This window comes from Zingiber officinale, chromosome 2B, assembly GCF_018446385.1.
Source record: "Zingiber officinale cultivar Zhangliang chromosome 2B, Zo_v1.1, whole genome shotgun sequence".
Classification (NCBI taxonomy): Eukaryota; Viridiplantae; Streptophyta; class Magnoliopsida; order Zingiberales; family Zingiberaceae; genus Zingiber; species Zingiber officinale.
This window is the reverse complement of record NC_055989.1, coordinates 106,489,417-106,561,505: the sequence shown is the minus strand read 5'-3', so window position 1 is coordinate 106,561,505 and position 72,089 is coordinate 106,489,417. Positions and strand designations below refer to the sequence as shown.

Sequence of the window (72,089 nt, the reverse complement as noted above, 5' to 3'; positions counted from 1 at the left end):
GGTTGAATCTAGAAGAGGAAGAACAAGAACATTCTCTTCAGGTGTCAATATATAGCAAAAAGGTTCTCAAAAGAATATAAAAGGAGGCACATTTAGAACACAATTGAGATTCTTCTTTTGGTTACATAAGGCAAATATTGCACATGAGAAATGGGATATGAGATTAGAATAAAGGATCAAGTGAAACACAAGCATGCATTAGGTTACACTCTCGGTTGGCATGTGAAGGCAACTCCGTATTTGAAACAATAACAAAGGTGCTCATGCACCACTCCTTCACAAAAGAGCAAATGTTCTGTTTTATGAACATATATAGAAGACAAATGTCACTAGAAGGCAGCTGATATATTTATATTGGCTGAAACAAAGATGAGTTTCTTTCCATCGATGAGTGCATAATATAGTTCAAGATTTCTACCGAGAAACAATCAAATATAAAGGGCGTGAAATAAGAATAATGAGGACAAATAAAAGAAACCATCCTACAAATCATAGATGCGAAGAGTATATAATTGCTTGTTTCCTACCATGAATGGCTTATCATTGACAGACTGACTTGAGCGCCGACATACCTTTCTAGCTTTTACAGCTTTTTTCTCAAGTTCAGCCTTTGCACGAGTCTGTCTTCGCCTGAGAATTCCGTGATACTGTTTGGCATTGACATAAATTGGTTCCTCTGCCATTTCTAGCGGTAAAGGCATGCGAGAGTGAGACATGCCGGCGATCTGAGGATGAATCTGTAGAAAGAAAATACCCTCAGGCGATTAAATTTGAGCTATATATGTCCCTTGGAGCAGTGCTATAACTACCGAAAACAAAAATATTGAGTGTTAAAACTACCAAAAACAAAAATTGTTCCCATTCAATAGTTGGCCAATGTTGTCTGAATCCTTGGTGAATTTTCAAACTGTAAAGCATAAGGTCTAGATACAAAATTATAAGTATGTTTTTTTTTTTTTTTTACTTCCTTCAAAATAATTTTGAAATGTTAAATCTATATAGCATTATATTTAATAACATACTGTTATAGATGGAGCAAATTGATGTCGACTCATTGAAACAAGATTCATGTTTCTAAATTACCAAAATCATCATATTTACATTCAGATTCATTTTGCTTGCAATGGGATCTGAAAGAATTTTTACTGCGTGTGCATTTTCTATGGAATTCCTCAACCCAATATCCATTTTATACGCAATCAATCAGAAAGGCTTTGCATTTTATACAACTAATCAACTATGATTCAACTAAATCCAAAAACTACTAATACAAAAAAGAATTAAGTGTAAATGAGCATCCTCCAATTGCAAAGGTACATACCATTGTTTGAGTTCCATAAGGAACAACTAGGCCAGCGAAATAAGGATCCGTAAATGGGTACATAGCATAGGCCTGTTTTATGAGTACATTAAGTGACAAAAAATGTTAGCATTCAAGGATTCAACAGAGAATTAAAATTAAGCCAAGGAACAGTTAGAACGTTATAAGGAACCCACAGTTGAATGACCAAATTCGAGTTGTGTCTGTGGTGCAAGATACTCGCCCGCCATTGATGGAGCACCCTGAAGATTCTGGTTTCCCCCTCCTAAGTTCTCATCTGGTGATTAAGCGAGAAATTGAATATTACTATCAAGACACCTTGGGTTATTCAGTTAGTATTTTCAGACACTGTATCATACAAGAATATAAGCTATGGTATAATTTAAACATGATGCAGATGAAGACACATTAAGATTGTCAAGTTTTGAAATATTGGACTCAAACTCAAGCACAATGACGACAGAAGTATAAAATCCAACATGTTATACAATTCAAATATATGATTGCTCGAATAGGAATAAAAAAATCAAATGGAATTATGAACTTAATTTCATAATCTTACCACCTGATGTGGTCATACTACTTCTCTCAGCCACCTTCCCAAATTCTATAAGGAAATCACAGCCGTATCTACCCAAGTATTTTTTTTTTGGGCAAATTCATCCAAGCATTAATTTGTTAAATTCTACAAGAAAACGTACTGAAACGGTATTCAGATCCCTGTATTGTTTTCTTCAAGCAAGGAATTGGCAAAATGGCAAAGCAACAATGAGTGAGCTTGAGAAAATTACCTGGTCGAAGACTAACGGCAGCCAACAGATCCTGTTCCATGCTCGAACCTACTGTACTTGGAACACCAGGATGCGATTCCATTATCCGTCTGAACCTTCAAAGAAACTATTCTTACAAATAAAGCCATTTTTTAATCTAATATAAGCATTATGACCACACGAAAGAAAGGAACAAGTAACAAAACTCAAGATGTTCAAACTAGAACGAAACGCTACCAACAGGTGACGTATGAGCACAGTAAAAGGTGAAGACTAGAAACCAAGGTGTAGCAGACTACGAATTTGTTTCCAGCAACAGGAAACCAGAAATCTCGGTGGAGCCTATTGCGATAATTAAGGACATGTCCGTGCATCCTACACAAAATTCCATAAAAAAGCGGCAACACATCTTTTGACAGTGAGCAACTGCAAGATTCTCAGAAGTGAACAAGAGAATTAAGCCAAGAACAAGAGAACTACGAGACATATTCCCCAAAAAACTCATCCCAAATTCGCAATGAACAGCATAAGTCTCCGGCATCGATAAAAAACTTCACAAATCCATCTTACAGTAAAAAAAACAAAAACAAAACAAAAAAATAAAAAACCACGGCTCAACTAGCAAACACCACGATCCACTTCAAAGTCAAAGCAAAACCACAAAGAAATCGATCATGCATATATCAAGAGTGCTCACCTTAACTGCCGAAATCGGGTTTCTCTGTCCACTCCAATCGAATTGCGCCGATTCCTTGGAGTCGTCGAACGGACCAATCAGGCAGAAGAAGACCCCAAATCCGCCACTTGTTTTGCCTACTTCCAATAAGAGCAGAAAAAAACCCTAATCTCCTGATAACGCAACTCCTGCAACCGATTGCTATCGCGCGAAACGATCGAAAGCAACGGCGAGAAAACAGAAGCAAGAATACGGAGAAAAAGATGATTTTTATCCTTTTTTTTTTATATCTCTCCGTATTATTCCAGAAATATCCAAATCCACGATGCAAGGACCGATCGTGCGTTTTATCGTCGAAGCTTATCCAGGGACGCGTGGGCTATTTTGGATCGTCCGATTCCGATTTTGGATGATAGGGATATGAGGATAAGGATAAATTTGTCATTACACGACGACTTTGGAATAAAAAGGATAAAATAATATTGAAATATTGAAGAGACGACGGCGTCAAAGGGTGTTTTGGTAATTTAGGAACAACGAAGTGTGAGTTAAGTTAACCGAGGGACAGTTACGGTCCAACCACTCCCGTAGACTTACGGCACGTGTCGGGAGCGGCGTCGCCGTCGGGGTCCCGACCGATGCGTGGCGGGGACAACGACAAGAGAGTTGCGGCTGTCGGTCCACGTGACGCCTCCTCAACCGTCAGGAGCTTTAGGTTCCTGTCGCGGGTCGCGGTGGCAGCCCGTCGAAGGGGAGCACAACGAAAAGGACCCCGGCGCCATGGGCACGTGTCGCGTCTAAGACGGCGGGGACTGTCAAAGTCAACGAAGGGAGGCGCGCGATAATGTCGACTGTGGGACCAACGGATCCTATTTTTAGAGATCAAGTTGGGCCTAATCTCCCTTATAAAATCGACGATGTTCCTGATCAAAACTAATATTTATTTTTCTCTGCTCAAGTCTGCCGTATCGGATGGGTAGGAGGGTCGAATATATCGAATAGTTTCAGATCGGAATGAAGTAAGGATTTTATAAAATAAATCAATTAGAATATTCGAATATGAACCCAATCTCAAAACTCAATTCAATTCGAACTCAGATAATTTAACTAATTCGATTTAAAATATTTTTTTATTATCTTTTATAATTTTTTTTATTTTTTTATCATTTCATCATCATCATATTAACCTTGATATTAATATACATAAAACTATTTTAATTTTAAAAATAAAATTCAATTTAATCTTAAAAAAACTCACAAAATCCTAAATTCAAGTCAATTTAGAGTAATCTGAACCCTACCTAATCTTAACATAACCAGTGAAAACTCTTAACCCGAATTTGATATTTTTCAGATCGACTTAGATCGAGTTGGCAAGTGTGGTCAATTTTTGACACCCCCTACGAATGAGTGCAAGCTTGTAAAAATTCAAATAGCCTAGGTTAATTATTAGATTTTGATCAAAGCCCATTAACCGACCCAGAGAATTTTGATTGCACTCATTTTTAGATCCTGTGGATTTGAGGTCATGAGGAATCTAAATGTGTCTTCCATTACTTATTTCAAGTTTCTTGGAGATGTTATAGTATTATGCTAACTTTCAACTAATATATTTGAGTCTGGTCTCTCGAAAACCGGTACCATGTTAGGCTTGATCTAAGAACAGACTAGAACCAAGTTAGACCCTACACTAGTCCTAACTTGGTTCTAAGCCCAAGTGTTCTTAGCCAAATTATGAATAGAAAAAATTGAAAATAATAAAGGAGTTCAGAAGGAGGGCACATTTGGATTCTTTAATATTTTAAAAATTAGATTTTGATTGAAATTTATTGATCAACGTATATTATTTAATTTTTTCTAAATTTGCAATCACATGCAAAAATAGAATTTAAAATTATAGATTTAATGTTAAATCTTTTAATAGTTAAATTTTAAAAAATAAATTTAAATGGTATAAATTGACATATAAAAAGAAAAGGAGGAGAGAGATTTACTTTCATAAGTAGAGAGATGTTGAAGTTACATTAGTTTAATTCCTAAACTATAGAAATAATTTTTATATTTTATTTTTAAATATAATTCGGATGCCATGAAAAATAGGAATTGAAACATAATAGAGCGGAAGGCCGACCAAATCAGTAAGTCTTTTAATTATGATGATTAATTTGAAAATTTTCCAGCTTGCGCCCCGCCCTGGGTAAATTTCCAATAATGGTCGTCTGTTGGGGACCACTGCTAACGTGTCCATTTGTGAGTGAGTTGCTTGGTTTTGTTGCGCTTGATTTTGTCGCGTAGTGGAAAATTGACTAGGATATTCGCAACCTGACCGTGAGCCGTGACCCGGTCCGTGCTTGGCTCGGCCCAGTTAAGCTCAGCCTGGATGGTTGCCTCTATTTTGTTTTCCAAAAAATTCTTCGAAAAATTTAAAATTTATATCAAAAGAATCATGACAAACTAGATTTTCTTTATGCATTATTTAATTCGCTAACGAACTCTTACGCATTAGATTTAATTAATTATAAGAATTATTATCCGTACTAATTATGATATTTTATTATATATAGATATCTTATAATTAAGGTCAACTCGAGGTCAAATCATTCAACGAACTGTGTCAACTGTAGAATACGTGGCAGCATTCCGCCAGCTTCGTCAAAGGTTCCAAATGGAGATGGGCAATCCCAAGTCGTCGTGGCCGTACTCATCCAGCTGCTGCGGCCCGCCGTCCTCCGCCTCGTCCACCGAGTGGCCCTCCAAAGCCCGCATCTCCATCAGCGTGTCCCAGTTGAAGTCGCCGCTCTCCGTTGATATTGTTCCAGCACTGCTAGTACCCTTCTCCGGCGGCACCCCGATCCGCTGCAGGAACTCCTTCAGATCAATCTGCGGTTTCTCCAGTACTCTCGCCGGCGCTGAATCCGACGAATTCTCAAGTGGAAACACTCGATCGATGTCTCCGTGACGTCCCCCCAGCAATCTCTCCAGCTGTGTCTCTATCGGCATCAACGGCGGCCGGGAAACGGAGGAAGAGGGAGGTGCCTTCGTTTTGTTTTTGGAATGATTCTTGAGCTCTTGGAGGCGCTGGTGAATGACGTGGACGTTGTGCTGGGCATTGAGGTTGAGGACGGCGGCGCCGGTGGAGGAGCTCACGGCGCCCTTCGAGGTGGGCAGCCACTTAAATGGCGACAGGCCGTGAAAAAGCGACGACGACGAGGCACCTGCGGGCTTGAGTAGGTGGGAGGAAGCAGAAGCGGCTCGGAGATGCGGTAGGTTGGCGTAAGCGTTGGGACCGTAAAGCCGGCGGGCGGCCTCGTCGTAGGCCAGCGCGGCCTCTTCGGCGGTGGCGAAAGACCCGAGCCAGAGGCGAGTGCGCTTCTTGGGCTCGCGTATCTCCGCCACCCACTTGCCCCACGTCCGCTGCCGGACGCCACGGTAGTCGCAGGAGGCGTTCTGAGGGCCGCCCTTCCCCCGCGCCGGTCCCTTCTTCCACGGCCGCAGCGGCGGCGCCTTCCGGCCGAGGTTCTCCATCAATCGAACCCAACGCAAATCTCCTAAACTTCCTTCCTTCCTTTAGAGGGCGCGTGAGACAGGCGCGGGACACGAATCACAGTGAGCAGCGTCGAATATCATGCAGTTCGTGCATGGCTTAAATAAATGCCGTCACGGTTGAAGACGCAGATTTCTGAAAACCGTTATAGCACTTTCAAGTTCTAGATTTGAAAAATATAAATAGATAAATTTCTTTGGATTTTTTTTGGGTATTTTTCCAATGAGCTGCCCTTGAATTTTGAAAATTTTCAAAAGACTCATTTTAGTTTCATATTTATCAAAAGTACACTTCTGTTTTTAAAATATTCTCTTTTTTTATTATTTTTTTTAAAATAAAATTTCATGTAATTAGTCGCGGGCGTGGGAACAGTCCACAAAGCAACCACATCTGCACAACCAGGCGGTCAGATAACGACGGTCACAATACCAAGCCGCAAGGCAACTGCTCTGTAGCCGGGCGACCAGGGCGCAAGGCAACCATGGTCGTACGGCCAGGCGATTTACTTGAAGCCGTCACCCCACGATTAGGCAGCTGTGATAGCACGACCAAGAATTTTTGCAAGCATTGCATAGTTTTTTACCGAAATGAATGACAATCTAATTTTTGTTTCAATGGGAAAAAATACTAGAAAGAAAAGTCAACAATGCTCAAATAAATTAACACAATCATTCACCATGATACTTATAATCTATTAACAGTCCATCCATATTAATTGTGTCGAAAAGTAAGAGAGATGATATGCTATACAAGTAACTGTATTATTATTAATTGAGAGAAGATCTCGAACTCAAGAAAAAGAATTTATTTTTCTCTACACATCAAAGAGAAGGGTTCTCAGTGCAGATTCTCTGACGCTCAAGTCAATACAATGACCGAGAAAAAAGTGGAGAAGATAATGAACAAAAGAAGCATGTGTGTGCAATGTAAAGCGTGAGGATGTTTTTTGCGTATTTGGCCAATGGAGAAAATCTCTTTTAATGCTGTCTCTCATAACCTCCACAATAATGAAACGACGGAAAATATTTGATGTCAGAATATGTCTGATGATGGAAGATGCACAGCTTGAAAGATGTGCAGTCATCCTTCAAGAAATCTTCTGTTACCGGTATATGAATTACTTCTTATAACCTTTGCCATCAATGAGGCAGTTATGAAAATATGTCGTCTGAAGGTTAGCTAATGGAAGATGTATAGTCACCCTTCGAGGAAGGTTCTAGCATGTATGCAGAATATTTTCTGATAAGTAATTGTTATTCTTTGACAAGTTATTGCGATTCTTTGACAATGATGTCCCTTGGAGGTAGTCCAACCGATCTAAGAGCCGATCGATTGTATGATGGAGGATTGACAATAGAAATGAGGAACTAAATCTCTTAAGTACAACCGACTCTTTAGACCGATCAAGTTTGTACTGAGAATTACCCTATACATTTGTCTTATATATGTGGGGATGCTAAGCCTTGTAAACCCGACCTGCGTTGTGATTGACTGGTCTTATGATAAGAGATAGAGAGCTATGCCTTGTAAAGCCGACCACCCCTTGGGTTGCTCGGGCATATGTTGAGAGGTAGGGAACTATGTCTTATAAACCCGACCAGCGCTTGGGTCGACCGACAATATGCTGAGAGTTGCCTTAGTGCTGCAAGATAGAGAACTATCTATCTTGTAAACTTGACCAACTCTTGGGTCATCCCGACATATGCTAAGAGGTAGGGAATTATCTTATAAATTTGATTGATCATTTGGGTCGACCGAATTTATTCTGTGTATCTTAACACTGAGGTGTCACTACAACAAGTATGACTCTCCGCAATGTGCAAATATGTTATCTGTAGCTCACATTACATGCTGCACAACTGCAAGTTGTTGAAAGTCATAAGACGTGCGCTGCGGTTAAGAGGACTCGCATCGCACGCCATGCATTTTGGTTAAGAGCATTCACAGCGCGCACCACGCGCTGCGGTTAAGAGCATTTACAGCGTATAGTGCGTACTGTAGTTAACCACCTACAATTATGTCAATATTTATTTAAAATATATAATTCAAATTTAAAATTTAGACATCATCCCAATTCATTCATCACTTAAAATAGATATAAAATTTTTTAAATCCAATCAAAATGTGAATACATAATTTTTATTCATTTAATAAATATTTGTATCAATTTACATATGAAACTAATACAACATTAGAAATTTGATCCATTAAAAATTTGAACATTTCCTAATGCAAATTAAGCCTTCACCAAATAGCTAATATCATTCATGGTTTCATCGAAAGCCAAGGATATCCAATTCTTTCCAAGCATCTGTTATCGTAAACAACTAAATCAATCCATCTAGTAACACTGCCTTCATTAACCGTTGCAAGGATCTCTATGTTTACTTCGAGGACAACCTATACATGATGAAACAAACAAAATATCATCAAAATCGTGTTGTAGGAAACATAATTTATACTAGTGGGTTACAAATTGAAGATGATCATAGAGAAAGCACAAATCAAGAATTATGATTATATAAAGCATCAAGATTTTGTAGAAAAGTAATATTTAATTAACAACATTTTGAACGGGTTGTTATGAGTTCCACGAATTAGTTTGTGGTTTGTAATGCCAACAAGAGTAGACACTCAATATAAAAACTTATCATAAAATGGGTGAATAAATTCAAGCTTTATGCCATATATTGAGTATCAAATAGATGAAGTCAATAGGTTGCCCCCTATCCTTGTACAAATAATGCGAATAGGTGCATACCGATAATTTTTTACAATCGACTAGTTTACATTGTTCCAAGATAGAACCACATAGAGTCCAAGCATCCCACACATCAAAATTATGGTAATTAAATGCAATTTCTAACTTATAAGAGTTTTCCATTGGAAGATAAAGACCGCAATCTGATTATGCCCTGGTAATTGCTAATAAGAGAGATGATGTAGCATTTAAATCAACACCACTAAAAACTATTTTGTATATAAGTCACTTCCATCACATTACATTTTACCACGCAATATATTTATGCATGCATACAAAAAATCCAATATAAATATACCGTTTAGGAAGATCAAATAAAACATCATATTAATTATGTTTTTTCAGGCCAATAAGTATCTGATTACATTGATATATATATAGCATTGGTTTTTGCTATACTGATTTAAATTGCTACAAGTTTTCAGAGTTGTAAAAGTTTGTATTCCAGTATTACTGCTAATTGATATAGAATATCCTAGTTATTTACCATTGAGCCCTCATAAACTATATACAGCTGATATTAAAACCTAACTTGAATGTGCAATATATCTACATGTAAATGATCGATAAACGATTGTACCTCCAGCTATATATTTAGTATGCATCAGAGTTTAGATTCTCTGTTAAGAACTTAACTGACAACTGTAACTTCAGCACTTGTTTGTATGAATACTTTCTCTTGCTCGTTTATTTTGCACTCAAAAAAGTGGACAAGACATTAAGACAAGTTTAATTCCTCTGTGTAATGTGAAAGAGAAGAAAAAATTCCTACAAAAAGTGCAAAAACAATCCAAGACTAATTGCTAAGGGTTAGTGCAATGGTAACAATCATGTTGTGTTTGCAGGCATGAAGAAAAATGCATGCTGATTATGGCTAAGCAGTATTACTCTCTGTAAGAAAAAAAAGACTATTAGCTCTATGTAAATGTTCATTTAAAGCAAGTTTTATGGCTTTAGAAGAGAGCCAGACAACATTAATTTCGATTGTTGTAGTCATGCGGGCATGCTTCTAAGCAAAGCAACTTTTCTTAAATGGTTCTATTAAAGCTTCATTTAGAGCAACTTGTTAGAAATAAGTAACCTATTCTTTGTTAGTCATCAGATCAGAAATTTTGGCACAACTTATGGCAACATTCTAACAATTAATGAACAAATTGTAGAAAACATACAACAAAATTCTCTAGCTTCAGTAGGAACAAGTATCATAATATAATACTAAGAAGATAATTAAGACTCTCTAGCTAGCTTCAGAGAAGAATGAGTACAGAGTTACAAATTAAATCAAAATTTCAAGTTTTGATAAGATCAAGAATCATCAAATTTTCTGATAAAATGGATTCTAATAAAATGTTACATAGCCGAAAAAAAACAAGGAATTATTAGAAGAAAATTATTCTATACAAATAATAAAACAGTGAGGAAGTAACAATGACATAGATGGAACAATTATGTCAAGAAGAAAAAAAAATAAGTCTAGTCCATACACTAGAATTAGAACTTAGGCACTTTACAATGCATTTTGCTCCATCAAAAAAGAAAAGTGCTACTAATATGGTGAAAGTTTCTTCAGAAGAGTATACCACAGACCATTCCTTATCTATTTCGTAGACACCACTATTTAACAGATTATTCGCTAGCAATTTTTCTGGTTCTAGCAAAGTTAAAACAAGGAATGACAAAATTTCACAGGACGACATTGTTGGTTTTCTCAAGCACACAGAAAAAAACCTAAACAAATTCCCAAAGCAAGAGCCTTTACCTACAAAGAGAGGTTGAAGGATTAAACTGAGATGAATCCAAAAATAAAAAAATGACGGTGAATATTAAAGACCTGAATAGTAGATTGCTTCCCTGCCTTCCTCTATCCTCCTTTGTAGGAGATTCCCAAAATCAATAAGCAATAGAAAAAAAAATAGAAATAGATCAATATTAGACATGGTGGCCCCAAAAAAAAACACATCTTTGTAATACAACTCAATCGGAAACAATGCGACAATCGCTGACTAAGGAAAAGCTGGTATCTTCATGGACTCAGGGGGAGAAAGTAGTTCCTGGAAGGAATCGACAATGATAGATTGAATAGTGGCAGATGAGCTCGAATTTGATAGATGAAGGTTTTGTAGGTTGTGTACCTAGAAGGAAGCGGAGGCTTGTTAGTGACTGGGAGGAAGTAGGTGTTCTTCAATTAAGTGGAGGGCTTCAGCAGATAGGGATTCAGCGGAGAGGGCTTCGCCAAAGAGGGCTTCGACTGAGAGAGGATGGGCGGAGATGCTCGGCGGAGAAGTTTGTTGGTGCAATCATGCCCTGGAAGTTTCAATGTGTTGACAATTGTTTAAGTTTAGGTTAATACGGTGAATCTAACATGCATTGTGAGTTTGCAGGAGAAGTTTCTTGTAGGTCGGAAGACCGGATGCAAGAGAAGTCCAAGAAGGTCGAGGACCGGATTCTTGGCAAAGGAGCCCTTGCAGGTCAGAAAATCGGATGCAAGGCAAGAGAAGTCCAAGAAGGTTGAGGACCGGATTATTGGCGAGAGAAGTTCTTGCAAGTCAGAAGGTTGGATGCGTGTTAAGCTCACTTAGCAAAAATCGATTGGTAAATCGATTTAGATATGGTCGTGAGGCAGAATGCCTTTGAATCGATCAGTCGATTGATTGGAAGGAAGCCAATCGATCGGCCGATCAATCGGGAAGTTTCTACGCGAAGCATAGAGTGCTTCTGGATCGATCAACCGATCGATTGAAGTTACTCAATCGATCGACCGATCGATTCACAGAGGCACTGTGATTTTGGATTTCACGAGCGTGTGTCTGAATTGATTCAAGCACTACACCAATCGATTCAAGTTCAAGTGAAGTAATCTACGTCGTTGATCTTGACGCGATGACTTCCAACGGATACTTGTGAATCGATTCAGATATAATCCTAATCGATTCACGGCGACGGTTATGTGAGAAACGACTAGTTTTCACGTCATTTAAAAGAGCTAGAAGAAAAAGAAACGGATCATCCTTGAGAAAACTACTATTCTATTGCTCTAGTGTGATCAATCTTTGAAGTGCTCAAGATCTCTTCAGGAATTGAAGATCAAGCTTTTCATCTCCGCACGTTTTCAAGATTCACGTCACAAGGAAGAAGCATTTCAAGTTTGTAATCTTTCTTTTCTTCCTCATTGTTGTGAGTGTGATCTTTTCTCTTGGAGAGGGAGGCTTGTAAGTCTTGTAAGGTTTCTCCACCTTCGGTGTTAGTCCGAGAAGGAGAAGTTTGATAGTGGAAAGGGTGACGGTGGTGTGGATCCTTGGACTAGTCACCTCCTTGAGGAGGTGGATACCAAGTAAATACAAGAGTTAACATTGCCTTCAAGTGTCCGCTGCGAAAGATCAATTTTGTCAAGAAAACGAAGTGAGTCATTCACCCCCCCTCTAGCTCAACCGATCCTAACAAAGTTTAGGGTTGGCGGCAAAGAAGCTTCTATTGGTGCAATATCCCTAGGTCAAGGTTGACCTGGTTGACTCAAGCTTGAGTCTTAATGTTTGAGTTTCGATATTTGACAATACATGGAGATTACAGAGGCAATCGTTCGATTGAGAAGATTATTGATACAATTCCCCTCTGGTCAAGCACTGATCAGTTAGATATGAAGAAGAGTCAAGTAGGTCAAGGTTGACTGGATACTTGACTGGGAAAGTCCTAATTGGAGGTTAGGCAAAGGAAAATCCTGATAAGTGAAGTTAGATGAAAGACCTTGTGAGTGAAGCTAGGTAGGTGAAAGTCCTGGTGAGTGAAGCTGTGCAGTGGAAAAATCCTGGTGAGTGAAGCCAAGTGAAAACCCTAGTGAGTGAAGTTAGGTGAAAGTCCTGGTGAGTGAAGCCAGATAGATAGAAAGTCCTAGTGAGTGAAGCTAGGCAGATGGAAAGACCTGGTGAGTGAAGCCATGCACGTGGAGATCCAGGTGGGTCAAGATTGACCGGACATCTGGTATTGGGAAGTCCAAGTAAGTCAAAAGATTGACCGGATACTTGGCACGAGAAAATCCAGATGGGTTAAGGGTGACCGGACACTTGGCGCGAGCCAATAAGTCCAAGTGGGTCAAGGTTGACCGAACACTTGGCATGAGGAAAAAAGTCCAAGTGGGTCAAAGGGTTGACCGAACACTTGGTGAAGAAGTCCCAACAGGTAAAGGTTGACCGAATACTAGGCACGAGGAGTCCCAATAGATCACGGTTGACCGGAAGTTGGGTTTCGGGACCTTGGACTTGAGTCAGGTAAGTCAAGGGGATATCAATCAATCAGTTGATCGATTGAACCGAAGCCCAATCAATTAGCCAATCGATTGGGAGAGTGATGTGATAAACAACAACCCAATCGATCGGCCGATCGATTGGGATATTATATCTCACACATAGAAGTATTCCCAATCGATCATCCGATCGATTGGACACCGCCAATCAATCGATCAATCGATTGGTAACTGGTTTTCTCATGCGATCGCGAGGAAGCTTGAATCGATCGGTCGATCGATTCAAGCCTTCATCCAGAGAGCACAGAGGCGATCTGAATCGATCGACCTATTGATTCAAGCCTTCCCAATCGATCAGTCGATTGATTGGGATACGACCGTTGTGCAGGATGCATATTTTGGACGACCAAGATTGCTGAGATTTGACGTGGAAATCGTTTGGGAGGAACCCCAATCGATTGGAAGCTTTAGAAGCACAGATATAAAGGCGAGGAAGCGTTCAAACACTGCAACCTTTCTTCCCGATCTTCATGTGCTCTTCCACAACATTCACCACTAGTTCTTTGAGGCTCTTGGAGACAAGTGTAGGTGTACTTCCAAGATTCAAGAGGCATCAACAAGCAACAAGTGAGCAAGAGTAAGGTTTTTCTTTGTATTCTTGTATTTTTCTTCTTGCGTGTGTTGTATTTAGTGTGTGAGTGTTGTACGAGGTTTCTCCACCTCCAGTAGTTACTGAGAAAGAGTGTTTTTATTAGTGGAGTGAGTGTCATGTGTGAATCCTTGGATTAGTCACCTCTTCTTGAGGTGGATACCAAGTAAATCCCTTGTGTTAGCGTTGTGAGTGTTTGCTTCAAGTTCTTTTCTGCTGCACATCATCACGAAGCAAGCAACGACGAGCACGCGACGAGCTATTCACCCCCCACTACCACAAATCGACCTTAATAAGTGGTATCAGAGCAAAGTCGCTCTTCATCGGAATCATCGCTGGGGGCAAGAAGCTAGAGGGTGAAGAAGTTGAAGCAATTTCATCAAGTCAAAGACTTCATCAAAAGCTCAACTTCAAGATAGAATTTCGAGATGGACTCGGATTCGACACAAGGGTGCCTCCACCATTCACAATGACGAGCTTCGATTTTTGGAAATCAAGAATCGAAAATTTTTTGATGATGGAGATAGAGCAATGGTTTGCTCTCATGAAAGACTTTGAAGCTCTAAAAGATTAAAAAGGTAAAATTCTCAAGAAAAGAAAATGGAGCAAGGAGCAAATTCAAAGGAGCAAGGCAAATGATAAAGTGACCAAGCTATTGGTTAATTTATTGCCTAGCAATATTTTTTTGACTCAAATTAGAGAATACAAGGATGCAAATGAACTTTGGAGCAAATTGGCCAAGCTTCATGAAGAACCCTCTACTGTACCAACTCAAGAGAAATCAAAAGAGGGCAACTCATTGGAGCAAGACCAAGAGAAGGAGGACTCCCAGGTTGAGAGATGCTCAACATCGGAAGAAGAAGTCCAAGAAGCTTCATCCTCAATGGAGTACAACAAAAAGGGCAAAGAGGGAGCATACTCTTTGTTCAATGGGCAAGAGGATGAAGATGAAGAAGCCTCCACCTCTAGGATTGAGGGGGAGCGACATTCATTGACACCCGACCAAGAAGAAGGAGAGGCTTCTACTTCTGGGTCAAGTGAAAAAGAAGAAGATGGTACCACCTCCACAAATCAAGAAAAATCAAATGGAGGATTAAGTACCATCCCTACATGTGAAGGTATAACAAGTTCAATTAAAAATAAAAATCATATTATATGTTTTGAGTGTAGGGAAAAAGGGTACTATAAGAGCAAATGCCCAAAGTTTACCAAGAAAAAGAGTCAATCGACACTAAAGGGCAAGGAGAAGCCCAAGGACACTGCCCCCAAAATAAAGAAGAGCAAGGAACATATTGTGTGTTTTTTTGCAAGCAAAATGGATATTATCGAAGTCAATGTCCAAAGGGAAAGAAGTCGGTCAAGCCCAAAAGAGGAAGCACAAGTCAAGGAGGAGCTCTTAAGAGCAAACCCAAGGTAAAATTTATTGATACAATTTCTCTTAGAAATGGTAAAGAGCATGCTAATTCTAGTTTATATCATTTTAATGCTATTTACCATAAAAATAGGAAGCATGATAATATTAAGGAAAAACATGTAGCTCTTCATGCCAAAACCACTCAACCTAAGGCTAAAAAGATAGATAACAAATTAGACAATAACTCTAAGGATTTTAGATATATGCCTAAGAAAAGGAAAAATCAAGGCTTTAGTGAAAAATCTAAGATTGAGAAATTATGGAAAGAAAATCAAGTCTTGAGATCAAGACTTGATAAAATAGAGAGGACCCTTAGAAAAATAATGAATGAAAAATAAGGGTCCAAGAACAAAAATCTAGACATAGGAAACTAAAAGTCATCCAATGACCATAAAGGTTTGGGATACAAACCTAAGACTAAGAAGGATGTTCCTTCATACCATAGGATTCCATATAACTATGGAACCAAACCTAGGTTTAGGAGTCAAATCAAAGATGTTGGAGTGTATACTGAAAGTCTAAGCTTTGTAAACATTCATTATGAATAAAGAATCACATTTGGTCAAATTGTCTACATTTGTTTGTAGTTGTTCATATAATTTATATTGTAGATAACATAGTATGTGGTGTCACATGCAGAAGATGATGTTATCAATACCTTATAAATTATAAACAGTAGCTCACGACTAAAATGGAAAGGAACAAACCATTAGAAGGTCGTAGTGTAATTAGGTATTAGTTTATCTTGACTATATAATTACACTAGTACACTCAGAGTGTATTGAGTAGGACCATTAGAGGTCGTTTCTTTTATACTGACTTTATAAAGGAACAAAGACCTCAGTTATTATGGAAGTGTGTGCTCTTAATCCTAATATAATAACAAGCACATATGTTTGATATTTATTTCTTTAATTTATCAATAGGTGAGATTTAGTTCGATGAATCAATAAACCCGATAAGTTGGGAAATGGTATCACTTATAGTGTGTGTTGTTGATTATAGAAGGAAACTGTGTCCTAGAGATACTAGGTTGATAATGTCCTCAAGAGGAGCTCATAAAGATTGTCATGTTAAACCCTGCAGGTGGACTTAGTCCGACATGATAATAAGGTTGAGTGGTACTACTCTTGGACTTAGATATTAATTAAATGAGTTGTTAGTAACTCACTTAATTAGTGGACATTCGATATCTTAAACACAGGGAGACTAACACACTCATAATAAGAAGGAGCCCAAAAATGTAATTTGGGATTGGTGCGGTAGTTCAATGATAGTTCTCTAGTGGAATGAATTATCATTGATAAAATTAAGTTGTGTGTTCGGGGCGAACACGGGATGCTTAATTTTATCGGGAGACCAAAACCAATTCCTCCTCTCGGTCCCTATCGTAGCCTCTTATTTGTAGAGTTCTATACCCACCTATACCCACCTTCTATACCCACTCAATAGGGGTCGGCCAAGCTAGCTTGGGAAACAAGCTAGGGCCGGCCTAGGTATGAATTTGGGTGGCCGGCCCTAGCTTGAACCCAAGCTAGTGGGGGCCGGCCAAATTAAATTAAAAAGGAATTTTAATTTTAATTTTTATTATGTGTAAGAAATAATTTATTAAAGAGAATTAAAATTAAAATATCTCTCTTATAAAAGATCTACAAAAGATTAAAGAAAGATATTAAATCTCTTTCCTTATTTGTAGATTGGTGAGATATTTTATTTTTCTCTTTAAAAATTATTCACATGTTATAAAATTAAAATTATAGAAATTTCCTTTTATCAACCATGAAGAGATTTTTAAAGAGAAATTTTATTTTAAAATTTCCGGAAACAAATTAGGAAGTTTTAATTTGTTGATTGAAACTCTCCTAAATTGCTCTTTTGATTGTGGCCGGCCATCACAAGGTTGATTGGGAAATTTTATTTTATTTTTCTCAATTAATTCATGTCAAGGAAAATTGAGGAAATTTTATTGTAATTAAATTTCCTAATTTGCCTAGGCCAAGGAATATAAAAGAAGGGGTGAGGGTGCCTTCATGAGACACAACCTCTATTATTTTCTCTCCCTCTTTTCCTTGGTGTTGTGGCCGGCCATCATCTCTTCTCTTCTTCCTCTTTGTGGTGGCCGAAACTCTCTATTGCTTGGAGCTCTTGTGGAGGCCGGATACTACTTGGAGAAGAAGAAGAAGAAGGAGAGGAAGCTTGCATCTCTTAGAGCTTGGTTGGTGTTTTTCTTCTTCCTTGGTGAAGCTTTCTTGTTTTGGCCAAACCTAGCTAGGAGGAGAAGAAGGTGCTTGGTGGTTTCTCATCTCGGAAGATCGTTGCCCACACAATGTCCGAGGTTAGAAGAGGAATACGGTAGAAGATCAAGAGGTTTTTCTACAAGGTATAACTAGTAATTTTTCTTTCCGCATCATGCTAGTTATTTATGGAAATAATACCAAATACAAGAGGCTTACGTTCTAGAATTTTGAATATGTTTTTCGATGTTGTGTTCTTTTATTTTTTCTTTTCCTTGTGATTTGATTGTTCTCTTTGGTTAACCTAAAGTTATTTTAGGAAATTAAATATTAGCTTTCTATAAAAGGTTTTGTCTAGTCGGTGGTGGTTGCTCCCATATCCAAGAAGGCCATGTGTCTCGCCACGTCAGTACTGGGAACCAATTATGGAAATTAATATTTAATGGAATTAATAACTTAAGGAGACTTGGGTCGAACGTGTTAAGTTCCGCAGGAGATCCAAGTTAAAACCTAAAAGAACAAATAGATTAAGTTTTGGATCAAACGTGTTAAGTTCGGCAGGCGATCCAAAATTTAATTTAAAAGAACACATGGTAGCTAGGAAAAGGTTCAGACCTTTGTACAAAATTTTTATACAGTGGAACCTATAGGTTTTCCGAGTAGCAACCAACAAAAGATACAAGGGAAGTTATCCTAGGAGTATTTTTGCAATGACAAATGTGACTAAAACTTCTAAGAAGTCTAAGAAAGTCACAAAGAAGATTACAAGGGAAGCTATCCCTAGAGAAAATGACCAAGGCTTCTAAGAAGCCTAATAAAGTCATTAGAAAGGTATCAAGGGAGGTTATCCCTAGTGAATATCTTGAATATCCAAGGAGCACCAATAGGTTTTGGGTTTCTAGGAGTATATTCTCTACACCCTAGATGGGTGATGTGCGTAAATATTATGATAGTTTATGCATATTTTTACACATATTCACTTGCTTTATACGTGCATATTCTTTGTATGATCGTCTCTTTTATCATGTACTCATCATATATACTCTTTTGTATGGATATCTGCTCTTTGTTTGGTTTTGTGTTGACAGGGACAACTTTCAGAGCGAAAACAACGTTTGTCGACGTACCGGAGTGAGCCAGAGAACACGGCCGTGCAAACCTTGCATGGCCGTGTGGCCAAACAGAAGAGGAGAAGTGCACGGCTGTGCAACCCTTGCACGACCGTGCGACCAACCCAGAGGTAGAGCTGAGTATGGCCGTGCATACTTGCACGACCGTGCCCCCCATGACCGAGACCAAGCATCACACGACCGTGCAACCCTGCACGGTCGTGTCCCCAGAGCTGAGTCCCAACATCACATGGTCGTGTCAATTGGTACGGCCGTGCAACACACCCAGAGCCAAGAAAGGACACGACCGTGCCATCCTTGCACGGTTGTGCCGCTGCGCCGCGCCCTAGCCTATAAAAGGGGTTTTAACCCTTTTTTCGAGGGAGGAGAGCCAGGAGGCGAGACGTCAAGAGGAAAATCACTCTGATGCCATTCTACGCCGTCCAGGACATTGATCCAGCGATCTTTTATCACCACATCAACTTCAGAAGCAAAGGATTAGATCCGAAGATCACTCGTCGTCATTGGATAAGCATACTTCTTCTTTCTCTCTTCGTGTTGAGAATTTGTATGTTTATATATATCATGTCTTCAGATTTTTCTCCGACGTCTATGGAATAGAGTCCTTGTTCTAGGATGAGGGAGTAATGTTGGTGCAGCGGAGGCCGACAAGAGGGGAGTGAATTGTCTGCACAAATTAAAACTACCCTCATCGGATTTTTCAACTCGAAAGTACAAGCAATAGCAATAATAATAAAAGAATTAAAATAATAAAGAAAAACAGAAAGATAGAGAAAACCGGGAGTTAACTTGGTTTCAACCAAGAAGGTTGTTAATCCAGGGCGATGAAAAGTGTGCACTAGAAAAATCTTCTTCTCTGAATGCGGAGAAGCCTTTTACACTCTAACAGCTCAGAACTATTGCTAGGAATTGATTACAGAGTTGATGGAACAATTGATATCTAATTCCTAGTTCCAGAGGCCTTTATATAGCCTCTGGAAATCCTATCTCGAATGTCCGAGGCGCCTCCAATAGGGGTCCAAGGTGCCTCCATCGAGAGAGTGGATAAAACTTTATCCAAAAGCCCAACGTTCACTTCTGCCAGGTCCGAGGCGCCTCCAACAAGCATTGAAGGCGCCTTCAAGCTGGAGGCGCCTCCAAGCTGGCTGGCAGCTTTCTCCAACTTGCTTGCTTCTTTGCTTCGTCTTCCGAAGTCCCGTACTTTTGGGTGATTCCGGCCAACCGAAATAGGGCTCACCCGAACCCAATTCTCGGCCTTCTCCTCGAGCAGTCTTCCTCCCGGCTTAACGTCCCTCGAACGCCGCACACGTTCTTCTCGGCCACCGGTGTACTCTTCCGCAGCTCTCTCGTCCTTCGGACGCACCGAACCCATCGGCTCCCTTTCCGTGCCGTCCTTCTCGCTAGCTGCATCTTCTGCTCGACTTCCTGCGCTCCTAAGCTCCTGCACACTCAGACACAGGGGTCAAACATAAAGCAGGACCTAACCAACTTGGTTGATCACATCAAAACACCCGTAGGGTCCAACAATCTCTCCCTTTTTGATGTGCATCAACCCAAGTTCAAGTTAGGGTAAAAAAATAGACAAATAGTAATTTTAAAGAGAATTACTAAACTAATATTTTAAGCATAAATTTGCAATAAGTAAAATTGCAACTAAATAAAAGTTTAAAAAAAATTATCTCTCCCTAAACTTGTACTAATCTCTCCCCCTTTGATCACAGCAAAACGGGGTAAGAGTTTGATATTTAAAAATATTTAGCAGATTTTTAAGTTAGAAGAATTTTGAGTAAGATGAATTTTCCAAAATTTTCTAAACAGAATGAAAATTTTCAAAATAATTTCTAAGTTAAAATTAATTTTTAGAAAAAAATTTCTATGTAAACTGAATTTTTTAGAATTTTTCAAAAATGTTAAAAAAAAACTTTCAAAGCATTATTTAATTCTAGTTTAATACTTTTTCAAAAAGTTAATTAAACATTTTATTTCAATATTTCAGCTTCCAGGTCGTGGCGAGACACTAGCCCTTCTTGGTTATTGGAGCAACAACCACTTCCTTAGACAAAGCTTCATAAAGAAATTCTTTATTTAATTTTCTCTCTTGAAAGCCTTAATTAAATAAATTAATTTAGCACAGATTTCGGAATCCAATAGAGGTTCCTTCCTACAGGATTATTCAATAATTTAGGGGGTACATAGTTCTTGGACACTCATCTAAGTTGACCCTGATGGTTTCTAATGTACCAATTCAATTTTCCATAAATTCTAATTTTTTATTTTGGAAATTTATTTAAATATGCATTATTTTTTAATTTTTCAACTTCAATTTTTAATTTTTAATTTTCTGGTTTTAGATTATCGTACATCTCAAGTGAACATGTTTTTGCTAATTTCATTTTCAATTTAGTATTTTCTTTTTCTAATTTAAACAAATTTTTAGAAAGAGATTTGATAAATTTAAACGACTGAGTAGGGGTTAGAGCGCGTACCGTACTTACCTGACTTGGTGATGCTCCCCCTTCACTGCAGCTTTCCTCTTATAATGTTCCTCCCCCTTCATCTATGCTCATTTCTGAGGTTGACTCTTCTTCCAACTGATGGCTTGCCATTAGCGCTAATCCTGAGAATTTTTCGAGGTCTGACTCGGAGGATGACGAATCTGACCAAGTGGCCTTCAGGTTCTTGTGCTTGGAGGATTCTGGTTTCTTGTATTTTATCTTTACCTTCTCTTTCTCCTTTTTCTTTAACTTTGGGCCGTCATCCTTGATGTGCCCTTCTTTGTTGCAATTGTAGCAACAGACTGTCCTTGTCTTTTGATGACGTTTACTCGACCGCGATCTAAATTTGTTATATTTGAAAAACTTATTAAAATGTCTTACCATTAACGCAGCTTCGTTTTCGTCAATCGATGCATCAGAGTCAGAAGCATTTGTTTTTGCCTTTAAGGCGATGTTCTGACTAGTCTTCTCTACTCCATTGGGCTCTGCAACTCGAGATTCATGAAGTTCAAAAGTAGAAAACAAATTTTCTAAAGTACTTACCTCGAATTCCTTAGAGATGTAGTATGCATCTACTAAGGAGGCCCACTCTGGAGTTCTGGGGAAGGCGTTGAGCACGTACCGGATTGAGTCCCGGTTCGTTACTTCTTCTCCAAGATTGGTTAGTTGAGTTATTAACTCCTTGATTCTTGCTTGGAGTTGCGCTACCTTCTCGCCGTTGTTCATCCAAAGGTTCGTTAACTGGGTCCGGAGGATGTCGTGCCTCACTAGCTTAGCTTCCGAGGTACCTTCGTGAAGCTCCAGGAATTTTTCCCAGAGGTCTTTCGCGGAGTTGTATCTTCCGATTCGACTTACCTCTTGTGGTGGCAGTACACTCAGCAGGTGGAATTCTACCTTTCCGTTGGCAACAAACTCAGCCTGCTCCTTCTTGCTCCACTGATACTCTTCTTTGTCTTTAGGAACTTCAAAACCATATTTCATAGTTAGTAAAATATCGAAGTCGGTTTTAAAAAATACCTCCATCCGGTGTTTCCACGTCGCGAAGCCTCCGTCGAACTTTGGGGGATGAATATTCGCTCCGGCCATCGTCTTGATCGTTGTGCTTCAGTCGGCGGTTAGTCCTTCTGAGGCGGTCTGGCTCTGATACCACTTGTTGGTGCAACGGAGGCCGGCAAGAGGGGGGTGAATTGCCTGCACAAATTAAAACTACCCTCCTCGGATTTTTCAACTCGAAAGTACAAGAAATAGCAATAATAATAAAAGAATTAAAATAATAAAGCAAAACATAAAGACAGAGAAGACCGGGAGTTAACTTGGTTACAACCAAGAAGGTTATTAATCCAAGGCGATGAAAAGCGTGCACTAGAAAAATCTCCTTCTCTGAAGGCGGAGAAGTCTTTTACACTCTAATAACTCAAAACTATTACTAGGAATTGATTACAGAGTTGATGGAACAATTGATATCTAATTCCTAGTTCCAGAGGCCTTTATATAGCCTCTGGAAATCCTATCTCGGATGTCCGAGGCACCTCCAATAGGGGTCCAAGGCGCCTCCATCGAGAGAGTGGATAAAACTTTATCCAAAAGCCTAACATTCACTTCTGCCAGGTCCGAGGCGCCTCCAACAGGCATTGAAGGCGCCTTCAAGCTGGAGGCGCCTCTAAGCCTGATGGAGGCGCCTCCAAGCTGGCTGGCAGCTTTCTCCAGCTTGCTTGCTTCTTTGCTTCGTCTTCCGAAGTCCCGTTCTTTTGGGTGATTCTGGCCAACCGAAATAGGGCTCACCCGAACCCAATTCTCGGCCTTCTCCTCGAGCAGTCTTCCTCCCGGCTTAACGTCCCTCGAACGCCGCACACGTTCTTCTCGGCCACCGGTGTACTCTTCCGCAGCTCTCTCGTCCTTCGGACGCACCGAGCCCGTCGACTCCCTTCCCGTGCCGTCCTTCTCGCTAGCTGCGTCTTCCGCTCGACTTCCTGCGTTTCTAAGTTCCTGCACACTCAAACACAGGGGTCAAACACAAAGTAGGACCTAACAAACTTGGTTGATCACATCAAAACACCCGTGGGGTCCAACAAGTAATTGTGAATTAGTTTTGATGTAAGACTCATATTACGCTTATATTCATTGGATGATTTCTCTTGCTTTGTTTTGACTACTCGATATTTTTGTCGTGTTGATTGATTATGTAGGAATCGCCAACCTCGTAGAGGGAATACCTTAGATCATACACCCGAGGGGCCCTAGTGATAAGGGTAACCCATTCACGGACATCTAGGGTACTTCCTTGAAAGGAGAGGCAACTCCTCAACAAGGAAGTAAGAGACCAAACTAAGCTTCTTAATTCTATCTTTGATAGCATCAATTAGAGTCGTGTCCTTGTGATCTACCGAGGCGCCCTAGTGACAGGGGTTAATCGTAACAGGATTTCATAGGGATCGTCTTTGTTTGGTGCTTAAGGATAGTTACTTTAGCTTTCGACAAATGCATGCTGATGGACAATGAGTATAGGATAGTATGTGACACATCAATACCACTACAATGAAACTGAACTCCTAGAACTCTTCATTAACCAGGTTGATTTCTTCTCCTTGCTAGTTCTCATTCACCGCTTTCTAATCTCTTTTCTTAAATTACCTACAACCATCGATAGTGTAGCTAATTTTTAGTGTGCCATCACTAGTGCTTATAACCAGTCCTCGTGGGATCGATAATCTTTATTACTGACGATGAATCTGTGCACTTGCGGAAGCGTAACAAGTTTTTGGCGCCGTTGCCGGGGACTACGTTTATAACATTGGTGATAGTCGTACTAGATTAGACTAGACTTTGTTTTCTTTTCCTCTATCTTTTTCTAATAGTTTGCATTTAGAGATACATAATTTTATTCTTGTTTTTCTTTATTTTCTGTATTTTTATTAAAAACACAAAAATATTATTTCATCACTTCTTCTTTACTATATTTCATATTTTATTTTTGCATGCGAAGAGCTAATCTTTCAGGACAGCTTCTATCGTTCGATTCTGAGATTGATAGGACTTTCCTGAGGAGAAGAAACCTACAGAAGGCATTTCAAGCAGCACAAGAATCTTCAGAGATGACTGATAAATTGTTGAAGGATTATGCAGCACCTTATGCACGAGGGGTCTGGTCCAGCATAACTCGACTGCCAATCGAAGCTAACAACTTTGAAATCAAGTCTGCAGTAAGTCACATGGTTCAGCAGAATCAATTTGGAGGAGGACCGCACGAAGATCCAAACCACCACTTAGAGCTTTTCTACGAGATCTGCGGCACCATGAAAGTGAACGTTGTCCCTCCAGAATCAATAAGGTTATTGCTCTTCAGATTCTCCTTGAAAGACAGAGCCAAGTAGTGGCTAAATTCACTTCCAGTAAATAGCATTACATCCTAGGAGCAGTGTGAGCAGAAATTCCTGGACGAATTCTATCCACCAAGCAAAACTGCTCATATGAGGAATTTGATTGCAAGCTTCAAATAGGTAGACTCAGAATCATTATTTGAAGCCTGGGACAGATTCAAAGTATGCTAAGATAGTGCCCCCATCATGGCCTTGAGAAATGGTTGGTTCTACACACCTTCTACAATGGAATCAACTATCACACGAAGGTATCCCTCGATTCTGCAACAGGAGGAGCATTGATGAACAAGAACCTTGATGAAGCTGAAGAGATCATAGAGAATGTGGCATAGAATCACCATCAGTGGGCATTGGAAAGATCTGGTGGTTCTTTCTCAGGGAACCCAATAAAAGCGTCAGGGAAATTCGATATATATGCAGTCACTCTCATGTCTGCAAAGCTAGATGCTCTGACCAAGAAGTTTGAGGCCATGGGGAACAACAACAACACGACCAATGCGATAGTTTGTATTTGCGAAACTTGCGGAAGTATGGATCATGCTCAAGATACTTGCCCCCTAGGGCCAATACAAGCACAGATAAACCAACTTGAGCAGTGTGATGCGATAGTCAGCTATAATCAAAGGCAAAATAATCTGTACTCCAATACTTACAATCCAGGTTGGAGGAATCACCCAAACTTCTCATACCGGAACAATCAGGACCAAGGGCCAGCAAAACAAAGCTATCAACCTGGGCAACAAAGATACTCACCTGGGCAGCAGGGCTACTCATCTGGACAACAAACTTTTCAACATCAACCTTCACAATTGTCCAGAATTGAAAAGATGCTTGAAGAAACTCTCTCAGAGCAAAAAGAGATGAAGAATGAGATCAAGCTGTTAATCCAAAGAATGGAAAATTTTGAGAAACATCAAAAGATGTAAGATAGCCAGATAGCCCAATCCATCTCAAGAGCACAGGGAACATTTCTAGGGAAGCTAGATATAAACCCAGTGGAACATTGCAACCGCATTGAGCTTAAGAGCTGACGTACTGTGGGAGACCCCAAAATCATTACTCAGAAGGAACCTAACTCAGAGAAAGAGCCCTCTTCCCTAATACCCAATTAGACTCAAAATAGGGATGGAGAGGAGGTTATTAAAAAAGTTGAAGGAACTCTTCAAGTTCCCCCATAGAGTCAGACGATTCCTTTCCCTCAGAAACTGATGACCTCTCAGAAGGATGAAGAGTTCAACTGATTCCTGAAGAAGATTAAGGAAATTTGTGTAGAAGTACCATTGAAAGATGCATTGCACTAAATGCCGAAATTCGTAAAGTTCTTAAAGGGTATTTTATCTAACAGGAGGTAGAAGGGCGATTTCAAGACCGTAGCATTAACAGAGAATTGCAGCGTTTTCCTTATGACAAATTCTCCACCAAAACTTCAGGATCCAGGAAGTTTCTCCATACCGTGTAAAATTGGTTCTGAACTCATACGGAGAGCTTTCTGCGACTTGGGGGCCATCATTAGCCTACTTCCGTACTCTTTATGTAAGAAGATGAGTCTCCAAAATATTAAACTGACCATTATGACACTATAATTAGTTGATCATTCATGTAGATACCCAATGTGAATAGTGGAAGATGTGCCAGTAGAAGTGGGTGGATGTATCGTTCCCACAGACTTCATTATCTTGGATATGGAGGAAGATCCCAAGATACCGATCATCCTTGGAGGACCATTCCTTGCCACAGCTGGAGCCATCATTGATATGAAAAGTCATAAGTTATCTTTGGAGATCGATAAAGAAAAGATTAAATTTGATTTATCTGATTCCTCCATCTGCAACGCCTCTTCTTAGGACAATTTTAGCAAGATCAACATACACAAAGTCAAGGAGTGCAGTTTCCATGAGAGTTCTCCTCTAGCGAGCAATAAGAAATACATTTGTCCTACACGAGCAAAACTAAAGGCGCAGGCTGGAGCATTAACCCTAGGAGGAGAGCCGTGCCTCCACGGGTTTAGTCCACATTAATTGAAAAGGGGTCGAGCTAAAGACCTAAAACAAGCACTTCTTGGGAGGCAACCCAAGGGTTTTTTTCATTCTAGTTCGTTGTTCTAGTTTTGGTGAGTTTAGTTGACTATTTTTATTATTTCTTTATTTTTGGGTATTCATTTTCAGGATGTGCAGAGCCTCCACGAGCTGGCTGTGAGCATTTCATGGGCATGGAGGCGTCAGAGGAACTGAAAGAGCGAAAGGTGAGACACCGTGAGCCTAAAGGAGTCGGCCGTGTAATCCCACACGACCGTGCGAAGACAGCAAAAGGATGAAGGTCATGGGCCGTGCAACCTTACACGACCGTGTGGCCTATGCAGAGAGAAGAAGGACACAGGCGATGCCAATCAGCACGACCGTGCGAGATTGCTAGAGAAGGAGAAGGCTCAAGCCGTGCCAATTGGCACGATCGTGAGACATGTCTAGAGAAGAGGGAGGACTGGGCCGTGCCAATTGGCACGGCTATACGACCTTGGCCGAGGGGAGAAAAGAGGAGGTCGTGCCAATCGGCACGGCCGTGTAGAGTCCCACCTAACCCGACCGTCTCTATAAGACATGGCAGTGCCACTGCCCGTGTGCGCTGCCCACCCCTCCAAAAAAATCCTATTTCCATCTCCTTCTCTCCCAAAAGCTTTCTCCTCTCTACTACACCTCATCAAATCCTAATTTCCCACCTCTAGAGCTCATTTTTTTCTTAGATCTACATCTAGATCTAACACTTCTTCAAGCCACAAATCCGAAAAGAGAGAAGAAACTTTCCTATTTTCTTGAATAAGAGCATGTTTTGGGATATGTACGATGCCCTCAGAAGTTTTGGGATTATGAGCATGTTTAGAGTATCTTGAATTGCTTCCCATATAATTTTGGGCCTAAGAAGCATATTCAAAATGCCTAAAGTGCTTCCCTATAAGTGTGGGGGATTAAGTGCATATAAAGTGCTTGTTTAAATGACAAATAGGTGCAAGTATAAGAAAGCAAAATGTAAAATAAAGTATTTTACTTTAAAGTGGCATGTACTAGACACAAGGTCCATGGGTGGGCTCCTAGATCGACCCTACGCCCCTATATCGCCTAGTAATACCTTAATAGGGCAGAGATTAGCTACCTCGAATCTCATTAAGGATGCACGCAAAGTAGTACAATATCGAGCCCAAGCAAATTTATTATTATTTTCACTAGTTATGTAATATAAAGTTTTCAAACTGCGATGTTTGTCTTAGTTGAAGCTTTCTTAAGTTTGAGAATTTGAGTTATGAAGTTTAGCAAGGATAAACTCTATAGTATGACAAGACTTATATTTCCATTGCATGTTCTCATTGCTAGCATAGTCTTAAGTTGATGTTTTGCATGATAAATCTATTTAAAAATGCATGTCATGTACATATTTCTGAATTATGCGTTTTAGCGTGAATTATTGTCAACGCAAGTTTTGTGTTTTTCCCAAGCAGATTTGAAAAACCTATTCTTGTTTTAATGCTTGTTTTGTGAGTAGATGGTACTTACTAAGCATTCGCTTATAGATTTGCATTTCCTTATACTGCAGATAAAGGAAAATGAAAGCTCGAGTAGGAGGAGGCAGCAGGAGCAATGTTTCGTGTGTGTGTGTGACGGAACAGTGGAAGGAGATTGGGAACTTGTGATTGTACGGAACAAGTTGGAACTTGGTGTTAAAGTAATTTCCTCTTTTCGCTCTACATGAAATATTATCACTAATTGCCTAGGATGAAGTTGTTAGTTTGACAATAATTAGAGTGACGAAGAGGGGAGCTCTAGGGTCTGCCCAAAGGGGAGAACAAACCCTTTTGTAGAGCAGGGTGCGACCTCCACACGACCCGTGTCATGACCGTATGGAATCACACGACCCCCTACGTCCTACTCTCAACCAAGGTGCACCTCTCTCTCTCGCCCAAGGGGACACGACCGTATGGATTCACACGGCCGTGCAGCTCCGCTTGGCTCCAGGTCATGCCCTATCAGTCGAAACAAATTAGAGTAGATCTATGAATTGAGCAGTATATAATGTGTAAGAATGCCAAAATTTAGATATAAAGAAAGGGTAACATCTGTCGTGATAGGTAAGGGTATGAAGGGCGGGCGTTACATATGTACAGTCTAAAAGATATGCAGTCATCCTCTGAGGAATCTTCCATTACCAGTATATGAATCACTTCTTATAACCTTTGCCATCAATGAGGCAGTTAAGAGAATATGCCATCAGAATGTCGGTAATGGAAGATGTATAGCCACTCTTTGAGGAAGGTTACCTAGCACGTATATGTTATAGCAGCAGAATATTCTCTGACAAGTAGTTGTTATTCTTTGATGGGTTATTACGATTCCCTAACAATGCTATCCCTTGAAGGCAGTCTGATCTACCTAATAGTCGATCGACTGTACGATGGGGGACTAGCAATAGAAATGAGGAACTAACTCCCTTAAGTACGACAACTCTTTAGACCGACCAGGTTTGTACTGAGAATTGCCATATACATTTGCCTTATATATGTGGGGGCGCTGAGCCTTGTAAACATGGCCGACGTTGTGACCAACCTGTCATATGCTGATAAATAGGGAGTTATGCCCTGTAAACCAGACTAGCCCTTGGGTCGTGTGGGCATACGCTAAGAGGTAGGGAGTTCTGCACTATAAACTCGACCGGCGCTTGGGCCGACTGACCATATGCTGAGAGTTGCCTTAGTGCTGTAAGATAGGGAACTACACCCTGTAAACTTGACCAACCCTTGGGCCATCCTGGCATATGTTGAGAGGTAGGGAGCAGTCCTGTAAACCCAACCTGCCATTTGGGCCAACTGAATTTATTCTATGTGTCTTGGAATTGAGGTGCGGAGGATTAAGGCCCTTAAGTCTGGGCTCTAAAATCGATCAGCTCTATACTAAATGCATTAGCATTGAGAGGTGAGGAGTTAGTCTTGATAAGGACGACTTAGTTATCTATTTATACTCTAACCCTGATAATTATCTCACATTGACTTTAATTATTATCTTATCTTGATCTAAATTTCTACCTTACTATTAGATCTACTTGTAACATATCATATCAAATATTAATTCACATCCAATAATATAAAAGGGAAGGTGCCCATTTTGAAAAATAAGAATAAGAAATCGAGGTGTGTCTTTTGGAAAATTTTAAAATCCAAGTGTGGTTTGGGGAAGTGCCATTTTTTTTTACAAAATTTCAAAATAGTAATGTATTTATAATTTTAAGTCTAAAATATATATTTATTCTTAGTCGTCATCTAGAAGCTACAAAATAGCGCCACTATTGTCAACTCATGACAATATTTTATTTTTAACAATTCAATTCATTTTATTTTATTGATTTAAAATTTTAGAAATATTTAAATTTGGTATTTTTTTCATGAAATTTAATACTTAATAATTTTGGTAAAAAGAGATGGAAAGTGGTGTATAATAACATTAAATAATTTTCAATATAGATTTAAAAAATACATTTTTTATATTCTACCAATATATTTTATAATATTAAATACTATCCAATTAAAAAATAAAATGTTATAATAACAAAATATTATATGGATCGGATATGGAAGAGCATTAAGGGTCAACGATTCGGTGGGCGACACTTGTTTTAGCTTGAATCCCAATCCAACTAACCCCTTGCCCACGCAACCGTCCCCTATAAAAGAGTACAACACTATCCACTGTTGCCACTCAAATCAAATAAATGATGAAATCCTTTTCTCTCTTTCTTCTCTTTTCTCTTCTTCTCCTCTTCATCTGCAATGCCGGCGCTATTTCCGGCGGTTGGAAGCCGATCGGGGACCTCCAAGACCCTCACATCATTGACATCGCCAAGTTTGCCGTCGACGAGCACAACAAGGAGGCGACGAGCCAGCTGAGACTCGTGAGCGTGGTCAAGGGGGAGACTCAGGTGGTGGCAGGCATAAATTACCGGATAGTTCTTAAGGCGGGAGTTCCTGGAGCAAAGGTGAATGTGTACGAGGCTGTGGTGTGGGAGAAGACGTGGGAGAAGTTCCGGAAGCTCGTCTCCTTTGACCTGCGTTGGACCCAAAATTAGGTCATCTGAAGATGTTGGTTAATGTACTTTCAGCTATCTTTGTTGTTGGTACTTGATCTGATGATCTGAGAAATAAGGATGACAGTTTAAATTTTGACAACGGCTGATTCTAAAGTTTTTAATTAAACCAACCGACGACCATAAACACTAACTAAATTATAGAAGTAAACCGAACACTGAAGTTTGGCTATCTAAATTATTAAATAAATAAATGATAAAAGTAACATATTTTTTATATTTATTTTTAAACATGCATGATGGTAAAAAAAAAAAAATCCTAGATTTAGAAAAATAATTTTATACTAGTTAGAAAGTTTGTCAAATATTTATGTCCTTTACAATTGAGAATGATGAAAACTATCCCTATATATTTTTTTTGTACGAACTACAAGTTGTAAACTCTTTTACCAACAAATTAATTATAAAATTATAAAATATTATATTTTAAAAAAAATATTAATATTTTATTTAGAATTTTAGAAGTTAATAATGATACGAATTTTTTATTTTGAAGATAGAAGCTAATTTTACTTTGTATTAAAATCTTTAATTTTAAAAGTTGACTAATAAATCTGCTATTTTGACGCTCACATAAGATGTCATATTTTTCATAAGTAATTAAGAGCTAATTGGTAATTACGTTACATGTATTTTAACTATTATAGAATTTTAAGTTTCAATTTTTTTATATAAAAATTATTTTTATAAAAAAAATAAGATTTGTATAAGAATTTAGAAAAAAATTATACCATAAAAAAGTATCAAAAGAGTAATTATAAGAACATCTTGATCATTAGTATTTTGAATTTTTCTTTTTTTTTCTTTTTATATCTAACTCAATTATATTTTGGGCAAAAATCTAAAAGAAAAGTCTCTGATTTTTCATCTTGACTAAAAATTATAACAACTTTATTCAAAACTAATACATATTAATTTTATTTTAAAATATTATATAAAAATTTATAATGGGTAATAACTACTAGCTATATATATAATAAAGTAATTTTCATAAAATTATTTTAATATTATTAAAGTGAATTAAATCAAGTTTAGATTTTTTTATATAATAATTTTGATCTAGGAGTAACTTTAATTTAAGTGGTATCGATTTTATGATAAGATATTTTATCTTTGATAAAAATTTGAATGAAATAATTTAATATATATTTGAAATTGAAATGTGGGTAAAAATTAAAAGGACACTCTTATCATCTTCTTCTATCTCAATCTATTTTTATTTTTAAAAAATATTTTTATTTTTGATAATATAGTAGCAACTATCATTATGTAGTTAATATAAAGTTATAGTAGCTATGATAGTATATAGTACCTACAGGTCTATAACTATATAATTACTGTTATTATACCATAATTGTTACAACATAATGATGATCAAAAATAAATTGTATATGTTATAATAAAAGCATAATATTGACGGGTTGTTTAATCATAGATTACTGCATATAATTATAATTGCGCAATAACAATAACTATAATTTGGTAGTTATTATATTATAATATTGATTAAAAATAATATTGATGTTGTAGTAAATTTGAATTATAATTATTATAATATGAGATGAATTACTCATATTGTAATAGTTATGAATTGTGACGTACTTTCATTCATAATTATTATAATATAGTATTATTAATGTTGATTAGAATTGAGGTATTTATATATAATAGCATTATTTATATCTCGTATTTTCACTAATAACCTTAAAACTGAAAGTATTTTAAAAAAAATGTATTGAGTTTTAAGTTCTAGATTTGAAAAATATGAATATATCAATTATGACAGAAATTTTTATTGATAAAGTTGTTTATTTTGGTAGTGACGATCCCATTTTGGAAAATAAGAAATCGAAGTGTGTCTTTGGCAAATTCTAAAATCCAAGTGTCGTTTGGGAAAGTGCCTATTTTTTTTTAACAAAATTACAAAATAGTACCATATTTATAATCTTAAGTTTAAAATATATATTTATTCTCAGCCATCAGCTTAGCTACAAAATAGCACCACCATTATATATTTTAAGTTTAAAATATATATTTATTCTTAGTTGTCATCTTAGCTATAAAATAGTACCAGAAAATGGCAAATTCCTACTTAGTAACACAAAAAGAGATATGTAGACCTCCTAAATTCTAAAGTATCATACAATAGAGTGATTGAGAATTTAAAGTCCTTACCATCTACATTAGTGAAATATGTCAGGTCATCAATCTTAACTAGGTTTGTTATAAAATTGGACGGATAAGTCTAAGTTTATTAAATGACTACAGTAAACTAACCTACCTAACTAATAATAGTCATTACTTCTATAATAGAGGCACAATATATGATCGTTCTAGGAAATATAGCCTAAGTCGCTTAGTAAGAAATCTAGCATTGGTAAAGGGAACACTGCTGGAGCTGGCCTGGGATGGAATAACATTCCGTCGCTTCCTAAAGTAGTTGCAAACATTCAAAAAAAACATACAAATAGCCAAAACAATTAAATAGATTGAGTTAGAGGGTACTTAGGAGGCATAATTGGAGTTCTAGAGAGAAAAGAGAAAGAAAATGGTGGAAAAGCCAATTGGAAGACACCTTACCATGAAAAGAAATGCGACAGAGCAAGCCTCTGTTCGTTGTAAAAATTCAAGTTGAAGGTGCCTTCATGTCGATGGAAAGCACCTTTCATGTGTTATGGAGGGCGCCTTCAAGCGCATTGAAGGCGTCTTCAGTCGGTTGGGCAGGAATTTTTCCGTCCTTCCGACGATGCCTCCGATTGTATAGGAGGCGCCTTTGGCACCCCCTCCCCTCCTCTTTTAATATTTTTTTTATTTAAGTTTAGATTTATTTTAAGTTTTAATTTTGATTTAAAATTTTAATTTGATTTAAATTAAGTTTTAATTTAATTTAATTTTAATGTCTGAGTTAAGTATAATTTTGATTTTTTTAAAGTTTTAAGTTTAATTTTTAAGTTAAATTTAATTTTTAAACTAAGTCAAAAATTTTAAGTTAAGTTTTAAATTTAATTTTTAAGTTAAGTTTTAAGTTTAATTTTTAAGTTAAGTTTAAAATTTTAAGTTAAATTTAATTTTTAAGTTAAGTTTTAAATTTAATTTTTAAGTTAAGTTTTAATTTTAGTTTTAATTTTTAAGTTAAGTTTTTCAGTTTAATTTATAAGTTACGTTTTAATTTTAATTTTTAGGTTAATTTTTAAGATTAATTTTTTAAGTTAACTTTTAAGTTTAATTTTTAAATTAAGTTTAATTTTTAAGTTAAGTTTAATTTTTAAGTTAAATTTTAATTTAATTTAGTTTTTATTTTATTTTATTTTATTTTATTTTATTTTATTTTATTTTAAATTAATTAATTTTATTTTAAATTAATTAATTTTATTTTAAATTAATTTATTTTATTTTAAATTAATTAGTTTTATTTTAAATTAATTAATTTTATTTTAATTTAATTAATTTTATTTTAATTTAATTTTTAATTTGAATTAATTTAATCATTATTCATCTCACCCGATCTATATTTTTAATCATGGGAATTCTATAATTTTGTGAGATGAGTTATATTAAATTTCAGGGTTTGATTTAACTTATATTAGATTCAAGTTTAGTTTTGAGTTCAACCTGCATATATTCTTTGGATAAACTTTTAAGTTGTGGTGACTCACCTGAAGATCATTAGTGTAACCACGCAGACCTCTCTAGACTTCGAACCAGCTATCAGGTCCCGTTGACCTAGCTGGATTTCAACTTGATGTTAGATCCTTCAGATTCGTCAACTCCTACACATTTGGTAAAACAATTAGACCACAAACACGCTAACTTTAATTCACTTATCATTCATCAAAACCTGACTTAGATCATTAGTGCAAATTGCACCAACAATTTCTCCCTTTTTGATGCAATGACAACTTGGGTTAAAGTTAGAAAAAATAATATTGAAATACAATATGCAAAATACAAATAAATAATTAAAGTTAGCCCCCTTTGGTATTCATAAAAAAAATTAAGATAAAAGAAATATAAGCATAAGATAAGTAATGTCATACATTAATGACAAAAGTATACACTTTGTATGTATCAGACTTAAGGAGAGGCTTGAACGAAAGTTCAGTGTAAAAAAAAAATTGCCAATATTTTTAAGAAGTATACACTTTCTAAGTAAACTTTTGAAAAATATTCTTAGTACAAAAAATTCTAAGTGAACTTTTTCAAGTAAACTTTTTTTTTTAAAAAAAAATTAAGTAAATATTTACAAAGTAATTTCAAATAAAAATTTTCTAATAAAAAATTTTAAAGTAATTTTAAAGAAAAATGTTCTAAAAAAGATTTTCAAAATAATTTTAACGAAATAATTTTCTAAGAAATATTTTAAAAAATAATTTTCTAAGAAAGATTTTCAAGTTATAATCTTCAAAAATAACTTTAAGTGTACGAATTCAAAATAATTTTTTAAGTTAAAAATGATTTGATTTTTTAAAAACTTTCTCAAAGCAAATAATTTTCCAAGATGTTTTCTAAGTAAAGCTTTTTAAAGAAAAAACTTTTCAAGTAAACATTTTAGAATTTCCTCCCTTGAATATGATATCTTTATTTAAAAAAAAAAGCATTCAACTACCAATATTCTTAGCACATGTCTAACTGTTAGTTACTATCTATTAAAAGATAGTTGTGTTTACTTGGTTAGTCAAGTTAAGCCCAATTTGATCCACCTTATTGTTTATTAAGAAGGATAGCTTAACTTGATCACTGTATTTTGATATTTTTCACCCAAACTTATGTTATTGCACTGATATAAACATTTGAAATTTAGATAAAAGGCCTACGCATCTCAACCCATTCTATATTTTTGAACACACAATTAAGGTTGACCTAATCTGTTTGTAAGATGCTCATTCCATAGATCTATAGGATAATGTTTTCTATGGGTTTGATCTAGACTAAGGCTAAAATAATTTTACAATACCAGAGAAATGGGAAAAATTTTAAAAACCTAAGTAAATAATTTTCCTAGAATTTGTAAAACATTTAAAAATTTGTTTAATCGCAAGAGCCCTAGTCTATTGTGCACATCCCCAGTCATCTTTGTAGATTACTGAATTCAGATTCAGGTAGTGGTTTAGTGAAGATGTTGGTCAGGTTTAACTTGGACTCGACATAGTAAAGTTCAATGTCTCTTTTGGCGACGTGATCTCTAATAAAGTGATGCTTGATTTCAATATGTTTGGTTCTTGAATGATGCACTAGATTTTTAGTTAAGTTGATAGATTTAATATTATCAATCTGGATTTTTACATTTTTATATTATAAGTTAAAAATTTTTAATGTGTGCATCATTCATAACAATTATACTACACACTCACCCATTGTTATGCACTTGGCTTCAGTAGTAGATAAAGTAATACAATGTTATTTTCTACTAAATCAGATGACAAGTGATGGTCTAAGTAATTGACATCCACCACTTGTACTTTTATGATATAGTTTACAACCGGCATAATCTGAGTCAGTGTAATCTATTAGTTCAAAGTTAGGTGTTCTAGGGTACCAAATTGCTACATTTAGTGTGCATTTCAAGTATCTAAAAATTCTTTTGACATTAGTTAAGTGGGATTCTTTAGAAAAGCTTTGGTATCTAGTACACATACTAACTGCAAATAAAATATCAAATCGACTTGCAGTTAAATATAAAAGGCTTCCTATAACACTCCTATAATATTTTAGAGCTATTGACTTTCCATTTGGATCACTATCTAAGGTTGTTTTAGTCGCCATTGGTATTTTTATTTCTTTGATATTTTTTATTTCAAATTTTTTATGTATTTTTTTTAAACATAATTTTCTTCATTTGTTTGTTTAATTTGTAATTCTAAGAAATAGTTTAGTTTACGTACTAGGCTAATTTCAAATTCTTGTTCCATTAAGGTTATAAATTCTTTTAAAAATTCTGAGTTGGTTGAACTAAAAATTATGTCTTCTAAATATACTTGGGCTATGAAGATATCTTATTTGAGTGATTTTACAAATAACGTTGAATCAATTTGACCTTAGTTGAATCCTTTGAAAATTAGATAGGAGGTTAATCTCTCATAACAAGCCCTAGGTGCTTTTTTGAGACCATATAAGACTTTCTTTTGTTTAAACATATGGTCAGGATGATCTAGACTCTCAAACCTATGTGGTTAACCTACAAAGACTTCTTTTATTAGCCTATTTAAGAAGGCAGATTTCATATCCATTTGATAAAGTTTAAATCCTTTATGGGTTGCATAGTTTAGTAGCATTCTAATAGGCTCAAGTTTGGCTACTTGAGCATATGTTTCATCATAGTCAAGTCCCTTTACTTGACTAAACCCTTTAGCAACTAACCTAGCTTTGTTTTTAACAATTTCCTCATTTTCATTTACTTTATTTCTAAACACCTATTTTGTTTCTATTAACTTTTTATTATTAAGTAATGGTACTAAATTCTTTCAAATTGAGTTAGTTCTTCTTGTATGACTATTATCTAGTATGGGTCATGTAGGGATTCTTCTATTATTTTGGGGTTGATTTTAGAAATTAAATATATTTAACTTAGGTTTCTAAAAGATGATCTAGTTTGAACTGTTGGATCGAAACGCACTAGAGGGGGGGGGGGTGAATAGCGCTCGTGGCTTTCACTTTTCGTATTTGAAACGATTGAGTAAATGTAGCAAAAATTTAAATAAAACACACACAAAGAAGACGCCAAGATTTACTTGGTTCAGAGCCTAGCGCGACTCCTACTCCAAGGCCCACGCTCGTTGAACATTTACTTTAGGCAACAACTATAATTTTGAAAAATAGTACAATCAAGTATTAAAATTTAAATGCACTAAAAAATTATACCGACAACAGGAATTTGAAATTTGCAGCTTCGGGTCGTCGGGGTCTTGTTATGGCTCAGCCGGAACATCTTGTTAGAAGCAAATAGTTGAACGATCGCTTAGAACTTGATATCTGCAGCTGCCGGTTGAGACCTCCTGATAAAGGTCGTTGAGGGCGCCTTCAAGACCCTTAAGGGGGCCTCCATCACTGGCAAATTCGCAGCGAGGATGAGCTTTTACTCCTTCACAGCCTATCCTCTTGAAGGCGCCTCCATCTCCCTTGAGGGCGCCTCTAATGCCGTCCAAGGCGCCTCAGCACTCCTTGAGGGCGCCTCTTGTTGGAGTGTATACTGAAAGCCTAAGCTTTGTAAACATTCATTATGAATAAAGAATCACATTTGGTCTAATTATCTACATTTGTTTGTAGTTGTTCATTTAATTTATATTGTAGATAACATAGTATGTGGTGTCACATACAGAAGATGATGTTATCAGTACCTTATAAATTATAAACAGTAGCTCACGACCAGAATGGAAAGGAACAAACCATTAGAAGGTCGTAGTGTAATTAGGTATTAGTTTATCTTGACTATATAATTACACTAGTACACTCAGAGTGTATTGAGTAGGACCATTTGAGGTCGTTTCTTTATACTGACTTTATAAAGGAACAAAGACCTCGGTTATTATGGAAGTGTGTGCTCTTAATCCTAATATAATAACAAGCACATATATTTGATATTTATTTCTTTAATTTATCAATGGGTGAGATTTAGTTCGATGAATCAATAAGCCCGATAAATTGGGAAATGATATCACTTATAGTGTGTGTTGTTGATTATAGAAGGAAACTGTGTCCTAGAGATACTAGGTTGATAATGTCCCCAAGAGGAGCTCATAAGGATTGTCATGTTAAACCCTGCAGTGGGACTTAGTCCGACATGACGATAAGGTTGAGTGGTACTACTCTTGGACTTAGACATTAATTAAATGAGTTGTCATTAACTCACTTAATTAGTGGACATTCGATATCTTAAACACAGGGAGACTAACACACTCATAATAAGAAGGAGCCCAAAAATGTAATTTGGGATTGGTGCGGTAGTTCAATGATAGTTCTCTAGTGGAATGAATTATCATTGATAAAATTAAGTTGTGTGTTCGGGGCGAACACGGGATGCTTAATTTTATCGGGAGACCAAAACCAATTCCTCCTCTCGGTCCCTATCGTAGCCTCTTATTTATAGAGTTCTATACCCACCTATACCCACCTTCTATACCCACCCAATGGGCCGGCCAAGCTAGCTTGGGATCAAGCTAGGGCCGGCCTAGGTATGAGATTGGGTGGCCGGCCCTAGCTTGAACCCAAGCTAGTAGGGCCGGCCAAAATAAATTAAAAAAGAAATTTAATTTTAAATTTTATTATTATGTGGAAGATATATTTTAAAGAGAATTAAAATTAAAATATCTCTCTTGTAAAAGATCTACAAAAGATTAAAGAAAGAGATTAGATCTCTTTCCTTATTTGTAGATTGGAGAGATGTTTTATTTTTAAAAATTATTCACATGTTGATAAAATTAAAATTATAGAAATTTCCTTTTATCAACCATGAAGAGATTTTAAAGAGAAATTTTATTTTTTAAAATTTCCGGAAACAAATTAGGAAGTTTTAATTGTTGATTAAAACTTGTCCTCTTTTGTTATCCAATGATGGCCGGCCACTTGAAATTAATTGGGGAAATTTTATTTTATTTCTCTCAATTAAATCATGTCAAGGAAATTAAGGAAAATTTATTGTAATTAAATTTCCTAATTTACCTAGGCCAAGGAATATAAAAGAAGGGGTGAGGGTGCCTTCACAAGATACAACATCTATTATTCCTCTCCCTCTTTTGTTCCTTGGTGTGGCCGGCCAACCTCTCCCTCTCTTCCTCTTGTGGTGGCCGAACCCTACCCTTCTATTGGAGCTCTTGTGGTGGCCGGATACTACTCGGAGAAGAAGAAGAAGAAGGAGAGAAAGCTAGCATCTCTTGGAGCTTGGTTAGTATTTTGTTTTTCTTCCTTGGTGAAGCTTCCTCTTTGTTGGCCGAACCTAGCTAGGAGGAGAAGAAGGTGATTGGTGGTTTCTCGTCTCGGAAGATCGTTGCCCACACAACGTCCGAGGTTAGAAGAGGAATACGGTAGAAGATCAAGAGGTTTTTCTACAAGGTATAACTAGTAACTTCTATTTCCGCATCATGCTAGTTATTTATGGAAATAATACCAAATACAAGAGGCTTACGTTCTAGAATTTCGAATATGTTTTTCGAAGTTGTGTTCTTTTGTTTCTTTCTTTTCCTTGTGATTTGATTGTTCCTTTTGGTTAACCTAAAGTTATTTTAGGAAATTAAATATTGGCTTTCTATTAAAGGTTTTGTCTAGTCGGTGGTGGTTGCTCCCATATCCAAGAAGGCCATGTGCCTCGCCACGTCAGTACTGGGAACCTTTTATGGAAATTAATATTTAATGGAATTAATAACTTAAGGTGACTTGGGTCGAACGTGTTAAGTTCCGCAGGAGATCCAAGTCAAAACCTAAAAGAACAAATAGATTAAGTTTTGGATCAAACGTGTTAAGTTCCGCAGGCGATCCAAAATTTAATTTAAAAGAACACATGGTAGCTAGGAAAGGTTCGGACCTTTGTACAAAATTTTGTACAGTGGAACCTATAGGTTTTCCGAGTAACCAACAATTGGTATCAGAGCTAGGGTTTTGCCTCTGTGTATTTGGTATTTAGTTTAATTATGCACATGTCATACATAATTTAGGCAGGTTAATAGTAGGATGTGCTAACTCTATGGATGCAGGATCCAACTATTATGGCTTTTAGTTAATTATGTGTGTGATTGGACCCTTGGACATGTCAAGGGCAATTTATATGTGTGTGCATGATTGTATTAAAATACAGCAGGAGCTGTATTTAGTTTTATTAGGATTTTATTTTTGATCTAGATACATGTACATTCCTTTTATGGAATATAGGATCAAAATGTAAAATTCTATTTATGTCGCGGATCGAATCTTGCAAAGCGTGGAACCTTCTAAGGACCAGAGGCGCAGCGGAACTAGGAGCAAGATGGATGCGACAGCTAGACCCGGTGGCGGTGGCCAAATATGGCAGCAGCTTGGGATGACAACACACGGAGGACAATTAGAGATAAAAGCCATAATAGTTGAAAATTAGATTTTCTATTTATTGCTTTTATATTGTCTGTGTGTGCATGTTAGTTTACAAGTTTTAGTAGGCTAGCATAGTTAAAATTCCTCATTTGTAAATAACTAAGTGGGAGAGGGATTTTTAAGTAAATCCCATGGTCTCCATTACTGGTTTGTAAGTGATGCAAACAAGCTTGCGCGTTGGCTCTGAGTGCCTTCCTCCATAACGGATGAGCTTGTTTGCGGATCACTAGAACAGACTTCCATTACCGGATGACTATAGGAAGTTAATCAAGAGCGTGTGATCTTCCCCAACGGAAGGGGCATAATCTTATTAATGGACTTAGTGTCAAGTAATGGTGAACACTTAGACACATCTAATAGTATCCTCCCCAACGGAGTCACTGTTATTATTTGTGTGACCAAATAATACCAACTATTAATTTTATTTGTCAAAAAGTTAGGTTGACAAGATAATAAAATTAATGGGTTAAAACCCTCCTTTTACAAATGTTGAAATTGTATACGTCCACACTAACGTGGCATACAAAATTCACGGTGTTATGAGGTGTTGGTTAATTTAAAATAGTATTGTTTGAGGAATCAATATTATTCTAAATTTAGAGTTCTGACCAAAAGTTATTTGTGATTCTTAGGATGACTTTCAACCCACTGTCCATCATACTTCAACAAAATAGACTTACTGGACCAAATTACATAGATTGGAAAAGAAACCTGGATATTGTTCTGAATGCTGAAAGCTATAAATTTGTACTGACTGAACCTTGTCCTGATGCACCCACTGGTGAATCTACCCAAGAGGAGATTGAATATCATAAGAGATGGGTAAAGGCAGATGAGATGGCGCGGTGTTACATTTTGGCTTCAATGTCAAATGTATTGCAACATCAGCATAAAGATTTACCAACAGCTTATGATATTATGAACAATCTCAAGGAACTCTTTGGTCATCAGGATAGGGCTTCTAGACAAGAAGCTATGAGAAAGATAATGACAGCCACCATGCAAGAGGGTACTCCTGTAAGGGATCATATCCTAAACATGATGGCTTATCTGAACGAGATACAGATCCTTGGAGGAGAAATTGATGGGGAAACCCAGATCGATATGATCCTCCAAACGCTACCTAGAAGTTTTGAGCAGTTCCGCCTGAACTATAATATGAATAAGAGGATTTATTCATTAGGGGAACTACTGACAGAACTTCAAGCGGCAGAAGGATTATTTCGTCAAAATTCTCAAATTCACTATGCTGAAAATGGTTCTACTTCTAAACCGAGAGGAAAGAAGAAGAAGAAACAAGCTGGTTCAGCAAAGAAAGTGAATAAATCTCAGAGTACAGGATTTAAAGCTGGAGTGAAGAAGCCGAAGGGCAAGTGCTTCATCTGCAAACAGTCAGGGCATTGGAAGGCGGACTGTCCTCGTAAGAACCAAAACAAAGGTATATCTCATGCTCTAGTTGTTGAAACATGTTTAGCGGTGTTATCTACCAGCACCTGGTGTGTAGATACGGGAGCCACTGATCATGTCTGCAATTCCTTGCAGGGGTTCCAGGAAACCCGACGACTATCTGAAGGGGAGATTACCGTCTACATGGGCAATGCTACTAAGGTGGCAGCTGTTGCAGTGGGAGACGTCTACTTATCTTTTAGTAGAAATAAAAATTTGGTTTTAAGAAATTGTCTTTATGTACCCAGTTTTAGAAAGAATTTAATTTCAGTTTCTAAACTGTTTTTAGATGGATATTCAGTTTCTTTCAGTAACGATGTAGTTATTAAAAGAAATAAAGTGATTATCTGTTCTGGTGCATTAGTTGGCAATTTGTATATTTTAAATCCAATTTCTTCCACAAAGCAAAACATGGAAATTTATAACTCATCTTCTAATTCTAATAAGAGAAAAGAACCTTCAGAAATAAACCAAGCATATCTTTGGCATCTAAGACTTGGTCATATTAATTTAAGTAGGATTCAGAGGCTTATAGCCGATGGACTTTTGAGTTCATTAGAGTTGGAAAATTTTCCAACTTGTGAATCTTGCTTAGAAGGTAAAATGACCAAGAGGCCGTTCAAGGCCAAGGGGTATAGAGCCAAAGAAGTGTTAGAGTTGGTTCACTCTGATTTGTGTGGTCCTATGTCTGTCCAGGCAAGAGGAGGTTTTGAATATTTTGTCTCTTTCATAGACGATTATTCAAGATATGGATACATTTACCTAATGCGCCGCAAGTCCGAGTGCTTTGACAAGTTCAAAGAATACAAGGCTGATGTGGAGAAACGATTAGGTAAAAGTATCAAGACACTATGATCTGATCGTGGTGGCGAATACCTCTTAGGAGAGTTTAGGAATTACTTATCAGAGGCTGGGATTCAATCCCAATTGTCTGCACCTGGAACACCCCAACAGAATGGTGTAGCAGAACGAAGGAATAGGACTCTTATGGAGATGGTTAGATCGATGATGAGTTATTCAGAATTACCAAATTCGTTTTGGGGATATGCTCTGGAAACAGCAGTATACGTTCTGAACTTAGTACCTTCTAAATCAGTTTCTTCTACTCCATAGAATTGTGGAATGGGCGAAAACCCAGTCTAAGACATATTTGGGGTAGTCCAGCACATGTGCTGAAACCATATGCTGATAAGTTAGAATCTCGTACAGAAGTTCGCGTGTTTGTAGGATATCCTAAAGGAACGAAAGGTGGTTTATTTTATAGTCCTAAAGACCAGAAGGTCATTGTTAGCACCAATGCCCAGTTTTTAGAAGAAGACTATATAATGGATCACAAGCCCAGTAGTAAAGTTGTTTTAGAAGAACTTAGAGAGGACATGTCTACTTCAGTACCAACAGTACAAGATGAAGTACCACAAGAGACTGCAACACGTGTCACACATGATACACAACCACAGACAATGCCTCGTCGTAGTGGGAGGGTTGTGAGGCAGCCTGAAAGATTCATGTTTTTGGGAGAGTCTTCGGACTTGATCCCGGGTAAACATGAACATGATCCCCGGTCATATGACGAAGCACTCCAAGATATAGATGCAGCATCTTGGCAAAAGGCAATGAATTCTGAAATAGAGTCCATGTACTCTAATAAGGTCTGGGAGCTTGTAGAACCACCTGATGGTGTAAAAGCCGTTGGATGCAAGTGGATCTACAAAAGAAAAAGAGGGATAGACGGGAAGGTAGAAACCTTCAAAGCTAGGCTTGTTGCGAAAGGGTACACTTAGAAAGAGGGAATCGATTATGAGGAAACCTTTTCACCGGTAGCCATAGATAATGACGGCCACCATGCAAGACGGTACTCCTGTGAGGGATCATATCCTAAAGATGATGGCTTATCTGAATGAAATACAAAGCCTTGGAGGAGAAATTGATGGGGAAACCCAGATCGATATGATCCTCCAAACGCTACGAAGAAGTTTTGAGCAATTCCGCCTGAATTACAATATGAATAAAAGCGTATATTCATTGGCGGAACTACTGACAGAACTTCAAGCAGCAGAAGGTTTGTTCGTCATAATTCTCAGATTCACTATGCTGAAAATGGTTATACTTCTAAACCGAAAGGAAAGAAAAAGAAGAAACAAGTTAGCTCATCAAAGAAGGTGAATAAATCTCATAGTACAGGAGCTAAAGCTGGAGTGAAGAAGCCGAAGGGCAAGTACTTCCTCTGCAAGCCGTCAGGGCTTTGGAAGGCGGACTGTCCTCCAAGGAATCAAAACAACAAAGGTATATCTCATGCTCTGGTTGTTGAAACATGTTTAGCGGTGTTATCTACCAGCACCAGGTGTGTAGATACAGGTGCCACTGATCATGTCAGCAATTCTTTGCAGGGGTTCCAGGAAATCCGACGACTATATGAAGGAGAGATAACCGTCTACATGGGCAATGCTACTAAGGTGGCGGCTGTTGCAGTGGGAGACATCTACTTATCTTTTGATAGAAATAGAAAATTGGTTTTAAGAAATTGTCTTTATGTACCCAATTTTAGAAAGAATTTAATTTCAGTTTCTAAACTGTTTTTGGATGGATATTCTGTTTCCTTTAATAACAATGTAGTTAAAATGAGAAATAAAGTGATTATCTGTTCTGGTGTATTAGTTGACAATTTATATACTTTAAATCTAATTTCTCCCACAAAGCAAAATATGGAAATTTATAACACATCTTCTAACACTAATTAGAGAAAACAACTTTCGGAAATGAACCAAGCATATCTTTGTCATCTAAGGCTTGGTCATATTAACTTAAGTAGGATTCAAAGGCTTATAGCCGATGGACTCTTGGGTTCATTAAAGTTGGAAAATTTTCCAACTTGTGAATCTTGCTTGGAAGCTAAAATGACCAAGAGGCCTTTTAAGGCCAAGGGGTATAGAGCCAAAGAAGTGTTAGAATTGGTTCATTCTGATTTGTGTGGTCCTATGTCTATCCAAGCAAGAGGTGGTTTTGAATATTTTGTCTCTTTTATAGACGATTATTGAAGATACGGATACATTACCTAATGCGCCGCAAGTCCGAGTGCTTTGATAAGTTCAAAGAGTACAAGGCTGATGTGGAGAAACGACTAGGTAAAAGTATCAAGACACTATTATCTGATCGTGGTGGCGAATACCTCTTAGGAGAGTTTAGGAATTACTTATCAGAGGCTGGGATTCAATCTCAATTATCCGCACCTGGTACACCCCAACAGAATGGTGTGGCAGAACGAAGGAATATGACTCTTATGGAGATGGTTAGATCGATGATGAGTTATTCAGAATTACCAAATTCATTTTGGGGATAAGCTCTGGAAACGGTAGCGCACATTCTGAACTTAGTACCTTCTAAATCAATATCTTCTACTCCCACAGAATTGTGGAATGGGCGAAAACCCAGTCTAAGACATATTCAGATTTGGGGTAGTCCTGCAGATGTGCTGAAACCAGATGCTGATAAGTTAGAATCTCGTACAGAAGTTCGTGTGTTTATGGGTTACCCAGAGGAACGAAAGGTGGTTTATTTTATAGTCCTAAAGACCAGAAGGTCATTGTTAGCACCAATGCTCAATTTTTAGAAGAAGACTATATAATGGATCATAAGCCTAGTAGCAAAGTTGTTCTAGAAGAACTTAGAGAGGATACGTCTACTTTAGTACCAATAGTACAAGATGAAGTACCACAAGAGACTGCAACACGTGTTACACAACCATAGACGGTGCCTCGTCGTAGTGGGAGAGTTGTGAGGGAACCTGAGAGATTCATGTTTTTGGGAGAGTCTTCGTACTTGATCCCGGGTAAACATGAACTTGATCCCCGAACATATGACGAAGCACTCCAAGATATAGATGCAGTATCTTGGCAGAAAGCAATGAATTCTGAAATAGAGTCTATGTACTCTAATAAGGTCTGGGAGCTTCTAGAACCACCTGATGGTGTAAAAGCCGTTGGGTACAAGTGGATCTACAAAAGGAAAAGAGGGACAGACGGGAAGGTAGAAACCTTCAAAGCTAGGCTTGTTGCGAAAGGGTACACTCAGAAAGAGGGAATCGATTATGAGGAGACCTTTTCACCAGTAGCCATGCTTAAGTCTATCCAGATACTCTTATCCATTGCCGCTCATATGGATTATGATATTTGGCAAATAGATGTCAAGACAGCTTTCCTTAATGGAAGTCTTGAAGAAAACATCCATATGAAGCAACCAGAAGGGTTTGAAAAAGGCAAAGAGCATCTAGTGTGCAAGCTCAATCGGTCCATTTATGGACTGAAGCAAGCTTCAAGGTCTTTGAACATCCGGTTTAATGAAGTAATCCAGTCATATGGATTTATTCAGTGTCCGGATGAGTCTTGTGTATACAAGAAGTGTAACGGAAACGTGGTGGTATTTCTTGTACTATACGTAGATGATAATTTGTTAATTGGCAACAATGTCAAGGTATTATCGGACGTAAGGGTATGGATGTCCAAATAATTTGATATGAAGGACTTACAAGATTGTGCACACATTCTTGGGATGAAAGTTATAAGGGATCGCAAGAAAAGAATGTTCTGTCTATCCCAAGCTTCATATATAGATGCAATCCTTGCTCGTTTTAGCATGCAGAATTCGAAGAAAGGTTTCTTACCTTTTAGGTATGGTGTAGCTCTATCTAAAGAGATGTCTCCGAAGACATCAAAGGAGATAGAGGACATGAAAGTAGTTCCTTATGCTTCGGCAGTAGGAAGCCTTATGTATGCAATGCTGTGTACGAGACTTGATATCTGTTTTACCGTGGGCATGGTTAGCATATATCAGAGTAACACTGGACAAGGACATTGAACTGCGGTAAAGCATATATTAAAGTACCTGAGAAGGACTAGAGATTATATGCTAGTTTACCAAGCAGACGATTTGCTCCCTGTTGGTTATACGGATTCAGATTTCCAATCAGATAGGGACAACAGTAAGTCTACATCAGGCTATGTGTTTACTTTAGGAGGTGGAGCCATTGCATGGAGGAGTGTTAAGCATAAATGTGTTTCAGACTCAACCATGGAAGCTGAGTATGTAGCAGCCTCTGAGGCAGCTAAAGAAGCAGTATGGCTTTGAAACTTTCTAATGGACTTAGATATGATTCCTGGTTTGCCCAAAATCATCACAATTTATTATGATAATAGTGGTGCAGTTGCAAACTCGAAGGAACCACGAGCCCATAAGGCAAGTAAACATATAGAGCGCAAGTAACACCTGATACGAGATATCGTGAAGCGAGGAGAAGTTGTCATCGCCAAGATTGCATCAGCAGATAACCTGGCAGATCCTTTCACTAAGGCCCTTTCAGCAAAAGTTTCGATCGTCATGTGGAGGGGATGGAATCAGATGTATGGCAGCAGATATGGCAGCTTCGTCATTAGTATAAGTGGGAGATTGTTAGAGTGTATACAAAAAGCCTAAGCTTTTGTAAACATTTATTTTGAATAAAGAATCACATTTGGTTAAATTATCTATATTTGTTTGTAGTTGTTCAATTAATTTATATTGTAGATAACATAGTATATGGTGTCACATACAGAAGATAATGTTATCAGTACCTTATAAATTATAAAAAGTAGCTCACGACCAAAATGGAAAGGAACAAACCATTGGAAGATCGTAGTGTAATTAGGTATTAGTTTATCTTAACTATATAATTACACTAGTACACTTAGAGTGTATTGAGTAGGACCATTAGAGGTCGTTTCTTTTATACTGACTTTATAAAGGAACAAAGACCTCAGTTATTATGGAAGTGTGTGCTCTTAATCCTAATATAATAACAAGCACATATATTTGATATTTATTTCTTTAATTTATCAATGGTGAGATTTAGTTCGATAAATCAATAAGCCCGATAAGTTGGGAAATGATATCACTTATAGTGTGTGTTGTTGATTATAGAAGGAAACTGTGTCCTAGTAATCTAGGTTGATAATGTCCCCAAGAGGTGCTCATAAGGATTGTCATGTTAAACCCTGCAGGTGGACTTAGTTCGACATGATGATAAGGTTGAGTGGTACTACTCTTGGACTAAGATATTAATTAAATGAGTTGTTAGTAACTCACTTAATTAGTGGACATTCGATATCTTAAACACAGGGAGACTAACACACTCATAATAAGAAGGAGCCCAAAAATGTAATTTGAGATTGGTGCGGTAGTTCAATAATAGTTCTCTAGTGGAATGAATTGTTATTGATAAAATTAAGTTGTGTGTTCGGGGCGAACACGGGATGCTTAATTTTATCGGGAGACCAAAACCAATTCCTCCTCTCGGTCCCTATCGTAGCCTCTTATTTATAGAGTACTATACCCACCTATAACCACCTTCATACCCATGTTGTAGGGGCCGGCCAAGCTAGCTTGAGGACCAAGCTAGGGCCGGCCAAGCCTTGATCCATGGGTGGTCGGCCCTAGCTTGAACCCAAGCTTAGGTGGCCGACCCTATTATATTAGAAAAGAATTTTAATTTTAAAATTTTCTTATGTGGAAGATATAATTTATTAGAGTGATTAAAAATTAAAATATCTCTTTTATAAGTTTCTACAAAAGATTGAAAAAAAGAGATTAAATCTATTTCCTTATTTGTAGATTGGAAGGATATTTTATTTTTCTTCTTTGTAAATTATTCACATGTTGAAAAATTAAAATTATAGAAATTTATTTTTATCGACCATGAAGGGATTTTAAAGGGAAATTTTATTTTTTTTAAATTTTCGAAGACAAATAAGGAATTTTAATTGTTGATTGAAAGTTGCCTTGTTTGCTCTCCATGAGGTGGCCGACCATGATATGATTTAATAGGAAATTTTATTTAATTTTTCTTAATTAATTTATGTCAAGGAAAGTTAAGGAAATTTTATTGTAATTAAATTTTCTTATTTGCCAAAGCTAAGGATTATAAAAGAGGGGGTTTTGGTAGCCTTCAAGGTGAACAACCTCTATTATTTTCTCCCTCTTTTCATCCTTGGTGTGGCCGGCACTTCCCTTTCTCTTCTCTCCATCTTTGTGGCCGAAACTTCCTTCACTCTTGGAGATCAAGTGGTGGCCGGATTCTAGCTTGGAGAAGAAGGAGAGAAAGCTTGCATCCCTTGGAGCTTGGTTGGTGGAATCTCTTCATCCTTGGAGGTGCTCTTGTTGTGGCCGAACCTTGCAATGAGAAGAAGGAGGTGCTTTGGTGGTATCTCATCTCAGAAGATCGTTGCCCACACAACGCCCAAGGTTAGAAGAGGAATATGGTATCAGACCTAGAGGTTTTTGCTTGCAAAAGAAAAGGTATACTAGTATTTAATTTCCGAATCATGCTAGTTTTATCTTCATGTAAAAATACCAAATACAAGAGGCATGCGATTCTAGTATTTCGAATTAGTTTTCGATGTTGTGTTCTTTTATTTTTATTTTCCTTGTGATTTGATTGTTCTTTATGGTTGACCTAAAGTCATTTAAGGAAATTAAATATTAGCTTTCCTTAAAAGGCTTTGCCTAGGCGGTGGTGGTTGTTCCCATATCCAAGAAGGCCATGTGCCTTGCCATGCAGTCCTGGAAGCCAATTCTGGAAATTAATATTTAATGGAATTAATAACCTAGGTGATTTCTATCGAACGTGTTAAGTTCCGCAGGAGATCCAAGTCTAAACCTAAAAAACAAGTAAATTAACTTTGGATCAAACGTGTTAAGTTCCGCAGGCGATCTAAGTTTAATTTTAAAGAACACATGGTAGTTAGGAAAGGTTCAGACCTTTGTATAAAATTTTTGTACAGTGGAATCGTAAGGTTTTCCGAGTAGCAACCAACAAATGGTACCAGAGCTAGGGTTTTGCCTCTGTGTATTTGGTATTAGTTTAATTATGCATATGTCATACATAATTTAGGCAGGTTAATAGTAGGATGTGCTAACTTTGTGGATGCAGGATCCAAGTATTATGGCTTATATTTATTATGTGTGTGATTGGACCTTTGGACATATCAAGGGCATTTTATTGTGTGTGCATGATTCTATTATAAAATACAGCAGGAGCTGTATTTAGTTTTATTATGATTTTATTTTTGGATCTAGTTATATCTACATTCCTTTTATGGAATATAGGATCGATGGATGTAAATTTTATTTTATGTTCGATCTAGTTTACATGTACATTCCTTCAAGAATAGAGGATCGAAAAATGTAAAATTCTATTTTTGTCACGGATCGAATCTTACAAGGCGTTGAACTTTTTTGAGGACCAGAGGCGCAGTGGAATAAGGAGCAAGATGGATGCGACAACTAGACCCGGTGGCGGTGGCCAAAGATGGTAGCAGCTAGGGTTGGCGACACACGGAGGACAACAATAGATAAAAGCCATAATAGTTGAAAATTAGTTTTTCTATTTATTGCTTTTATACTGTGCTATGTGTGCATGTTAGTATACATGTTTAGTAGGCTAGCATAGTCAAAATTCCTCATTTTAAATAATTAAGTGGGAGAGGGAGTTTAAATAAATCTCATGGTCTCCATTACTGGTTTGTAAGTGATGCAAACAAACTTGCGCATTGGCTCTGAGTGCCTTCCTCCATATCGGATGAGTTTGTTTGTGGATCACTAGAACAAACTTCCATTTTGAATGACTATAGGAAGTTAATTAAGAGCGTGCGATCTTCCCCATCGGAAGGGGCACAATCTTATTAATGGACTTAGTGTTAAGTAATGGTATACACTTAGGCACGTCTAATAGTATCCTCCCCATCGGAGTCACTGCTATTATTCATGTGACCAAAGGAAACCAACTATTAATTTTATTTGTCAAAAAGTTAGGTTGACAAGATAATAAAATTAATTGGTTTAACCCTCCTTTTACAAATGTTGAATTTGTATACGTCCACACTATCGTGGCATACAAAATTCACGGTGTTTTGAGGTGTTGGTTAATTTAAAATAATATTGTTTGAGGAATCAATATTATTCTAAATTTAGAAGTTCTGACCAAAAGTTATTTGTGATTCTTAGGATGACTTTCAACCCATTGGCCATCATACTAAAAGAGAACAGACTTACTGGTCCTAACTACATAGATTGGAAAAAGAACCTGGACATTGTTTTTACTGCTGAAAGCTATAAGTTTGTACTGACTGAGCCTTGCCCAGATACATCCAATGGTGAATCTACCCAAGAGGAGATTGAGTATCATAGGAAATGGGTAAAAGCAGATGAGATAGCGCGGTGTTACATTTTGGCTTCAATGTCAAATGTATTGCAACATCAGCATCAAGATTTACCAACAGCCTATGATATTATGAACAATCTCAAGGAACTCTTTGGTCACCAGTATCGGGCCTCTAGGCAAGAAGCCATGAGAAAGATAATGACGACCACCATGCAAGAGAGTACTCCTGTGAAGGATCATATCCTAAAGATGATGGCTTATCTGAATGAAATACAAATCCTTGGAGGAGAAATTGATGGGGAAATCCAGATCGATATGATCCTCCAAAAGCTACCAAGAAGTTTTGAGCAATTTCGCCTGAATTACAATATGAATAAAAGGGTATATTCATTGGCGGAACTACTGACAAAACTTCAAGCAGTAGAAGGTTTGTTTTGTCATAATTCTCAGATTCACTATGCTGAAAATGGTTCTACTTCTAAACCGAAAAGAAAGAAGAAGAAGAAACAAGTTTGCTCAGCAAAGAAGGTGAATAAATCTCAGAGTACAGGAGCTAAATCTGGAGTGAAGAAGCCGAAGGGCAAGTGCTTCATCTGCAAGCAGTCAGGGCATTGGAAGGCGGACTGTCCTCATAGAAATCAAAACAATAAAGGTATATCTCATGCTCTGGTTGTTGAAACATGTTTAGCGGTATTATCTACCAGCACTTGGTGTGTAGATACAGGAGCCACTGATCATGTCTGTAATTCTTTGCAGGGGTTCCAAGAAACCCGACGACTATATGAAGGAGAGATCATCGTCTACATGGGCAATGCTACTAAGGTGGCGGCTGTTGCACTGGGAGACGTCTACTTATCTTTTGATAGAAATAGAAAATTGGTTTTAAGAAATTGTCTTTATATACCCAGTTTTAGAAAGAATATAATTTCAGTTTCTAAACTGTTTTTGGATGGATATTCTGTTTCCTTAAATAACAATGTAATTATAAAGAGAAATAAAGTGATTATCTGTTCTGGTGCATTAGTTGGCAATTTATATACTTTAAATCTAATTTCTCCCACAAAGTAAAATATGGAAATTAATAACACATCTTCTAAGACTAATAAGAGAAAATAACCTTCGGAAATGAACCAAGCATATCATTGGCATCTAAGGCTTGGTCATATTAACTTAAGTAGGATTCAAAGGCTTATAGCCGATGGACTCTTGGGTTCATTAAAGTTGGAAAATTTTTCAACTTGTGAATCTTTCTTGGAAGGTAAAAAAACCAAGAGGCCTTTTAAGGCCAAGGGGTATAGAGCCAAAGAAGTGTCAGAATTGGTTCATTCTGATTTGTGTGGTCCTATGTCTATCTAGGCAAGATGTGGTTTTAAATATTTTGTCTCTTTTATAGACGATTATTCAAGATACAGATACATTTACCTAATACGCCGCAAGTCCGAGTGCTTTGATAAGTTCAAAGAGTACAAGGCTGATGTGGAGAAACGACTAGGTAAAAGTATCAAGACACTACGATCTGATCGTGGTGGCAAATACCTCTTAGGAGAGTTTAGGAATTACTTATCAGAGGCCGAGATTCAATCCCAATTATCCGCACCTGGTACACCCCAACAAAATGGTGTGGCAGAATGAAGGAATAGGACTCTTATGGAGATGGTTAGATCGATGATGAGTTATTCAGAATTACCAAATTCATTTTGGGGATACGCTCTGGAAACGGCAGCGCACATTCTGAACTTAGTACCTTCTAAATCAGAATTTTCTACTCCCACAGAATTGTGGAATGAGCGAAAACCCAATCTAAGACATATTCGGATTTGGGATAGTCCAGCACATGTGCTGAAACCAGATGCTGATAAGTAATAATCTCGTACAGAAGTTCGCGTGTTTGTGGATTATCCCAGAGGAACGAAAGGTGGTTTATTTTATAGTCCTAAAGACAAGAAGGTCATTGTTAGCACCAATGCCCAGTTTTTAGAAGAAGACTATATAATGGATCACAAGCCTAATAGCAAAGTTGTTCTAGAAGAACTTAGAGAGGATACGTCTACTTTAGTACCAACAGTACAAGATGAAGTACCACAAGAGACTGCAACACGTGTTACACAACCACAGACGATGCCTCGTCGTAGTGGGAGAGTTGTGAGGGAACCTGAGAGATTCATGTTTTTGGGAGAGTCTTCGGACTTGATCCCCGGTAAACATGAACCTGATCCCCGAACATATGACGAAGCACTCCAAGATATAGATGTAGTATCTTGGCAGAAGGCAATGAATTCTGAAATAGAGTCTATATACTCTAATTAGGTCTGATGGCTTGTAGAACCACCTGTTGGTGTAAAAGTCGTTGGATGCAAGTGGATCTACAAAAGGAAAAGAGGGACAGACGGGAAGGTAGAAACCTTTAAAGCTAGGCTTGTTGCGAAAGGGTACACTCAGAAAGAGGGAATCGATTATGAGGAGATCTTTTCACTAGTAGTCATGCTTAAGTCTATCCGGATACTCTTATCCATTGCCGCTCATATTGATTATGAGATTTGGAAAATGGATGTCAAGACAGCTTTCCTTAATGGAAGTCTTGAAGAAAACATCCATATGAAGCAACCAGAAGGGTTCATTGAAAAAGGCAAAGAGCATCTAGTGTGCAAGCTCAATCGGTCCATTTATGAACTGAAGCAAGCTTCAAGTTCTTGGAACATCCGATTTAATGAAGTAATCCAGTCATATGGATTTATTCAGTGTCTGGATGAGTCTTGTGTATACAAGAAGTGTAATGGAAACGTGGTGGTATTTCTTGTACTATACGTAGATGATATTTTGTTAATTGGCAACAATGTCAAGGTATTATCGGACGTAAGGGTATGGTTGTCCAAACAATTTGATATGAAGGACTTACGAGATTGTGCACACATTCTTGGGATGAAAGTTATAAGGGATCGCAAGAAAAGAATGTTCTGTCTATCCCAAGCTTCATATATAGATACAATCCTTGCTCGTTTTAGCATGCAGAATTCGAAGAAAGGTTTCTTACCTTTTAGGCATGGAGTAGCTCTATCTAAAGAGATGTCTCCGAAGACATCAAAGGAGATAGAGGACATGAAAGTAGTTCATTATGCTTCGGCAGTAGGAAGCCTTATGTATGCAATGCTGTGTACGAGACCTGATATCTATTTTACCGTGGGCATGGTTAGCAGATATCAGAGTAACCCTGGACAAGGACATTGGACTACGGTAAAACATATATTAAAGTACCTGAGAAGGACTAGAGATTATATGCTAGTTTACCAAGCAGACGATTTGCTCCCTGTGGGTCACACGGATTCAGATTTCCAATCAGATAGGGACAACAGTAAGTCTACATCAGGCTATGTGTTTACTTTAGGAGGTGGAGTCATTGCATGGAGGAGTGTTAAGCAGAAATGTGTTTCAGACTCAACCATGGAAGCTGAGTATGTAGCAGCCTCTTAGCCAACTAAAGAAGCAGTATGGCTCAGGAACTTTCTAATGGACTTAGATGTGATTCCTGGTTTGCCCAAAATCATCACAATTTATTGTGATAATAGTGGTGCAGTTGCAAACTCGAAGGAACCACGAGCCCATAAGGCAAGTAAACATATGGAGCGCAAGTACCACCTGATACGAGATATCGTGAAACGAGGAGAAGTTGTCATCGCCAAGATTGCATCCGCAGATAACCTGACAGATCCTTTCACTAAGGCCCTTCCAGCAAAAGCTTTCGATTGTCATGTGGAGGGGATGGGAATTAGATGTATGGCAGCAGATATGGTAGCTTAGTCATTAGTATAAGTTGGAGATTGTTAGAGTGTATACTGAAAGCCTAAGCTTTTGTAAACATTTATTTTGAATAAATAATCACATTTAGTTAAATTATCTACATTTGTTTGTAGTTGTTCAATTAATTTATATTGTAGATAACATAGTATGTGGTGTCACATATAGAAGATAATGTTATCAGTACCTTATAAATTATAAACAGTAGCTCACGACCAAAATGAAAAGGAACAAATCATTGGAAGGTCGTAGTGTAATTAGGTATTAGTTTATCTTAACTATATAATTACACTAGTGCACTTAGAGTGTATTTAGTAGGACCATCAGAGGTCGTTTCTTTTATATTGACTTTATAAAGGAACAAAGACCTCAGTTATTATGGAAGTGTGTGCTCTTAATCCTAATATAATAACAAGTACATATATTTGATATTTATTTCTTTAATTTATCAATGAGTTAGATTTAGTTTGATAAATCAATTAGCCCGATAAGTTGGGAAATGATATCACTTATAGTGTGTGTTGTTGATTATAGAAGGAAACTGTGTCCTAGTAATCTAGGTTGATAATGCCCCCAAGAGGAGCTCATAAGGATTGTCATGTTAAACCCTGCAGGTGGACTTAGTTCGACATGACGATAAGGTAGAGTGGTACTACTCTTGGACTAAGATATTAATTAAATGAGTTGTCAGTAACTCACTTAATTAGTGGACATTCGATATCTTAAACACAGGGAGACTAATACACTCATAATAAGAAGGAGCCCAAAAATGTAATTTGGGATTGGTGTGGTAGTTCAATAATAGTTCTCTAGTGGAATGAATTGTTATTGATAAAATTAAGTTGTGTGCTCGGGGCGAACACGGGATGCTTAATTTTATCGGGAGACCAAAACCAATTCCTCCTCTCGGTCCCTATCGTAGCCTCTTATTTATAGAGTACTATACTCACATATACCCACCTTCATACCCATGTTGTAGGGGCCGACCAAGCTAGCTTGAGGACCAAGCTAGGGTCGGCCAAGCCTTGATCCATGGGTGGCCGACCCTAGCTTGAACCCAAGCTTAGGTGGCCGGCCCTATTAAATTAGAAAAGAATTTTAATTTTAAAATTTTCTTATGTGGAAGATATAATTTATTGGAGAGATTAAAAACTAAAATATCTCTTTTATAAGTTTGTACAAAAGATTAAAGAAAGAGATTAAATCTCTTTCCTTATTTGTAGATTGGATGGATATTTTATTTTTCTTCTTTGTAAATTATTCACATGTTGAAAAATTAAAATTATAGAAATTTCTTTTTATCAACCATGAAGGGATTTTAAATGAAAATTTTATTTTTTTAAAATTTCCAAAGACAAATAAGGAATTTTAATTGTTGATTGAAAGTTGCCTTGTTTGCTCTCCATGAGGTGGCCGACCATGATATGATTTAATAGGAAATTTTATTTAATTTTTCTTAATTAATTCATGTCAAGGAAAGTTAAGGAAATTTTATTGTAATTAAATTTCCTTATTTGCCAAAGCTAAGGATTATAAAAGAGGGGGTTTTGGGAGCCTTCAAGGTGAACAACCTCTATTATTTTCTCCCTCTTTTCATCCTTGGTGTGGCCGACACTTCCCTTTCTCTTCTCTCCATCTTTGTAGCCAAAACTCCCTTCACTTTTGGAGATCAAGTGGTGGCCAGATTCTAGCTTGGAGAAGAAGGAGAGAAAGCTTGCATCCCTTGGAGCTTGGTTGGTGGAATCTCTTCATCCTTGGAGGTGCTCTTGTTGTGGCCGAACCTTGCAATGAGAAGAAGGAGGTGCTTTGGTGGTATCTCATCTCAGAAGATCGTTGCCCACACAATGTCCGAGGTTAGAAGAGGAATATGGTATCAGACCTAGAGGTTTTTGCTTGCAAAAGAAAAGGTATACTAGTATTTAATTTCCGAATCATGCTAGTTTTATCTTCATGTAAAAATACCAAATACAAGAGGCATGCGATTCTAGTATTTCGAATTAGTTTTCGATATTGTGTTCTTTTATTTTTATTTTCCTTGTGATTTGATTGTTCTTTATGGTTGACCTAAAGTCATTTAAGGAAATTAAATATTAGCTTTCCTTAAAAGGCTTTGCCTAGGCGGTGGTGGTTGTTCCCATATCCAAGAAGGCCATGTGCCTGCCATGCAGTCCTGGAAGCCAATTCTGGAAATTAATATTTAATGGAATTAATAACCTAGGTGATTTCTATCGAACGTGTTAAGTTCCGCAGGAGATCCAAGTCTAAACCTAAAAGAACAAGTAAATTAAACTTTGGATCAAACGTGTTAAGTTCCGCAGGTGATCCAAGTTTAATTTAAAAGAACACATGGTTGCTAGAAAATGTTCAGACCTTGGTACAAAATTTTTGTACAGTGGAACCATTAGGTTTTCCGAGTAGCAACCAACACTCCTAGGGAAGATCGAATACAGTTATCTGTTAGATTGAATTATTGAGCCACCAACAATAAGGCCGAGTATGAAGCATTGATAGCAGGCTGCTAAACATGTGGGAGATACTTACGTGGTAATTCATTCTGATTCTCAATTGGCAACACAGTAATTGACAAGCAACATTGGAATTAGAAATGGAAGACGCAAGCTATATGCAGAGGCATTTGACAAATTGAAAGCTGAATTTCATGAAGTAAGTGTAAAGAAAATCCCCCGAACAGACAATCAATTAGGAGACAAATTAGCTAAATTAGCTTCTACAATTATACCTTGGAATTTGGATAAATCAATGAAGCCAACATTATTAGTATCTTGTGTTGAGCAACAGGCTAATCTAGAAATCTAGGGCGATAGGAGAACACCTATTATTCTATTTTTACAACAAGGAATTCTACCCATTGATGCAGAACAAGCTAGGGTATTCAAGAAGAGGGCAAGCCAATATACTATGATTGGAGATCATTTATATAAAAGGGTCTTCTCTAGTCCTCTACTCAAATGTGTTGGATCAGATGGCATATAGTATATCCTATAAGGTTCTTGTGGTAGCCATATGGGAGGTCGATCTCTTGCTAGGAAGATATTATTAGCTGGATATTTTTGGCCTACTTTACAAGCAGATGCAGCTCAACTAGTGAGAACCTATTTATCTTGTCAGAAATATCAAAATATTCCTCATCATCCTACTAAATTATGTGGTAGCCATATGGGACTTCTATAGTATCTTGTCCTTTTGATCAATGGGGCATGAATATAGTTGGGTCTTTTCCTCTTGCACCTGATCAGAGGAAGTTCTTATTAGTAGCTATTGATTATTTTTCTAAATGTGTAGAAGCATAACCATTGGCCAGAATTACTGAACATGCAGTTATTAAATTTCTATGGCAGCATATTGTTTGCAGATTTGATATTCCACACAAAATAGTTTCTGATAATGGAAGGTAATTTCAAGGTAGGAAAATTAAAAAATGGTGTTCTGATTATGGCATCACACAAGCTTTTACCTTTGTGGCATATCCACAGAGTAATGGGCAAGCCAAAGTATCCAACAGAGAAATTATCAGAGGACTCAAAACCAAATTAGATCATGTTGGTGGTAGATGGGTAGATGAATTACCTATTGTATTGTGGGTATATCATACTACTCCTCGAGAAGCCATAGGAATTACTCCTTTTCACCTGGTCTATGGGGGTGAGGTAGTGATCTCGATTGAAGTTGGAGTAGAATTTGATCGAAGAAGGCTATATGATGATAGAAATGCAGATCGACACCTCATGGAACTTGACTTAATAGAGGAAACATGGGACAAAGCGGCAACTTGGCTCATTTCATATCATTAAAGGATGAGACAGAATTACAACAAAAGAGTTATTCCAAGGTTCTTTCATGTAGGTGATCTTGTATGGAAGCGCATCAAGCCTGTTGGAGATGTTAACAAGCTGGAACCCCAATGGGGAGGACCTTATAAAATCATGCAAAAACTTGTATCAGGTTCCTATTACCTCAAAGATGCAAAAGGGAGAAAACTCGAATGGCCTTGGAGTGCTAATCATTTGCTACCATATAGAACCTAACTAATATGCCTGTAAGTCATTAATGTATTTTGTACAAAAACTATTGATATGAATAACAAAAAAAGTGCAGGTGATATTATTTGGGAGGAGGAGTATACTTCTTTAAATCTCTATAACAGTCGATCAGAGACCTTAAAGAGTGATCGGCCAAGCTTCCTTAAGGGGAATTGGAGACTTTAAATCATAACAGTCGATCGGGGACTTTTAGAAGTGACCGACTATGCTTCCTTAGGGGGAACCAGAGTCTTGAAAGCATAACAGTCGATTGGGGACCTTAAGGAGTGACCAACCAGACTTCCTTAAGGGGAACTGGAGACTTTAAACCATAATAGCTGATCGAGGATCTTAAGGAGTGACCGGCTAGGCTTCCTTAAGGGGAACTGATGACTTTAAACCATAACAACCGATCGGGGACCTTAAAGAGTGACCAAATAAGCTTCCTTAAGGGGAACTGAAAACTTTAAACCTTCTCTAAGATTGACCATGGGTTTTAGCATCAACATTACTTCTTATGCAGATGTTTAATCTCGCTCGGGCATACAAATCCGGCCGATCCTTCATGCAGTCAGATAAAACCCAAAGGAACATTTATATTATAGATGCTTAATCTCGCCCGGGCCTATAAATTTGACTGGTCCCTCATACAATCATATGTTTAATATCGCCCAGGTATATAGATCTGACTAGTTCATCAGATGGGTTGGGAATTCTTCATATATAATCAAGGTATTTAACTTATCATACAAATCCATAGATCATCTAAAAAGGTTCAATCAACATCATATCACTCAAAAAATGATTATGAGGTCTACTTCCTTTGAGTATAATTTCTTTATGGAGTTTCTCTACATCTGGCGAGTATATTGAAAAATTTTGTTTATATAAACATTTGGGTGGTTATGAAGATAGGGAAATCACACAAGAAGACATAGGTAAATGTGAATTTTCATTAACATTTTATAAACAATATGTAGTATACAATAGTTTGAGATTATGAAAAGTTATAGATAGAATATCCCATGTTTACTCAAATTTGCTTAGGAGGTCTTTTGGAAGTTCTTGATTAAGCCATAGGCGATCTATAAATAGGGGAGGAAGATCTTCAGATAGGCAACCCCCCTCTCTTAGTTGTTGGATTACTCCTTCAACAGAGTGGGTGAGAGTTCCTACAATGCGCCTAGTATACTCCTTACCAAACTCGGGAGAATTTAAATAAGATCTGCGCTTGCTTTGCCAGCGCTCTTCCTCGCTTGCCTTATATGCTTGAAGCTCAGATTGTAGGTTATCCTTTTCCCCCTTAAAATAGCTTTCTCTGTTTTAGCCTCCACTAGTTCTTTTAAAAGTGAGCTTATTTGCAAATCTTGGGCTCGTAATCTTTCTTGTTGTTGAAACAAGGCAAAGTCTTTAGAAGCCAACTCTGGGTCTAACCCAGGGGATCCCGAACTATGTAATTGTTTCAGCTGATTTAGTTGAGTAGTTTTCTAAGCAACATCCGAGAGAGCTTTATCTTTTATAGCCCTTTCAACGTTAAGCGTGGAATTAAGCCCTTGCAATTGTAGCTCAAAATTTTTCTTTTCTTCCTCTCGAGATTGTAGTAGTTGGCAGTTGTCTTGTAAAGCCTTTTCTAAACTAGCAGTAAACTCAATCTGTGACTTCACCTTATCCCGTAGCTGAATGAGTTCATTGTTAGGGAGGTTGGAAGTAGCTTACAATTCCTCCACTTTGTCTTTTATGGTCTGATTAGTTCTCTTCAAATCTACAACTAGTTTGCCCAAATACAAGCTTGAAGCATATAGCTGGATAGAATAAAGTATGGTTATATTTTGTAGGTATGAAATAAGGAAGTTAGAATTAAAAACTTACTGCAGTAGCTTAATGATTGTGGTCATCGGCACTCTCAGTTAGGGTACTTCTTTTCATATGTGCCTGAGACTATAACTAGGATTCACCTAGGGACCCCTTTATTTAAAGAAGTCCATACAAAGTAGGGGTAGAAGTTTCACCAAGCTAGGAAGGTAATCCGTTGGCTTGTTTGAAGAGGATGGAGGAACTGGTAGAAGCTATAAATGGTGAAGAAGAAGAAGGAAGAAGTTCAGAAGCCTGTGAAGATGGATCAGGAGATGAGAGGCTTGCTAATGAAGGATCCTATTCAATGGGTGCTATAATAGACCCGGGAGTAATTGATCCCCTGCAAGGAGTTCTTTTGGCACTGGGCTTGGTGGAGGAAGAAGGTAAAGCAGGAAGAAGGGGCAATGAATCCACAGGAGCAGTGGGTACCTCCTCTAGTAAAGAAGTAGTTGGAGGAATAACAAGAGACATAGAAATGAGAAGTCCTGGTCTAATCATAGTTAATGCAAGATTAGAATGATGATCCCTCAACAATTCTTCGCCTATTCTGGTTAAAATTACCCTCGTCAAGCGAGTATTCCTATACATTAAAGCAGGAAGGATAGCATCGTCGGGAAAAAAGAGAAATTTATGTTAGGAACAATATAATAATGGTTCAAAACATAAGGAAATAATCTTACCAAAGGAAACATACAAAGTTGTGTCTGTTGTGCTAAGACCAAAAGCAAATAATAAGCCTTCGATAATTAGGGAAGGCAAGTTAAACTTTGCACCTTTTAATTTCCCCATAGAAGAAAGAAGAACAGGATCTTCCAAGATATCATCTAATTAAGGAATGCCAAGTTATTGGGTGCAGTGGTGGAGAAGGAAGATGCATAAAGAAAAACATGTCCCGCCATTCTCCTTGAGGGGGAATTCTATGGAATAGAGTGGTTTTAGGGCGTGATCGAAACTTAAAAACACTATCTTCCACTTGATGAGGAACAAAAAAGTGATGAAAAAGTTGAGGAGATAAAGAAAAGTCGAGTAAATGGGAAACGACAACAAAACCAACCATAATAGATCATGTTTGGGGGATTAGCTGATTCAGGGGGAGGTTAAAATATCTACTAACATCAACAAATAAAGGATGAATGGGAAATCTGAACCCACATAAAACCTGTTCCCAAAAAATCACCACATTTTCTGGAGGAGGAAGATGAGGACGATCCCTAGGGGTAGGAATGGCCAGGTATGTAGGGAAGTTATAGTTCCATTGAAGCTCAGATGCTTTCGACGTAAAAAACTCGGAAGAGCACTGAGTGTACCACTCATCGGAGGTCGACACTGTTAATGGGAGGGAGTAGGAAGAACATGAAGAGTTAGCAGAAAGTGAAGGATGAAAGATATGTGAACTAGAGGAAGAAGACGAAGTGTTATGGATTTTCCTCTCTTTTCTCATTAAAAGCCTTGGTAGGGTATTAAAAAAGGTGATTCAAGTAGAAACGGTAGATTAAGGTGATAAGAAAAGTGGAACTGAAGAGGAGCCGTTGGATGGATTAATAAGGCGACGGACATAATGAAATAGGTACATACCAAACGTCATAGACAGACATGTCACCAATGAGGAAATAGTTTGAGTAGCCGATACAAAATGTTGCATTCCCAAGATATTAGAGTCACTACCAAGATTTAACCTAAAAACTTTTTGAGATCCCAGAAGAGATTAAATATTATATTCTTCTTGTATTATGAATTTGGTCGGTCAGTACTAGCCGATCAAATTTCAGGACTAGTTTAGAATATATATATATATAAACTTGATCATCCGTTGTTGACTTGATTGGTCATCAAAGGTTGGCCAAGTGTTAAATTCAAACGAAATTAAATATAGAAATAAACTTGACCGATCATCAAAGGTCGACCGAATACTAAATTGGGACAAAATTAAATACAGAAGTAAATTCGACCGGTCATCAAAGGCCGACCGAGTATTAAGTTCGGAGGAAACTAAACATAAAAAGCTCGACCAGTCACCAAAGGTTGGTCGAATGTTAAGTGCGGGCGAAACTAAACATAAAAGTGAGCTTGCCCGATCAGAAGGAGTCCGACAAAAATTGTTATCAAAGAAGGATAATTTGCTTATAGGAAAATTAATATGTGATAATCCTAAAGGCAATAAAATAAATTCGAGCAAATGATAAAACTTAAATAAATGCTAAGCCTAAAATAATTCAACCTTTTAATAGAGGGTGCCAACAGCTAGAACATCATAAGAAATAAGAAAAAAGTTAACAAGTATTCTTCATTATAGATGAAAATTAAATCTAGAATTATAACAGTTTGGGGAACAAATCGAGGGGTATGCCATTAAGCAATTCCCGACGATCTAAGAAGTAAGCTGGAGGGGTAGAAACTAGATGTCCTTTGTTCTTTAATTGCTTTGCACCCCCCTCAGCTCCAAGGGTGAAAGCTTTGCCAATTGAGGCAGCAATAGGAGCATTGAATTCAGGAGATTCTAGCAATATTCTTTTTCTTTTCTCAAACTAGTCATCTTCACCCACCATATAATCTGCCAGAGTATCTTAAGAAGATTTTAATTCAAACTCTTTGGAGGAAAGCTCTGCTTTAACAGTGGTTAAGGAAGAACGTAAGGAGTTTAGCTTAGAGTTTTTAGACTCCAAATCAACATCTTTAGCAGCCAATTCTAAAGTATGGGCATCCTTCGATGCTTGTAATTGAGATGACAATTGAGCATTCTCAGTAGTATACTTGTCTACTTTGGTTGTCAAGTCAGTATGAAGGATGGTCTCTGATTTAGCCTGAGATTCAAAATTCTCTGCAGAAGCTTTCCATTTACTTGAATTTTCAATTTTTGCCTCAATAAGTTTTCGAGTATCTTGTAATTGGCTAGATAACTCTGCTAACTCTTTAGAGGCATAGGAAGAAGATGCTCCAGAGGCTTGCTATCTTAGCTTGGCAAATTCTTGAGACAAATCATATATGTGACAGGCTACACTCATACTAATAACCCATCACTGATAGAAAGGAAAGTTTTGGTTAAAAGGAATTAATAAAAAAATAGATGGATGAAGGGCATGGTACCTAAGTTTCTTCAAAAGAAAACTTATCAGCCCAATCAACAGAGGCGAGCTTCTCAAGTTCTTTACAAGCCACCTCTCAAACTATAGTTAAAGAACCCCCCAACAATATTGGGAGGGCAGGATAAGATGTGGAAGAAGATGATAAAGAACTATGAAGTGAAGGAGGAGAGAAGAGAAGAATTGGAGAACCCTGAGTTCCATGGGTCGATAAAGAAATTGGTTTTGGAAAAGTCATCAGGAACTTAGGATCCAAGCTGGCACCTAGAAGAGAAGGATCTTCTGGTGGTTGAATAGGTGGAGAAGCAATCATAGGATATAAATAAGATAAGGAAGGCTCCGTAGAAGAGGGTTGAATGTCTCCTGTAGGTATATCCTCAGGAACAAATGTAGTATGTTTCTTAGGGAGGGATGCTAATGTTAATCTCCGCCTGGGGGGTTTTCTTATGGGAGTATCTTCTGGTGCTTGTTCTTATAGCTCCAAAGGGGTGTCCTCTGGAGGTAAACTTGTGGATGCCTCCCTAAAAGTGGTATGAGAGCTAGAAGAAAATGTTGGTTGCGTAGAAGGCTCAGGCAAAGAGGCATCAGATGCTTGAGCTGATGCTATGTTAAGTTCTGCCCTGAGCTCTCGCTCCTTAGCTAACAATTCTACCTCTTTTAAGTAGATTGCTTTGTCAACCAAAGCCTTGAATATAGCATCCACTACAATAAAGAAAAGGGTATTTTAGTTAGTAAAAGATGGATAGTTAGAATGTCAGAACTTACCAAGGGAACATTGTAGGCTCTTTGGAACAGGGCTTAGGCCAAAAATATATAGAAGATCACCGCGTATCCATTGGTGAATGTGAAAGCGGTGACCTAGTAATTTACTGAAATATTCAAAAAAAATGGGTTATTGATGAAGCTCCCTTATGTCAGGGAGGGAAGGAAAGGAAGATTTCCACTTGGTGGACCACGCGACGGGCCCAGGAAATTTGACAAAGAAAAAATGTGATTTCCAACCCTTGATGGATGAAGGCATTCATTCAAAGAACACCATCTTTAAGCGAGATTGAAAGAGGAATACTCCTGGCTCTAATTTTTTAGGATAAGAAAACATGAAAAAATTTTGACGAGTAGGAGGTATATTGAAGAGGTCAAATATCATATACAACCCACATAGATATCTAAAAGCGTTCAGGGTAAATTGTTGTAAAGGAATACCAAAGTATTGGCTTATATCTATCAAGAATGGAGGAATGGGAAAGCGTAAATCCACAACTAACTGATCTTTGAAAAGGTAACACAGTCATCAGGAGGAAGACAGGGATAAGCGTCAGGTTGCGGGACCCTAATACGATATTCTTTAGGGATTTCATATAGAGAATGGATGGAAGTTCGGTCGGTAGTGGTAAAGGAAGAATGAATTTGAGCATACCAAGGGAGTAAAGATTCTTCAGCCATGGTGAAAAATGGAAACACTCAAGGAATAAGTGACTTACTGAGTCCTTAAGGAAAGAAGGTCACAGAAGAAGACCAAGGAAGATGAAAAAGCGCAGGTTGTTGAAGGAAGTCAGAAAAGAGAATTGTCAAAGAGTAATTGGAGGAAGACGAAGAGGAAAGAGTTATAAAAGACATAGGCTTTTAGGGCAATATAAGGATCACTGTTAAATTAAAATGATTCGACAGAGAAGAGCGGTTGATTTGCCAAGAAGAATGTGTGATAAGATACAAACGAAAAGCATGCCAAGGGTGACTTATAAAAAGGGGGGAAAATGCTACGTGGTGTTTGTCCAAGAAGAGACATTTATGATAGACAAAATAGATCGAAGCATATATTGAACTGCCATATCTTCGAACATTCTCTTTCTGTTGAAGGACCAATTACTAATGAGACCATTTTGAAAAACTGCGCAAATCTCAAAATATAGTAATAAATAAATAAATAATAATAACGAGTTCGGTGAACAAAGGGAAAACTTAGGTTGAGGTAGTGATATGTATTAGAGTAAACTAATATCTTAAGTGGTAGGATGACTAAAGCCAAGAAAATGTTCTTCCATAAATTGTAACCAAATTAAGCTTGGACGAACCAAGAAACACTTGGCAAGGTAAAAAGCATAACCTGACATAAACATAGAACTGTATGTTTTCACTAGTAATTATACAATCATAACTCTTAGACTTCCGAGAATCTTCCATAAATAGATACAACAGATAAATAATTTTCTACTTGTTATGCTTCCTGGAGCTACCAGATTGTTCTTCCTACCATAAGTATGAGTGTGTGGAAGAATGACAACCTGGACAGAGAGAAGATGTTTATCCTATCCTTTTAGACTTGTGTGATTCACCCTCTTGGGTTTGTGGCAAAGAAGCTAGCTCTGATCTAGCCCTATCTAATTCAATTTGCAAAAAATTTACATTAGCTTTCTGCTGGTCCATGTCTTGTTATTGTTGCAATATCAGTAAACTGTCTACATGAGCCTTCCTAGTCAAAATGGTTATTTCTGAAGCATGTTAAGCTCTTAGATCATCTAACTCCTCAATCTTTTGCTTTAAATCCAAATAAGCTTTGTCTCTCAAAGCCACTTCGGACCGAACTTGAGACTGAGCTGCTAGTAGATGTACTTCTAATCTCTTTAGTTCGAGTGATGTAGATCTAAGGCTTGCATAGCCTCTGCCAAAGACTTCTCTTTCTCACACAATAGTTGATCCCAAGGAGGAAGATTGGAAGCCATAACTCTCAATAATATCTTTTGAAGAGAGTGAAGCAAGAAAGAGTAAAGGTTGATGTTGCAGAAGTTAGGATCACACCTCTATTTAACTTGGTCACAAGATATATGCTGAGGGTGTCATGGGATCACTATAGCAGGTATGAACAATTGAAAGAAATAGACTTAGGTCTAGTCAGTCGGCTATATCTACTTCGACTAGATTTGAAGGAGAGGCTAGTGATACGGGTTATGATAGGTTGGCCTGGTGAGTGAAAGAGGGGTTTAGGTCAAGAAAATAAATGGGATATGTGGCTAGTCGAGTGAAGGTCGAGCGAGCACCCACATGCTCATATATGCTCGGCCGAGCAAAGCCCACTCGAGCATAAAGGCTCTTAGCCTTATGTATGACTTCTAGCATATTACCGGTCGACCGAAGGCTGAGTGAGCACCCACATGCTCATATATGCTCAGTTGGGCAAAGCCCGCCCGAGGATAAAGGCATGCTTCTGTTGGATCGAAAGTGCTAGAAGGGGGGGGGGGGGTGAATAACGCTCGTGACTATTTTGTTTTTGAAAACATTCGAGTAAATATGCAGTGGAATAGTAATAAACACAGAAGCAATGCTAACACTATTTCTTTTACTTGGTTCGGAGCCTGTGGCGACTCCTACTCCAAGGCCTGCGATCGTTGATCGCTTTCATTGGACAATCACTATAGATCCAAAATTCTTTATAGGAATGTAAGTACAAGTATAGAATAAAGAATGATTATACTGACAATACAAAAATAAAGAAAGTAGTCGTCGATTGTCGGAACAGCAGAGCATTGTTGAAGCGTTCAGAGTAGCGCACAGGAGCACAAGTTGTTCTATTTTTCGTTGGCCTTCGAAGCTACTCCCCGAGGTTCCTTTTATAGCCTTTGTAGGACTGATCCAGATCCTCAAAGCTCGAGATCGGGTTTGACCCGAAGCAGATCGGTCAACCAACCCCACGTTCAATCGACCGATCAGATGATCTCTTCCTCATCCGATCCGCTCATTCCGCTTCTATCTGGTCAAGTCCTATCCTTGGTTCGGTCGACCGATCCCAAGGTTCGGTCAACCGATCAGATGACCTCCTCATCTGATCCGATCCCCCCGACTTTGATCTGGTCAACTCCCATCCTTGATTCGGTCGACTGATCCCCAAGTTCGGTCGACCAATCCCTCGACTGACCCTGGTATGTAATCTGGAGATATGGTCCTTTTGTACTGTGATTTGGTTGACCAATTAAGTCATTTGGTCAACTGATCATAGCTAAGTCTGACCCTGCAAAAATGTTAGTTTCCTGCAAAACAGAGTTAGACAAATAGCAAATAAAACAAATAAGTTGACACCTTTCGGGCTGTCCGGTTCTGACTTCGGATTTCCTACCAGAAACCCTAGGTCGAATCGACGCCTACTGTTCCCTCCGCGGGGAATGCATCCTTACCTACTCTCAGGAGAGCATACCTGTTGCCAGTCTGGTCCTCTAGATCGACTGGACTTTTTGCCTAGAGTTACCACCCACTAGCACCTAGGGTTATCACCTCCTAGGATTTTCCGCCACCTAGGGTTACTTCCCCTTATGACATAAGGTTACCCCCCCCCTAGCATCTCCACCACCTAGGGTTATCACCCCCTAGGACCTAAGGTTGCCGCCTTTTAGGGTTTTCCTCCACCTAGGGTTACCTCCCCCTAGGACCTAAGGTTACCGCCCCTTAAGGTTTTCCACCACTTAGGGTTACCACCCCCTAGGATTTTCCACCTGCCTAACCGCAGTTAGGACTTTCCTACAAACTCGTTCACAACACCGGTTAACATAATCAAAACACCGGTTCGATCGTCGGATGCTTCCCCGCAGCAACAATCTCCCCCTTTTTAATTATGGCAGCACGGTTCAAAGTTAAGCAAAAAAATATGACAGTAAATACAGAAAGTTAAACATGAGCATAAATGAAAATAATTTGAAATCAACACCTATGCTTCCTCTTTTCATGTTTAAATTCTTAATTTACTTAACTTTGACTTTTCTCTCCCCCTTTGACATAAATCAAAAAGAACAAGTAGAGAGAAAAATATAGAAAAATATTCTATGTAATCTTAAGCTCACCCTGAAGGGTAGCACTTAGCAAAATTTAGCTTTTTAAAACTTAGCTAAGTTAGGAATTTTTTTAAAATACTTGGATAAACGTAAGTATTGAACTTGTCAAAGCCTTTCCAAAGAAAACTTAGCTAAATTTTTAGTTTTGAAAATAATTATTTTGTCAAGTACTTAGCTTTCAAAAGAAGTTGATTAAAAAACTTAGCTTTAAAATACTTTGATAAATCCTTAAAAAAAGTTAGCAAAAAAAAAAAATTGATAAAAAGATGTTGATAAAAGCTTAATTAATTATTTGGATTTTCATAAAAAACTTAGTTAAGTACTTAGCTTAATGAGATTTTTCATAAAATCCAAGTTAAGTACTTAGCTTTTGAAAAGATTTTTAAGAAAAACTTAGTTAAATACATCGACACTTAGAAAAAACTTCTTCAAAAACTTATTTTTCTAGATACAAAAATATTTGAACTTGATGAAATATTTGATGTTTTATTTAAAAAAACAATTGAATTTCTTTTAGAAAGAAATCTTTAACTTAAAAAAACTTGACTCCCTTCACTCCCCCTTAATTAATGCCTTAATAGATTCTTAGGGTCCTAAAGTCCAAGCATAGCAACTGTTACATATGATTTTCCTAAATTTCCATCTCACCCATTCTAGGTTATCAAGCATGTTCAGCTTATGAGTGAGTATAAGACGGAATTAACTTAATTTAATTCTTGTCAATATTTGAAATTGAGGTAAGTTTGAAAATTTAGTGAGTTTGAATTTCAAATGAGTTAACATTTAAAATTTTGAAAATATAATTAATTTGAAAATATGATTTGAGAATTAATTGAGATTTTAAAAATTAATTAAGATTTTAAATTAACTATAATTTGAAAATTAATTATTATATGATTGAAAATAAAAAATTTAATAATTAATGATTTGAATTTTGAAATTATTATGATTTGAAAATTATAATTTTGTAGATAATGATTTTGAAATTATTCATAATTTAATTATGATTTAGAAATAGTTGACATTTTGAAATTAATTAATATTTTAAAATTATTCATAAAATTAAATGAGATTTTGAAATTAATTATGATTTTAAAATTATTTTCAAATTAATTGAGATTTTGAAATTAATTATGATTTTAAAATTATTTTCAAATTAATTGAGATTTTGAAATTAATTATGATTTTAAAAATAATTTTCAAATAAATTGAGATTTTGAAATTAATTATGATTTTTAAAATAATTATGAAATTAATTATGATTTCTAAAATAATTATGATTAAGAACTATGAAGTGAAGGAGGAGAGAAGAGAAGAATAGGAGAACCCTGAGTTCCTTGAGTCGATAAAGAAATTGGTTCTGGAAAAGTCATCAGGAACTTAGGATCCAAGCTGGCACCAAGAAGAGAAGGATCTTCTGGTGGTTGAATAGGTGGAGAAGCAATCATAGGATATAAAGAAGATAAGGTAGGCTCCGTAGAAGAGGGTTGAATGTCTCTTGTAGGTATATCCTCAGGAACAAATGTAGCATGTTTCTTAGGGAGGGGTGCTAATGTTAATCTCCGCTCGGGGGGTTTTCTTGTTGGAGTAGCTTCTGGTGCCTATTCTTGTAGCTCCAAAGGGGTGTCCTCTGGAGGTAAACTTGTGGATGCCTCCCCAAAAGTGGTATGAGAGCTAGAAGCAAATGTTGGTTGCGTAGAAGGCTCAGGCAAAGAGTGTAACGACCGCCTGACTAAGTCCCTCCTTAGAACACGGGCGTTACTTTACTCTTTCTTTTTATTTATACCTTCTAAGGACATTGTTATTTGCACTTTGCTCGATTCAGAAATCTAGTCTGAACTTGTTGAGGGTTCTGGGTCGTGTGGCCCTGATAGTTGTTGTACTCTCAACTGACACAGGACACGACCATGTGAGGCTTGCACGGCCGTGACCCTTGGCAGAGGATGGAAGGGGCACGGTTGTGTGACCCTCACACGGTTGTCACTTTGGCAGAGAGAAGGAAAGACACGAATGTGTGGAAATAACACAGACGTGTAGCAATGCCCGAGAGGAGGAGGTGTCTGACCATGTGATCCCACACGATCGTGTCACCTTGGCCGAGAGGAAGAAGGGCACGGTCGTGTGGAATCACACGGCCGTGTCATCTTTGGTCGAGAGGAGGAAGCGCACGACCGTGTGCTTCCACACGGCCGTGTAGCCTTGGCCGAGAGGAGACAGCCCGAGGCCATGAGAATCAGCACGGCCGTGCCAAGGGTCGTACGAATCCGCAAGGCCATGCCACGGGCCGTGCGGAGGCTCCCCCTTCGCTACCGGAAGAGCTTGTTCTTCGCTTTTTCGCTTTCACTTGACATCCAAACATTCTGCCAAGCCGTCAATTCCTTTATAACCAACTTATGCCAGTATTTTATATAATATGGAGTGAAGAAACAAACTAAAGTTCTATATGTTCCCCAAATTAACAACTCTCGGATCTCTTTCCATTGCTCCGCCACACACACACACACACCTCCAATCACTGCTCCTGCTGCCTCCTCCTATTCGAGCTTTCCTTTACTTTTATCTACAGTATAAGGAAATGCAATTTATAAGCAAACGCTTAATAAGTACCATCTACTTACAAAACAATGCATTAGAAAGGGAAAGCATGCTTTGCAAAATTGCTTGAAAGAACACAAAACATGCACTGAATAATTACTCATGCTAAAACCCATAATTTGGAAATATGTACATGACATGTATTTTTAAATAGACTCATCATGCAAACATCATCATTTTTAAATAGGTTTATCATGAGATGTCAACATAAAACCATGCTTGTATTGAAAACAAGTAATGAAAATCATAGACCTTGCTATACAATAGATTTCATCAAAACTGCACCTTGTAATCTCTAATTCCCAAACATAAGAATGCTTTCACTTAAATAAACAATGAACTTGGGAAAACTACATATTACATAGTAGTAAAAATAATAATCAACTTGCTTTGGGCCCGACATTGTACCACTTTGCGCGCATCCTTAATAAGATCTGAGGTAGCTAATCCCGAACCTATTAGGGTACTACTAGGCGATCTAGGGGCCTAGGGGT

At 37.5% G+C, this 72,089-nt stretch overlaps 3 protein-coding genes and 1 pseudogene across 9 annotated transcripts in view; 1 reads left to right on the top strand and 3 right to left on the bottom strand.

The window, feature by feature from the left end:
* The window catches only part of LOC122046682 (nuclear transcription factor Y subunit A-7-like), a 3,820-nt gene extending 735 nt beyond the window's left edge, over positions 1–3,085 (bottom strand). The window contains exons 1-6 of one of the 7 annotated variants that reach the window (XM_042607483.1): positions 2,789–3,085; positions 2,329–2,466; positions 2,113–2,207; positions 1,498–1,598; positions 1,322–1,393; positions 528–737 (exon numbers count right to left, since the gene is read on the bottom strand). In XM_042607483.1, coding sequence (XP_042463417.1) covers positions 528–737; positions 1,322–1,393; positions 1,498–1,598; positions 2,113–2,207; positions 2,329–2,465 — 615 coding nt within the window. In that variant the 5' untranslated portion in view covers position 2,466; positions 2,789–3,085. Of the gene's footprint in view, positions 1–527; positions 738–1,321; positions 1,394–1,497; positions 1,599–2,112; positions 2,219–2,328; positions 2,467–2,788 lie in introns of those variants that run through there. The other 6 variants (XM_042607484.1, XM_042607485.1, XM_042607486.1 and 3 more) reach the window with 6 other exon arrangements.
* A 2,334-nt stretch (positions 3,086–5,419) lies between these two features.
* Positions 5,420–6,302, bottom strand: LOC122048539 (dehydration-responsive element-binding protein 2E-like). Its single transcript, XM_042610094.1, has one exon. It carries the CDS (start codon positions 6,290–6,292, stop codon positions 5,420–5,422), a length of 873 nt encoding a protein of 290 aa, XP_042466028.1. The 5' UTR covers positions 6,293–6,302.
* An 18,428-nt stretch (positions 6,303–24,730) lies between these two features.
* LOC122049972 lies at positions 24,731–24,801 on the bottom strand (annotated as a pseudogene).
* Positions 24,802–30,359: 5,558 nt separating this feature from the next.
* On the top strand, positions 30,360–30,710 carry LOC122048538 (cysteine proteinase inhibitor 1-like). The gene has a single exon (XM_042610093.1). The coding sequence runs from the start codon at positions 30,360–30,362 to the stop codon at positions 30,708–30,710; it is 351 nt and encodes a 116-aa protein (XP_042466027.1).
* Positions 30,711–72,089: the final 41,379 nt, after the last annotated feature.

Coding starts and splice junctions, on each gene's coding strand:
- LOC122048538 (XM_042610093.1), top strand. CDS start 30,360: ATGAAATCCTTTTCTCTCTTTCTTCTCTTTTCTCTTCTTCTCCTCTTC.
- LOC122048539 (XM_042610094.1), bottom strand. CDS start 6,292: ATGGAGAACCTCGGCCGGAAGGCGCCGCCGCTGCGGCCGTGGAAGAAG.